At 43.1% G+C, this 65,987-nt stretch overlaps 3 protein-coding genes across 12 annotated transcripts in view; 2 read left to right on the top strand and 1 right to left on the bottom strand.

Annotated features, from left to right (window-relative positions):
• The first annotated feature begins 5,266 nt into the window (after window positions 1-5,266).
• Window positions 5,267-53,118, top strand: LOC139758510 (protein scarlet-like). 3 transcript variants are annotated; one of them, XM_071680011.1, is made up of 16 exons: window positions 5,267-5,346; window positions 26,276-26,399; window positions 36,471-36,639; window positions 37,854-37,902; window positions 38,238-38,424; window positions 39,709-39,879; window positions 40,735-40,973; window positions 41,216-41,417; window positions 42,338-42,391; window positions 43,843-43,874; window positions 44,157-44,262; window positions 44,974-45,198; window positions 45,365-45,500; window positions 46,434-46,539; window positions 46,749-46,849; window positions 50,374-53,118. In XM_071680011.1, exons 4-16 carry the CDS (start codon window positions 37,892-37,894, stop codon window positions 50,544-50,546), a joined length of 1,743 nt encoding a protein of 580 aa, XP_071536112.1. In that variant the 5' UTR covers window positions 5,267-5,346; window positions 26,276-26,399; window positions 36,471-36,639; window positions 37,854-37,891; the 3' UTR covers window positions 50,547-53,118. The 3 variants fall into 3 exon arrangements, with proteins under 3 accessions (XP_071536112.1, XP_071536111.1, XP_071536110.1); XM_071680009.1 differs by lacking the exons at window positions 5,267-5,346; window positions 26,276-26,399 and adding an exon at window positions 30,664-31,158; XM_071680010.1 differs by lacking the exons at window positions 5,267-5,346; window positions 26,276-26,399; window positions 42,338-42,391 and adding an exon at window positions 30,663-31,158.
• On the bottom strand, window positions 18,222-24,806 carry LOC139758505 (uncharacterized). Of its 8 annotated transcripts, none has more exons than XM_071679996.1 (4): window positions 24,668-24,806; window positions 22,333-22,871; window positions 20,896-21,035; window positions 18,222-19,704 (listed from the first exon to the last, which is right to left on the bottom strand). In XM_071679996.1, the coding sequence occupies exons 2-4, from the start codon at window positions 22,374-22,376 to the stop codon at window positions 19,502-19,504; spliced, it is 387 nt and encodes a 128-aa protein (XP_071536097.1). In that variant the 5' UTR covers window positions 22,377-22,871; window positions 24,668-24,806; the 3' UTR covers window positions 18,222-19,501. The 8 variants fall into 8 exon arrangements, with proteins under 8 accessions (XP_071536097.1, XP_071536101.1, XP_071536103.1 ...); XM_071680000.1 differs by having other exon boundaries at window positions 20,896-21,023; XM_071680002.1 differs by lacking the exon at window positions 24,668-24,806 and adding an exon at window positions 24,593-24,651 and having other exon boundaries at window positions 20,896-21,023.
• An 8,849-nt stretch (window positions 53,119-61,967) lies between the features above and the next one.
• The window catches only part of LOC139758504 (bestrophin-1-like), a 19,492-nt gene continuing 15,472 nt past the window's right edge, over window positions 61,968-65,987 (top strand). Inside the window, exon 1 of the mRNA XM_071679994.1 lies at window positions 61,968-62,048. The gene's annotated coding sequence lies outside the window, so the exon portion shown is untranslated. The remainder of the gene's footprint in view (window positions 62,049-65,987) is intronic.

The following is a 65,987-nucleotide window of genomic DNA, read 5'->3' as shown; positions in this document are numbered from 1 at the left end:
AAAATTCGGATTGTGCCAGCAATGTCTCACCTACAGTATAGATATAAGGTATACACACCCAGAGAACAGCCTCTCCCTGACAATGGTCTGTGCTAGGCTTAGAACGGGGAATCTTTTTGCACACAAACTCACACATGACAACCCCTCGTCCGCCCACCTCTATCCTCTATGGACCCTAACCACTCCAAAACATACAATCTTTCTACGTCGTGCGTAACAAGACACATGTAACCCACATAACACGTTCTCAATTATTTTCCTGTGTTGAGCGCTTACAGTTAACCCTACCACTGCCTTTCTGGAAAATCATACCATAAATAATGCTCATTATTGTTACTGTCCCAGCACACAACCTAAGAGGATTAGAGAAATAATAGCATCCTTGTCACTGACTACCTAACTATATTTTCCGTTTCTTCAATCAACAATTTAACGGATTATTCATTAATTATATTACTCCATTATTATTTCCATACCTGCTTTGATAGAGGAGATTTCTTACTGTTCTCTTGTCAGCGTGTAAAAGTTCATCTGATCACGTATGATTGCGTAAATAATGTTTGTCAACACAGTCAACACTAAGATCTGCTTCCGCTGCCATGCACAATCCTCGCGATGAAAATTTACTCAGTTTGGAAGCTCAACTGGAAACTCCATTACACTTTTCGAATATTTTTTTCGAATACAACGTCATCTGTTGCTGAGTTGGTGCAAATATTATAGAAAACTTTTAGGGGTAACTATAATTATCTGGATATCATGGGAGGGGAAACTCATTTAAACTGGATTTAATAGTGCTATGCAGATCTTACATGGTCGACTGGCCTGAAAGCCTCCCCTTTTAGTTCTGGCCTTCACTCCGTCCTTTTCCACGGCACAGTTATGACACAGAGGTACAAAATGCACCTCAACAGACCGAGCAATGTCATATTTCAATTGAAACTTGTAGGACATGATGCGTCTTCATAATTTCCGATATTTGGTGTGAGGTAAAGATGGTAAATATATTCACTTTTGTTTACATGAAGGAATTCTTTTAACAGACAGAAAGTTGTTCATCAGATGTGAGCAAGCTGGAATGTTTACGTTGCAGAAATGATAAAAATATTGGTGATTTTTAAACGTGCGAGAAAAGTAAAGCCGTGGTCGTGTTTTTCTGTTTACAAATGTTAAAGTTAGGATCAATTTGACCTGCACACCTGATAGGTATCGTACTACTCCTGGGTACTAACTCGGTCCAAAATGATTATGTGTTTTCTTTAATGTAAAAATTAGACGTTATGAACATCTGGATTGCAGTCCTTCTTAGCTTTGAGACCTTTTTGTAGATGCTCATGGTTTCAAAACAAAGAAGCTGCGCTCTGCGGATCAAGTCACAGCTGGAAATTTGCAAAGTATTTCACTGTATACTCGAAGCCAACTGGTTCAGTTTGCTGATACAATAATCATAACTCCATCTTGAAGTTCTTGAGTGAGGGATAGGTTGTTTTTGATCCAGAGTGTAGTAGTTCAGGTCATTTCTCCGAATGCAGATCTATGATTGCTGATTGTGTGTTATGGGGAGCGAGTTTTACATTCGTGTAATTCAGTCTGTCTCATTGCTTATCCTGACGAAATTATGTGTGAACAGAAGGTATTACAAAAGGAAACTTAATACCGTATCCAAATGACATAAATCATATCAATCTAAGTATGGGAGAATTTCCTTGACTGCCTTTTAAGTTGATATCCGTCTTGAAATTTACTCCAAAAACGTCATCTACATTTCTTAGTTTAAAGAGATGGTTGTATATACACTTACTGGTGTTTGCTCCGGTGAAGCTGTTATGTTTTTATTTTACGTGATAAACAAATCATCTCGTAATCTAGTATTTGTTTTTAGGACTTGAAGTTCGTCAGAATTTCAGCCACAGTTGTCATGTGTCGTACTGACGTAAAGGTACGAAATTTCATCTTTCTCTGCAACCTCACAGGAGCGAATGTGAGTAACTGTGCTCCGATAATTCGCATACCATCGATGAAGGGGTCAACAGACAATACTGATACTTGTGATGGTATTTAGTTTTATTTTCTTTCTTCCGTCCTCATCTTTTAGAAATGCGTCCACACATCCTTCCTTTCTACTGGGATAGTCTGTGGTCGATATATTTATGGTTAAAGTTTCGTAACGTTCTGAGTTGGGTAACTGGAGTGTTGTAACGGAGAGAGGTGCACGGCAACACGTCAAACAACAACAGCAACAACAACAACAACACTGTATTATTGGATGATAGACAAGGTGAGGTGACTGAGGGCACTGGGCTACTGGACGTGCAGGATCATGATGATGAGGTAAAGGTAGGTTGAGTAGTATGAGACAGGCATGGCAGGGGTCCTGTGTTGCTGGTGATGGTAGGAGGTGTCAGATGAAGCAGGAGCACGTGGGAGAAGGGCGTGGCTGCTGAGTCGACGTGGAGCTCCGGTAGGTGGTGAGTGTGGCACGCATCGCGGCTCCTGCAGAGTGCGGCGGCTGCCGGTTAGTGCTTGGGTTGCAGGAGGCTCTTGGAGTTGTGCTAGGGATGCAGGAGGCTCCTGGAGTTGTGCTAGGGAAGCAGGAGGCTCCTGGAGTTGTGCTAGGAATGCAGGAGGCTCCTGGAGCTGTGTTAGGGATGCAGGAGGCTCCTGAAGTTGTGCTAGGGAAGCAGGAGGCTCCTGAAGTTATGCTAGGGCTGCAGGAGGCTCCTGGAGTTGTGCCAGGGCTACAGGAGGCTCCTGGAGTTGTGCTAGCGAAGCAGAAGGCTCCTGGAGTTATGCCAGGGATGCAGGAGGCTCCTGGAGCTGTGTTAGGGATGCAGGAGGCTCCTGAAGTTGTGCTAGGGAAGCAGGAGGCTCCTGAAGTTATGCTAGGGCTGCAGGAGGCTCCTGGAGTTGTGCCAGGGCTACAGGAGGCTCCTGGAGTTGTGCTAGCGAAGCAGAAGGCTCCTGGAGTTATGCCAGGGATGCAGGAGTCCCCTGGAGTTGTGCTAGGGATGCAGGAGGCTCCTGGAGTTGTGCTAGGGATGCAGGAGGCTCCTGGAGTTGTGCTAGGGATGCAGGAGGTCCCTGGAGTTGTGCTAGGGTTGCAGGAGGCTCCTGGAGTTGTGCTAGGGATGCAGGAGGCTCCTGGAGTTGTGCTAGGGATGCAGGAGGCTCCTGGAGTTGTGCTAGGGATGCAGGAGGCCCCTGGAGTTGTGCTAGGGTTGCAGGAGGCTCCTGGAGTTGTGCTAGAGTTGCAGGAGGCTCCTGGGGTTGTGCTAGGGTTGCAGGAGTGCCGCGGGCATGGCCGTAGGTCCCTTGTTACAATTGCTGCTCGTGACGGACGGAGGCGATGTCCCATGCGAGTCCTGCCTAAGGCGGACGTGGGAGATGAGGCACCACAATGAAACCTGTCAAGAAGATGAAACGTCAGGAGCCACGTTGGAACATCTGCCGACGGAGGAGACGACCTAAGAAAGGCTTGAGCCTGATGTCACATTGCCAAGAGTTCAGGTACCGGAGTGGTACACTTGTTGTCTGTGGGCGAGTCAGCTGCCTGACTGCCTGTCTGCAGTGATAACCGGGTATTTAAGAGGCGGTTACGTCAGGTCTGGGAGGGGTAGCTTTTTCCAAGGAGAACTAGAGACGTTGAAGCCGAATTTCGCAAGCATTTGACCTCTCTCTCTCTCTCTCTCTCCAAGCTGTTGGACTTGAGGTTAAGTACGTAAGAGCAGCACCTCTCATGGAAATAGTCAAATTATCTGTGATTACAGCGGCAGCTTTCCTTATCTGCCACCGCCGAACATCGAGTGTGGGTGTTACGGGTTAATACTCCAGTGCAGCTGAAAGATGGGCCACTGATCACATTTCTTCCGAGGATCATTAGGTCAGGTGAGGTCACAGGCTCTCACCTGCCACCCAGTCGAGGCGTCTTCAGTGTGGGGCGACGATGTCGCTACAGTTCCATTCACGGGAGTCATTCCAAGGTTGATGAGGGATCACTGTGATTTAAGGGGACCCTCTTCTTAAGTCACTAGAGAGTCAGTGAACACCGTTGTTTACTTCCTCCTCACACAGGAGCGTTTCCAAAGCCTCACTCCGACTGTCCTGGGTTTATTGGGGGGTAACTAATATCGTTTACAAGTACCATGAGCGAGACTCCGTTTAGCGTCAAATTCTTTGAAGTTCCAGGAAAGGTGTGTGTGGTGACCAGTAGGTGTGAATACTGCGGTAAGACGTTAGTAGCGAGGTAGTAGTGCAGGAAATACGTTCACGTAATCAGCACAGCTTACAATGTACGTCTGACACTGGCCGTTCAAGACGCAAATGTTGAGTGGGGCGAGACACTAATTCAACTTGCATCATTACAGTATGGGTTGTTTATACAACCAAGAAATGTATTTTTGAATTTGTCAAACTTTCTTTTCCCCCCTAAGGTAAATGATGCTTACTTGTACTCTTTCTTAATACCCTTCCGCCCATAGTAGACATAAGCTGCCTCTTGATCATTTTATGGATGTGTAACGACAAATTATTTGACCGTTGTTCTCCGCTCACACACCCTGATTCAGAGAGGTTTCAAGACATGGTCGAGACGGAACAACAGAGTTCAGACCGAAGCGTTTCAGTTCCAACACCCTTGCATCGAAGTTGCCAAGACGGAGACCAGAACAATCTGGTTTATGTTATTCATTAAACTTGATATCAATGGATCAGTTCTGTGAATTATTCCTAGCACCCAACTAGTGAGAATAAAATTAGATGTAAATGCTATCTAGTCCTACTATACTGTTGGTGGAGCTGATTTGATTAGAAATGTTAGCATCCCAATTTCTGAGTGATAGACAAAAAAAAAAAAAAAAAAAAAAATGACACAATTCAGTTTATCCATAAACATGCGATTTTACCTGAGGCTAATAATGATTTCGTCTTTTTCTGTTTAGACTGTCATTGTACCGAACGTCCCTCACATGATCACGCAACTCTTGGCTATCAGTGTAAAACTTTGTAAATGCTTATCAGGAGTCATGTGTCGACATTTTGGGCTACATGCGCCGAGCCTTTAAGAATAAATGTAGCATTAAAATTTTCGTAACACCAGATGTTAATGATTTTTCGTCTGACGTGTTGTCGGCCTTAATATTAGAACCTCAAGCTTCATACAATCGACGAAGCAGGTGTCGAATAGTTCGGAAGAAATTTTCATCGGAAGGTTGCGTACGAGTTCACCTCTATCCACTCCTTGTCAGCAGATTGTGGAGGGTGTTCGTGGACCACAAGACAAGTGACGTCAGTGAATTCCTAGATTTGGTTACACAAATGAAGCTGACCAGTCCTGATTGGTCATGTAAGGTAAGACGCGTAGAAATTTTGTATTGAGTGTGAATTCCAATCAGGTTGGTAATAGGCAAGACTTTTTTTCTTAATTGAATTCTTTAATTACCTTTACTGTTTCGGTGAATGATCGTATGGGTCCAGACCAACTATATAATCCATTTTGTTTTGGTAATGTGTAAGAAAGCGGACGCGCGTCTTGTAGTTCATACAGTTTGACAAGAATGGTACTAATATATCCCTTACACTCTTTCTGGTGATAGTGATTTTTTTTCTTTTTTTTTTGGTAGGCCCTTCTAATCCCCGCGCATAGGGAAGGGCTCTTTATTGAATGGAAATTGTGGGATAAAACCCACTCTGTACCAAGTGTTAAGGAAATGATCATTTGGAACCTCTTTTGTCCACATCCATCGCCTTCAGTGGGAGGGATACATATAAGTAATCCAAGATTACCCTCGCCGTTGTCCTCGCACAATTGTGAGGACATTCATAGGTGACCATCCTTTAGATGGTCGAGACAAAGCATATTCCTGGCACCGGCTCACATTCTACAGAGCTATGTATGATTTGTAAATGAATTCATACACTTACTGAAACTTGTTTAGAAAGGAATAAACTCGTGTACTGTACCTTATTTTTGGCTGTACAATTTTTCCTCGGTTGAGGAGGAACCGCTGAAATCATTTCTTCTAAATGTGTGTGTCTTGTTACATCAGATATGTGTAGTTATTTAAATTCGGTTTATTGTTACAATGTGGTATCTGGTGTCAAACCAAATAAGTGAGTTTCCAGGGGGAATGGAAGCTAATGTGTCCTGGTCCTCAAATGGCTGCTAAAGCTTTGAGCTTGCATGATTATAGTATACACATGCAAGGTCCAAGGTGTAATGCTGCAACTTTAGCATTTGCCCTTTTTCAGAGAAATAGGATATGTATACTATCAAATGTTTCTCAATTTTGAGAAATAATTCCATCAGTATAAAACTACAAAACAGCCAGGAATTAAGGTTTCAGAAAATCCGTTTGAAATGTATCCAGTTGTGTTTGATAAAGATATCAACACATCTTGAAATACAGTTTACTTCAATTATCCCAGTATTATGCTTGAAACATTTTTTACCTGGTACTAACCACTGGCTATGAAAACAAAGTGTCCATTAAAACAATGGAATTTGCTTGTTGATGGGATGCACATATACATAATCCTGCTCTGACGTGCAAGTAATAATACTTTTCTTAATTCTGTTGGGTATCATCATACTTCATTATTTCATCCCTCCCCTTCATAACCCTCCACATTATCCGATTACTCTATTATATATCAAGATAAGATACTGGTACCTTAGCGTTTATAAGAAAAAAAAAAGATATATGAAAAACAAAGAACTGAAACAAAAGTGAAATGAAAACATGAAGGCTAGATCATATGTTGACTTTTTTTTTTATAGATTACCTTAGTTTGTGCTGTATTATCAGTCATATGAGAATGTGATGCCTCGCTCTATGAAGGCACTGATGGCCGGCTGTAAGCTTCTTTGGTCACAACTGAATATTACAGTTTTACGAGAGGTGTTGTTCTAAAGTCAGGGAGTACCTACTTTTCATTCCGTTGCTTATCAAGACGAGCCATAGCCATTGATTTTCATAATCTACTCCACAGTGCCATCAGCCAGACACTGGAGTATCCTGAAAGATGCCTTTTCCATTGTCAGTCAAATAACTTCATATCATTATTTCAGTTTTCTTCTTAGAACAAATAGGCTGCTATTCCAAAATAATATCCGTATCGTACTTTTTATATCTATTAATACTATAAAGACTTGAATTGTGTGCTTTTTACTCTTCTGTATATCAATGATGTTAGATTTAGTGTCTCGAATCTCTCTATGTGCGATAAGCATTTCGGTGATAGTTCCAAGCAAATAGCTCTTGTCTGAATATTCCCCATGAAGGACATACACTGCCCCTCGACAACAGCTTCCTCTCTCCGGCACAACCTGTGGGTATCGGTAACAGCTTCCTCTCCTGCACAGCCTGGGTATATCGGCAACGCGTCCTCACCACTACGCCCTGCCATAAGACCACAGCACCACCATGAGAACAGCAAACGACTCCACTTTCCTACTCAACCCTACCTAACCACAACACCCCTGCACCATGGCTATGTATGAGCTCCCACCAGGTCTGCATTCTCCGAAACCTGTCACTTAAGCATGCTCATGTACCCGTGTTTCCGAACCCTATCTCTGTCCACTGCAATAACGCGAGAGAAGATATGACGCTCCAGCTTAGTCACAGTGTCCAAAAGTTGACCATTTTTCCTTTTTAGTACAAATGAAAACTTGAAACTCTATTCTCTAAGTTGTAGTTTATTGAAAGAATAATATATCCAATCATCATGCTACTTATTTCACTAAGAAGTGTTATTGGCTATCAAAATTACAATATACAATGGTACTTTTACGTTAACTTGGTGCTTTGTGTTAATAGTCTTGGCTTTGCTATTCAATAGGGAAAACTAAATCGTTCTATTCATTTAATGTTAGTCTTGTCTTTTTATATTATTAACACCAAAAAATTTATGTATTAGTACTTAGAAATTTTTCTTAATACTATGTAAATTAGAGAATTAATAAAATACTTGCATAAATTAATTTGACATCAATTTTTCTTTACGTTATTATATATATCAAACAAATCCAAATTGATAATTTACTGCCTAAAAGTCTTTGATACTTATTTTTTAAGAGGTTCAACGCATGGGTTGGCCTTTTTGCAGTAATAGCTACATAGATTTCAAGGGAAACAATATCATAGCAATAGCTTCTCCATTTGTTGAATCTATAGTGCCATGTTATCTCGGTAAATTTGATATTTGTGATAGAAGTCCTATGTTCATGATATTCGATAGCTCAAAATATTCTATATACTAAATTGATAGCTATAATTTTTCTCTACCTTTTCAATATTCAATTTTTTTACATAAAATTTTTCACAAATCTTGATTCAAGTAGGTATTTACATAAAACATCTGTGACTCAATCCTCCTGATGAAGATTATAGAACACTCAGTTAAGTGTAACATGGTAGTTAATTTGCGATGGATCATTTACTAACGTATAACTCACTACACATCACTTAAGAGTTCACTACACAACACACAGGCCAATATATGCCAATAGTGATACCCCGAGCACACGCCCGACAGGTGCCAGTAATGGCACACCCGAGAACACGCTTTGACAAATGCTAATGCAATGGCCAATTGTACATATGCCAATATTGGCACAGGACAGGTTGTGCTCGGGCTGCCAGTACTGGCATAGTGACCTGAGTTTAATAGATGTGCAATTAGCTCTTAGGTGGATGTGTGCTGTGTTAAATGTTATTTAATCATACATCCCAAATCAATTCAAACAATGTTGCAACCACTGAGTAATCTATATCTAATTTTCATCGAAATTAAAACTCAGAGATGTTTTATGCAAATATTTACTCTGAATATTAAGATTTGTAAAATGATTTCGCAGCTATGTAAACAAAACTGAATATCAAAGTGGAGAAAATGTTTGTACTGAGTTCAAATTTACCGAGAATGACATACTGTTGTTTCAACAACTGGAGAAACTAATATGTTCTGATATTGTTACCCTTTATATATATGTAGTTGTTACTTAATCAAGGCCAACCCAGGCGTTGAACCTCTCAAAAACAAGTATCAAATTTGTAGTTCAGATCTTTAGGCAGTAAAAAAAAAGAATATATACTTAATATGTATGATATTAAACAGAGAAGTCAAAATCATTCATGTATCGGAGTAATTACCAATATTTTCTAATATCCATCATTTTCTTTGATATAATCACATTAGAATTATTCTATTAAAGAAAAAAAAATAGACAATGCCTTTATGGACTATATAGAACGATTTAGTTTTCCCAGCTGAATATTGTTTGTTTAAACGGTCGTCGGACCTCTCCTTGGTCCGACACGGGCCTTTGCTTGTTGGCGGGCCCTTTCCCTGGTTTTTATGCATTGTATGTCGGTGGCTTGTGTGTGTGTGTGTTTTTTTTCAAGGTTTTGATATGTAGGAAACCTCTATCGGGGATGTTGCTGAGCGCGGTAACTCGATGAATAACATGAGGCCAAGGCTATTATCACTAAGTATCAAGTTTACGTAAAAGTACCATTGCATATTGTAATTACAACAGCCAGTAACACTTCCAGGTGTAATATGTAACATAATGATGGGATGTATTATTCCTTTAATAAACTACAACTTAGAGAATAGAGTTTCAAGTTTCCATTTATACTTAAAAGGAAAAATGGTTAACTTTTGGACACTAAGCTGGAGCGACATGTCTCCTGTCTATCATGGCAGTGGACGAAGATAGGGTTCGGAAACATGGGTACATAAGCATGCTTAACTGACAGCTTTCGGAGAATGCAGGTCTGGTGGGAGCTCATACTACAGGAGGAGAGATGAGACGAGGTATGGCTGTGGTGCAGTAATGTTGTGGTGAGGCAGGGTTGAGGTGGAAAGTGGAGTCGTTGGCTGCTCTCATCGTGGTATTGTGGCAGGGGGCAGAGCTCACTGTGTTGGGTTACAATGGTGAGGACGTGTTGCCGATATCCCCAAGTTGTGCAGGTGAGAGGAAGCTGTTGCCGAGATCCCATGGTTCGTAGGGAAGGAAGCTGTTGTCGAGGTTCAGTGTATGTGCTTCATGGGGAAACACTGATGTAGCCAGATTTCTTTTTCTTGGGAGGGGCATGCACGCAAAGAAAAAAAAAAAATATGTGAATAAGCAATCAATTCATTACAGTAAATTTCACAGCATATATACTTAATTTATTGCTTTCCAGCTATTCGCCAACAGGGGATACAGATGTGATGTGGGTGGGCAGAATTTGGCTCCTGCACTACGAAATTGTAAAAAAAGAGAAAGGAATTGCTTTCTCGTGGTTGAGCTGTAGGAAACAGGCGAGGGCGAGGACAGAGCCGTAGTTACACGACGCTGTGGATGACGAGGTCCCACGGGGGCTTCCGCCAAAGGGTGGGATGAGCTGGACTCTCATGGCGGGAGATGTTTCCATTTGCGCGCCTGCACCTCGCTGTGTCTAGCAAATCAGCTGGCTTGACTGGCTCCAGCAGGCATCAGGCCTGCTATTTGCTGTCTGGGTCACCTCAAGCCGGGGCGCGAATAATGCTAATGTGTTAGATTTGAGAGTCGACGCGTCAGTCACACCACCTGGCGGCTGGCAAGTTATTGTAGTGAGCATAAGGACTGCACAAGAGCCAGTTGGTGCGGCGCCTTAAGAGCGGGTCTTTGTGGTGACTCCAGCGGAGGTGGGTCATGATCCTCGGCCAGGCTGAGGGTGTGGCACCTTGATGATTGACACCACTCCATGGGAATCGGGAAAGCGACCTAGGGAGAGAGAATCCTTGAGTCGTGTTATAAAGGGCTGTGTGGGAGGGAGGTCGCTCCTTGATCATCGGGTCCTTAACGTGAGTTTGTCGAGGTACATGTAATATAGCAACACTGGGAGGGAGAAGGGTCGCCACAGATCATTAGGTCCGAACGCTTATTCAAACTTGCTCCCTAGTGCGTTGATCTATGTAAAGATTCGCCCAGAGTAAGCTTGGCACAGGGGCTTGTCAATGACAGCCAGTTCTAGGAATGCCATAACTGTAACAGGTCGCCTGTGTGAGCTCAGGGCCCCATTACTGGTACAGGTAGTGTGTGTGTGTGTGTGTGTGTTCTCAGGGTGCCATAACTGGAACAGGTAGGGTGTGTATGTATTGCTTGGGTTGCCATTATTGGCACAGGTCGGTCTTTATGTAAATGTAGTGCAGTAGGGCTCTTAGGTAGAGTGTGTGTTGTGTTTAAGGTAGGTGATTGCTTCATCACAAATAATTTCATTTCATGAGTTGTGTTGATTACATGTGATAAACGTATAAAACGAAGTGATAGTCATATATTGCTATATGTTATTCCAACTGCAGTCATTTAGGTGATCTTTAAAAGAAACCAGCATAATGCTGATCTTAAAAAATAATTCAAAACAGAGTAAACAATGATTGAATAATCAAGATGTCACTAAAAATCTTTCAGTAATATTAATATTCTACAAAGACACAAGAAAGCAAACTCTATGCAAGCATTTTTCAAATGTGGTGAATATTTTCATAAAATTTCTAACAAGATTATGTTCATATTAACGGACAGATTTGAGTATAGATATGAAATTTACTTAAGGAGAAACTGCTCACTACCAACGACCAGAATTATACCGTTGAACTACACAATCGGTGTAAGAAAATGTGAATATTCTGGTGAGTGGGGAGCCTAATGTAAAATGAAAGTCCTGCGTCAGTAATACGAGATCGTACCAGTAATGTGTTTATTGGAAGATACCATCAGTCATATAGTAGTACAAACAGTCATGTCAAGTATAAAGCTTTCAGAAAATCATGTTTTTCTGGTTTTTTTTTTCTACATATGCGTGTTTGCATGTACTAGATTTGTCATTTAACTTGCAATCCTGAGGGCCCCCCTCCCCCTTTTTTTTACATGTGACAAGGGCCATGTATGAAGTGAGAGAGCGTATGGTCTTCAAATGATCTTGAGTATCTGAAGAAGGTGAAGAGATTTTTTTTCAATTGGTAGTTTGATCTTGTTGACCACCAATAATGATCCAGATAGTTGATAGGTACAGCCAAATAACCAACCAACTAACTTTTTTTTTTCAGTGGTTAGAAAATTGGTTTTGATTGGATGTAAACAAGAGAGGAGTGATTTAAGTCAAGCTACGGTATGGTTAGAGGTTACAGAATTGTGTCTCACGGGTAGGTTTTGGGAATAATCCTGATTCCAGGATATGATAATGAAATTGATAGCTATGCTCCGAGATATATAAACCTACAAACGACATGAAGATGGGAAATGGTTACGACAGATGTCGCACGCATACTTTTGTAGGCTAGCGTAGAAAAACTCCTTGGTCTATCATACATGGCATATGAATTTTAATACAAATTGATGGTCTTATTTGTCTGCTTAAAACAGAACCTACAGAATGAATTATGTTAACTTTCATTACGTGAATGAGAAGCAAATATTTCAAGGTTATAATCTCCATGTGTGTGTGTGTGTAGGGGTTAAAAAGGCGAACATAAATCTGGGACTTACAGAGAGTGAGTGTGAGCGAATGTGGCCTTTGTTGTCTTTTCCTGGTGCTACCTCGCGCGCGGGGGAGAGGATCCCGTTTCATGTGTGGCAAGGTGGCGATGGGAATGGATGGGAGCAGCAAGTATGAGTGTGTAGATGTGTATATATGTATATGTCTGTGTACATATATGCATGTATACATATAGGTATGTGCGTGTGTTGGTGTTTATTTCTATACACGTGTATGTGGGTGGGTTGGGTCATTCTTTCGTCTGTTTCCTTGTGCTACCTCGCAAACGCGGGAGACAGCGACAAAGTATAATAAAATACAATATAATTTTCAAATTCAAGTGGAGAAAACGATTCATTATAATTCATTCGTTCTTCCTGACCTTAGATCTTATGTTATGTGTTGGTCATATTACTTGTGAAAAGACATAGAATGGAGGAGGGTGTTGGGACGACCTACTTGTGTGATTCCAGGGCAAAAAAACAAGTGCTGTAGGAGCCATACAGGAGAATTACATCCATTAACATAAAAAAGAGATTAGGAATATTATGTGTGGATCAGGTGTTTGCTTTGAAGAATGTATGTGAGAAATACTTAGAAAAGCAAAGGGATTTGTATGTAGCATTTATGGATCTGGAGAAGGCATATGATAGAGTTGATAGAGATGCTCTGTGGAAGGTATTAAGAATATATGGTGTGGGAGGCAAGTTGTTAGAAGCAGTGAAAAGTTTTTATCGAGGATGTAAGGCATGTGTACGTGTAGGAAGAGAGGAAAGTGATTGGTTCTCAGTGAATGTAGGTTTGCGGCAGGGGTGTGTGATGTCTCCATGGTTGTTTAATTTGTTTATGGATGGGGTTGTAAAGGAGGTAAATGCAAGAGTCCTGGAAAGAGGGGCAAGTATGAAGTCTGTTGGGGATGAGAGAGCTTGGGAAGTGAGTCAATTGTTGTTCGCTGATGATACAGCGCTGGTGGCTGATTCATGTGAGAAACTGCAGAAGCTGGTGACTGAGTTTGGTAAAGTGTGTGGAAGAAGAAAGTTGAGAGTAAATGTGAATAAGAGCAAGGTTATTAGGTACAGTAGGGGTGAGGGTCAAGTCAATTGGGAGGTGAGTTTGAATGGAGAAAAACTGGAGGAAGTGAAGTGTTTTAGATATCTGGGAGTGGATCTGTCAGCGGATGGAACCATGGAAGCGGAAGTGGATCATAGGGTGGGGGAGGGGGCGAAAATTTTGGGAGCCTTGAAAAATGTGTGGAAGTCGAGAACATTATCTCGGAAAGCAAAAATGGGTATGTTTGAGGGAATAGTGGTTCCAACAATGCTGTATGGTTGCGAGGCGTGGGCTATGGATAGAGATGTGCGCAGGAGGATGGATGTGCTGGAAATGAGATGTTTGAGGACAATGTGTGGTGTGAGGTGGTTTGAGCGAGTAAGTAACGTAAGAGTAAGAGAGATGTGTGGAAATAAAAAGAGCGTGGTTGAGAGAGCAGAAGAGGGTGTTTTGAAATGGTTTGGGCACATGGAGAGAATGAGTGAGGAGAGATTGACCAAGAGGATATATGTGTCGGAGGTGGAGGGAACGAGGAGAAGAGGGAGACCAAATTGGAGGTGGAAAGATGGAGTGAAAAAGATTTTGTGTGATCGGGGCCTGAACATGCAGGAGGGTGAAAGGAGGGCAAGAAATAGAGTGAATTGGAGTCATGTGGTATACAGGGGTTGACGTGCTGTCAGTGGATTGAAGCAAGGCATGTGAAGCGTCTGGGGTAAACCATGGAAAGCTGTGTAGGTATGTATATTTGCGTGTGTGGACGTGTGTATGTACATGTGTATGGGGGGGGGGGTTGGGCCATTTCTTTCGTCTGTTTCCTTGCGCTACCTCGCAAACGCGGGAGACAGCGACAAAGTATAAAAAAAAAAAAAAAAAAAACTTATTCAAAATGATGAAAGTTGATTATTAAGGCCACATCGGTGTCAATGCATTGAAAACATTAGATACAAGCTGGTGGGCGAATGATCAACTTCGACTGAGGCGAAGTTCATTAACTCTCTCTCTCTCTCTCTCTCTCTCTCTCTCTCTCTCTCTCTCTCTCTCTCTCTCTCTCTCTCTCTCTCTCTCTCTCTCTCTCTCTCTCTCTCTCTCGACGATGATTCTGTTAGTAAGAGGAGCTTGATCCTCAGAGAAATGACGAACTGTGGGTTAGATATGGCCTGATTTTATAAAACGACTTCCTCTTCCCTTAAGGAAAAAAGTGGCAGTTGGAGATACGCGACCAAATTTGTGTTAATACACAAACGCACATCTTTGGTCATGGAATGAAGGAGAAAAACAAACAATTTTCCCTTTTACGAGATGTGTTCTTAAACTCACTTTTGATGGGAAATTGTAAGACCAAGGTAATATGTAATATCTAATACGCGTCTTCACATGAACTTACTTTTCTTCTGTCTTCTTCATCCTTCAAACGTTCATAGAAATGTTCTTATTCCACATACCTCGCGCAGGTTTGATAATTCTTATTTATAAGTACATATGACTTTTCTAAGAGTACAGGTAGAACATAATTCTACCGGCCAAAATTTGTCAGAAAAGTCTTGTCCATAAGGGTTTATAGAGTCTATAAAACGAATATAGAAAATGCAACATATATATTTCGTATATAAAGACTTTTATGTAAAAATTTACATGGTTTTTGTGTAGATTTTAATTTCGATGTTAAATATTATTATTGATATATATTGTATAATTCGTGTTACAAAGTATGTGACTAGTTATATAATTCTATTGATTCGTTGAATTCGCGCATATATATATATATATATATATATATATATATATATATATATATATATATATATATATATATATATATATATATATATCCCCAATCTGATGCTCTGTACATGCCTTCACCCTCTCAATCAATACCCTCCCATATAATTTACCAGGAATACTCAACAAACTTATACCTCTGTAATTTGAGCACTCACTTTTATCCCCTTTGCCTTTGTACAATGGCACTATGCAAGCATTCTGCCAATCCTCAGGCACCTCACCATGAATCGTACATACATTAAATAACCTTACCAACCAGTCAACAATACAGTCACCCCCTTTTTTAATAAATTCCACTGCAATACCATCCAAACCCGCTGCCTTGCCGGCTTTCATCTTCCGCAAAGCTTTTACTACCTCTTCTCTGTTTATCGAATCATTTTCCCTAACCCTCTCACTTTGCACACCACCTCGACCAAAAGACCCTATATCTGCCACTCTATCATCAAACACACTCAACAAACCTTCAAAATACTCACTCCATCTCCTTCTCACATCACCACTACTTGTTAACACCTCCCCATTAGCCCCCTTCACTGAAGTTCCCATTTGCTCCCTTGTCTTACGCACTTTATTTACCTCCTTCCAAAACATCAGATTGGGGAAGAGCAGTGTGGTTTCAGAAGTGGTAGAGGATGTGTGGATCAAGTGTTTGCTTTGAAGAATGTATGTGAGAAATACTTAGAAAAGCAAGTGGATTTGTATGTAGCATTTATGGATCTGGAGAAGGCATATGATAGAGTTGATAGAGATGCTCTGTGGAAGGTATTAAGAATATATGGTGTGGGAGGCAAGTTGTTAGAAGCAGCGAAAAGTTTTCATCGAGGATGTAAGGCATGTGTACGTGTAGGAAGAGAGGAAAGTGATTGGTTCTCAGTGAATGTAGGTTTGCGGCAAGGGTGTGTGATGTCTCCATGGTTGTTTAATTTGTATATGGATGGGGTTGTTAGGGAGGTGAATGCAAGAGTTTTGGAAAGAGGGGCAAGTATGCAGTCTGTTGGGGATGAGAGAGCTTGGGAAGTGAGTCAGTTGTTGTTCGATGATGATACAGCGCTGGTGGCTGATCCATGTGAGAAACTGCAGAAGCTGGTGACTGAGTTTGGTAAAGTGTGTGAATAAAGAAAGTTAAGAATAAATGTGAATAAGAGCAAGGTTATTAGGTACAGTAGGGTTGAGGGTCAAGTCAATTGGGAGGTAAATTTGAATGGAGAAAAACTGGAGGAAGTAAAGTGTTTTAGATATCTGGGAGTGGATCTGGCAGCGGATGGAACCATGGAAGCGGAAGTGAATCATAGGGTGGGGGAGGGGGCGAAAATTCTGGGAGCCTTGAAGAATGTTTGGAAGACGAGAACATTATCTCGGAAAGCAAAAATGGGTATGTTTGAAGGAATAGTGGTTCCAACAATGTTGTATGGTTGCGAGGGGTGGGCTATGGATAGAGTTGTGCGCAGGAGGGTGGATGTGCTGGAAATGAGATGTTTGAGGACAATGTGTGGTGTGAGGTGGTTTGATCGAGTAAGTAATGTAAGGGTAAGAGAGATGTATGGTAATAAAAAGAGCGTGGTTGAGAGAGCAGAAGAGGGTGTTTTGAAATGTTTTGGACACATGGAGAGAATGAGTGAGGAAAGATTGACCTGTGTTGTGTAATAGGAGAAAGCTTGTACAGTACCTGTCTCATTCTTATTTCATATATATCAATACATCTATTGGAATCTTTCCATAGATTTTTTTGTGTACAGTAAATTACAATTAGTATACGTTACATTTCTAGGGAACATGTTATTTGATATTGATAGATTAATCTTTTTCATCGCTGATGTTGCTTTATTAGCATTTGTAAATTCATGTACTAATTAAGCAAATTTTAAAGAAAATATAGAAAAATAATATTTCATATTTTTGTTAAATACTATATGAAATGTGAATGTAACAGTTGACAGAAAAATGATTTATGAATTACATTTAAATATTTTTAATGAAGTATATACCAATGAATGAAAATAATTAATGGGAGTCAGGTTTGAAGCAAAGCCTACTGCTGGTATCATCACATCGGTTATCAGTCATGTGGGGAATGGGTGAAGAACTAGCTGATATTACTCCATAATCATCAAGGTCATGACCTTAAGAAAAGCAGCCACCGTCGGCTGCGGACACTGAACAACAGCTTGTTCCATTTTCTTTGTCCCAGTATGTGCTACACTTCAAATGTGTATTGTTTGTCTTACAAATTGCACACGTACGTTCACGCGTCTTGTTTTTAACTTCATAAATATGAGTTGTGGATACAATAGCAAAAGCCATAAGACAACCGAGTTTTAAATACAAATACAGATTGTCTATTATAATTTTTTGATAATTGTTAGACTTATTACATGATTTAATTTCCATATAGACAGTAGTTAAAGCCTAGTCATAAGCAGAAAATGTTGAAAATATTTAGTGTTTGCTCAACATGAATTCAATTAATCTGGGAGAAAGCAGTTCAATACATCTTACATAAACACAGAGCCACCTGCAGTGGCACACGGGCCGCCCTGTGCCGGTGGTTACGCAGTGGGTGCTCACGCAGGGGCTGCTCACGCAGTGGTATTGCAATGTCTGCAGGTCTCACTCGTCTTATCCAGGTAGAAGCACTTAATGTTCCACTGGTAAGATTGGATACCTCAAGAACTCTCCCATTCCCAAAGGAATGGTCGGTGATGAAAGCAGAAATAGAAATTCATTGAGACCTACCTTCTTTTTAGTGATATACACAAGAAACTTGTTAGAAGAGGCATTTAACTGCATCAAACATCTCGCCTCATCCAACACACTACATGCAACTCTCCCAAACGAGTAGGAACAAGTGTTTTTGCTGTAGTGGGGAAAACATTCTCGATGTTTTTTTGATACGTTTATTGAGAACAAAGCACAGTATCTCAGAGGGATGAAGGGATATAGGTAATCCCTTCCCTAGTCCCTCACAGGGCTCACAGATGAATACAGTAATTACAATAACATAAAACATTTGCATATATATTAACGAAATAAAAGGATGGACGCTGACGCGAAATACAGACAGCCAGCTCAACGAGTTTACATGAAAAATACAGACAACAGGAGGCCTCATTTGCCCACGACTGGATGGTCTGGTAAACTAAAAAAAAAAAATAGTTTATCTTGGCAAGAAAATGTAATTCTGCTCGGAAGTTTTTTAAGCTATGACATGAAGATCCATAGAATCCAAATAGTTGACTCTGTTGCCAGTGGGTGTGGAATGATTTATGTTGGCAGTTGGATAATATTAAAAAGTCTCTGTACAAACTTGGGTGGGTTTTATCATTTCTTACGATACGAATAACATTATATATAACTAACGCTTACACATGATACTTGCAGTTGAAATGACAGGATTTGTCTACAGAGATTTGCCACACAAAAGATTACTCGGAAAGATAAGAATAACATGAGAAATAAGTAAGGTAATTAATTCGTGTTGTAATTCATATGCACGTTAGTTATGCATTGGTTATTAGTTATAGGGAAAAGATGCACGATGATATGTACATAATTCGTTATGGATGCATTGATAGGAACTTAATAATATATAGAATTAAACCAAAAGCAAACGATACATACGGTAATTAGGATAATTTAGTGAAGATAATTAAGACCTGGGCCATATCTGCTCAGGTTACCAGTACGCACTCGTCTTGATTATGTCGTCCTGTTTACCAGCTATAAGATGAGGATCTTTGACAATATTTTCTCCTCTAGTGTAGGTTTCTTGATCTGTATCTGTGGGTCTAGGTGATCCGTGGCTGTATCTCAACCGTTCTGAAGTTGTGAGAATGATATCTATGAGTTGTAAGACTAATAGTGTATCATTATGAGAATCATGTTTTCATAGTTTATTGTCGCTAGCATTGAATTCGCTGGTTTTGATGGACCTTTTCGTCTCTAAAAGCTGGTGCTTGCGATCATGACGCGTTCCTAAGGTAATCTTTTCGTCGAGACTAGATTGTTGCCTAGTTAGGATCATGATGTTTCTGCTTTCCTCAGATAAAGACCTGTCTTCATTAACAACGGGCTTGGTGTTCTGCACGCGTGGGCTTTGGGTTCTCTTACATTTGTGTTGGTGTTCTTTGAATACCGGCCGTGTGTTGTTTCTGTGCTCTATATCACTGGAGAGCCGGTGTACTCGATTTCGCTGGAGAGCTTGTTTCGTCTGCCGGTGATGGCATATGGTTGCTGAATCTGTCGACTCCTGCGGCAGGAGAAGTGAGGGAGTGGTGGCTGCTGGCCTCTGTGGGTTCGTCTGTGTAACTCCAGTACCCCGGCGATTTTGAGCTTGAGCCGTCACAGTTATGGTTCCCGGCCGCATCTGTGTTGGATAAAGTCACAGATAACGTTATGGATAGACATATGTCAACTCTAGTCTAGCGGTAGATGATATCATGTCAACTTAGGTTAGGTGGCTACGTTTACGTTAGCAAAGATGTGGCTATGTTAGTTGACGCTAGCTTGGATACGGTTATGTTAACTTGATGCAAGTACATGCTATGTTGGTTAAAATCATATCAGACAAGTTAACAAAGGTCTTCTTAGTCGAGGCTAGATTAATATATTTTACTTGTGGTCATATTTTGTCAGTGACTGTGTTTGCTGGCTTTGTGTTGCCTGATCTTAACAACCATAGGTGTGTCAGATGGTCATCCCAAGAGAAACTGTCTTATAGGAATGATGTTAAATGTGGATTTGGTGATGTAGATGAGAGTATCATATAACCAAACTTACAGATACTGGAACGTTTCAGCCAGATATCTTTGCTTAATCACGTACCGTCAGCTGCACAAAACACATACACATATCACCAATGGTGCCACAGATTTGTTCTGTCACAGTCATTCTTCTTGATCTATACCTAATCTTGCATCAGATGTTGTTAATGCAAAGACCATGAATATCAATGAACACAAGTTAAACAAATATCTCTTGGTTCGTGTACTTATCAAATGAAAAGCATGATAAGATATATTGCGTACGTTGAATGATACCATTTTCTTTCACTCTAGCAACAAAGGGAGACACTTAACAACTAGAAACATTGCTAGAGTGTAGTGTAAAATAGCATAACGAAGCAGAATGTATCAAGATGTTACAGGGAAGTGGCATGTGTATTCTTCCCCCTAGAATACCGAGTTTAACCTCGCCAACTTTTTTTTGTTTTCCCGTCATTCTTTATTTCATTGTCGTCAGCAGACATGGATGGTTTGGTGTCTTTCCTTGTGTCATCCTGACCTCATCCATCTTGACGCTCTCTGCATAGGCCTTTCATTATCTGTATTTCCTGCGTAATTAAGTGTACCAGACAGTCACCATTGGAGAATATCATTCACCACTCAATCGCCAGCACTTGCCAAAGTCAGTCAAAAGTCAGTTACCAGCACTTACCACAGTCAGTCACCTAAGCAATTGCCACAGTCAATCACCGGCACCTGCCAGAGTCAGTCACTAGCAACTATCACAGTCAGTCACTTCAGCATGCCAGCCACAGTCAGGTGCAGCGCCTCACCTCTGGCTCCGAGGATGGCAACAGCGACGACCAGAGCGACCACGGCAGCTGAGAGCACCGCCAGCACCAGCAGCAGCTTCTTCTCGAAGTCCGTCCTCGATCTCCAGAAGACTCTGATCCCACCGCCCCTGCATACCAGACTGACCAGCTGTGAGGTGGTTGTGGTGGGTTGTGGAGGGCTCTGGGGGGTTGTAGCCACTGATTTGGAGAGGTTATGTAGGGTGTGGGAGTTTAACAGTTGTGGAGAGTTGTAGTGGGTTACAGCCAGTCTTTGGGAGGTTATGATGGTCTCTCGGAGTTTACTAAGTGTAAGGTAGGTGTGGAGGGTTATAGAGGGATTGTAGCAAGTCTCTGGGACGTTATGGTAGACCGTGAAAGTTTGTGAGGGGCTGTTGTGGACATCACTGAAAGGTTGTGGAGAGTTTTGAAGGGGTTGTGACATTGTTGTTTCAGGACAGATAGTGGAACTGCTGCCAGTACGTGTTGTAAAACATTTCAAGGGATGGGACAGGACACTGGGTTGTGGAGGAGGATTCAAGGGTGTTGTGGTAGTTAGCTATTGGTGCATGGTTGTACAAGGCTGTACAAGATTAGGTTGTACACAATGTACAGGGTTGTTTGTGAAATATGAAAACGCTATGAAATGGGGTAACTGTTGTGAAGGTAATCCTAGAATGGGGAAAACGTAAAGACATGGAGGTAACAGTATGCCATGCAAATAAAAGCTGTGAAATAAGGAAATTATTAGTACGTATAAATGCTGTGAAATATGAGGAAACTTTGGATGGAATAACTATATGAAAAGAGGAAAACAATAAGTTGTAGTGAGCGAAACGAAGTGTAGAAGACAAATGAAACTAGAAACGGGTACTAATAAAAATAAGGATATGAACTGATACCTTGATGAAACAATGGAAAAAACTATACCACAATACATGAGGATAGATACTTATTTATTTTGTAGTTGGGTCATAAGTAAAGGGATTATGATGTATACGTAGGAGAAACTGAAAGAGACGCTGATAAACGAATCTATGAACTTGGAGACTTGAGTGTTGAGAACTATAAAGTGCTGTTTTTCGTACACGTATGAGACTTCGACGTTAGTAATGATTTCAACAACTATAACATTGTTTATCAATGTTAATAGAAAAATAATGATAAACGCAGAATTTTTGAATTCGTCTCATTATCTCTGTGATCATTTCAACGTACTTGAGGGCCAGTTCTCATTCAACAAACTCGTATGTAATATGGTTGAGAAATATGTTGCCTACAGGCTTAGAAAGAGTGGATGATGTCACTTGATCACTAGGCAGGGCAAGGTGTCGTGATAAGTTAGGTAACGGGTGTGTGTGAATGCCTTACTAGGACGATCAAAAATCTGCTGAGAGGATCATTGAAGATGTTTCCTCACGAGACTCGGATGCAACCTACCCTCCAGTGATGAGGTCAGTACTGTCTCCCACACCCATAGACATGTTGACCTGTGGTGTTGTCGCCTCTTGTTAGGTACAGCTCCCTCCCGCCGCTGCTGCTTGTTGACCCCCTGCGGCTTCTGCTTGCTGCCCAGGAGGAACTCTGCTACCGGAGCGTCCTTGAGGAACTCTGTCCCTGTAGCGTCCTTGAGGAACTCTATCCCTGGAGTGTCCTTAGGGAACTCTTCTCCTGGAACGTCTTTCAGGAAGTCTTTCCCTGGAGCCTCCTTGGGGAACTCTTTCCCTGGGGCGTCTTTGAGGAACTTTCCTTGGATCGTTCTTGAGAAACTCTTTCCCTCCTAGGGCGTCTTTGAGGAACTCTCTCCCTCTTGGAGCGTCCCTGAGGAACTCTTTCCCTCTTAGGGCGACCTTGAGGAACTCGTTCCCTCTTGGAGCGTCCCTGAGGAACTCTTCCCCTGCTGGAGTGTCTTTGGGGAACTCTGCTCCTGGAACGTCTTTAAGGAACTTTCCCTAGAGCGTCCTTCATGGAACTTCTTCCTGCCAATTATCAGGAAGTGAAACTTATCATTAATGGCTGTCACCATATCATCATCACTGTCACCAGGCCATCACTGTCACTGCACTACCGCTCTCACCACATTATCACTGTCACTGCACTACCGCTCTCACCACATTATCACTGTCACTGCACCACCGCTCTCACCACATTATCACTGTCACTGCACCACCGCTCTCACCACATTATCACTGTCACTGTACCACCGCTCTCACCACATTATCACTGTCACTGCACCACCGCTCTCACCACATTATCACTGTCACTGCACTACCGCTCTCACCACATTATCACTGTCACTGCACTACCGCTCTCACCACATTATCACTGTCACTGTACCACCGCTCTCACCACATTATCACTGTCACTGCACCACCGCTCTCACCACATTATCACTGTCACTGCACCACCGCTCTCACCACATTATCACTGTCACTGCACCACCGCTCTCACCACATTATCACTGTCACTGCACCATCTCTGACCCCAGACTTATCACTTTAATATCATCACTACTGACACCTCACTGTCAGCGTCACGTCATCACATAATCAATGTCACCATATCGTCACTGATACCTCACCATCATCATATCACTATCAAACAAACCATCACTAATACCGGCCTCGATCTTACTACACCATCACTATCACCACACGATCACCATCATCACACTATCACTCGCCATAATACTCGCTACATGATACTCTGACCAACCCTTGACACTCACCATACCATCACTATCACTCGCCATACCATCACTATCACTCACCATACCATTACTATCACCACACAATATCTATCACACCGACACCACACTATCATCGTCACCACATCACCATTATCATCACATCACCATCAACGCGACATCATCACCTGTAGCCCTACCACCATCATTACAACTTGAGTCATCATCATTATCACCACTGGCACCAAATCATAATCATCACTATCACCATATCATCATCGTCACCATAATCGTCACATCACGACACTCATCATCACTATCAATGTATCAACACGAATGGCAACATTGTCACATCCTCATCATCACTATTAAGGTGCAGGAGCCTCACCATATCATCACCATTCCTACAACATCATTATCATCATCGCTGACACCAACGTAAAGATTCGGGCCCACTTCATCACCTGTGATGCTAAATGATCACCGCATCATCACTATTGTCACAGTATGACTTCTACAAGTCGTTGCATCATCACTATACCAACACATCATCACAACCATGACCACACCAGCAATGTTGTCACCTCATCACTGTCACTACGTCATCACATTGTCACTGTATCATCACCAGACATCACTGTCACTACGTCATCACATTGTCACTGTATCATCACCAGACATCACTGTCACTACGTCATCACATTGTCACTGTATCATCACCAGACATCACTGTCACTACGTCATCACATTGTTACTGTATCATCACCAGACATCACTGTCTAAACACTATTTTCATCGTCTCATCACCACATTTCGCTATTTAAAATTGGTGTTGTTTGCAAATAATTACCCTCTCATCACATCATCACCCCTGTAACACAACACGTAGCTATCCAAGATTACTCAAGTATTTCGTCCACTTCGTTCCCAATGCTGTTGAACAGAGTCGAATTTTCCTGGCTGGAAAAGAAGACAGCGAGGACCGAGTCTTGCTCTTGCTCGCATTCTCCTCACATGATCAGACCAGGCTTGTGTTGACCCCACCTCCTCTCCCCGCCACACACACACACCCCACTCGTAAGTACTAACCAGCGAGTGTGTGGGTAACATTCATGACAACGCGTAGTGAGTAAGATCTTCATGAGTAACCCATCATGAGGATAATCTTGTGACGTGTCCTTCCCTCGAACGTAATCAATGAGGAGATTTCACAGCCCACCTGAACGTCATTTGAATCTGAGAAAAACAGATGGTATATCAATATTTCTTAATCAATATAAAGCCATATGAACGCGAACGAACACTGCGACCGATAAGCTAAGTAAGGCGTAGATAAATGATAACGTTATCTAGATACGTGTAACTGTGACGACACGCAGCCAAGACACTGGACAAACTCAAAAGGGGCGACTGTGATATCTTCCTGCTTCTCACTGGAGCGATACCCTCACATAACCTGACCCGCTCATAGTGACCCACAGAACAGGACACAAGCACTTTCTGCTCAAGCCTAGCACCATGGGGAAGATGATCTACGAAGGTGTGGCGGCGGGGAGAACCTCTTGTCTCCCTTTCTTTTTTTTTTTTTTACAGCGTGTCCAAGTGACCTGTTTTATCAGTCACGTGTACCGTCCGGGGTTGGATTACTCATGCATGCATGAGTGTGTGGGTGCGTATGTGTGTGTGTGTGTGTAATTGTAATGATATATTTCTGTTGTGCAAAGAGGAATTTTACACTTGTGGGGGCCACTGTCTTCAGTTTCCCCATCATTACGTATCTTTTTAAACTTCTGTATGTTGTCAACATTTATTAGTCACATAACTCTGTTTATTACAGTCAACCACCATTCTTCTATTGTAAAAGCACAACTTTGTCTTTTTTAACAAAAAGTACTACTTTACATATATACTTATAATTGCTTATGTTCTGGTCATGGCCTTTGATCTTTCTATCCCTCATTTTTCATCAAGCAGGTTTAAATCTTAAAGATTGTGATCAAATTACCCCTCACTCTTCTCTCCTCCATGGTGGACAAAATTCAAGTCCCTGTAACTCGGGTCTATTAATCCAAGTTCCACCTTTGTTGCCCTCCTCTGGACCTTCTCTACTGGTTCTTTGTGCTTCTTTAAGTGACGTGACCAAACTCGAGGCATATTTTAGTTCTCACCTTATGTGGGATATGTATAACTTGCTTAATTTTTCCTTAATATCCTTGAATGTTACACTAACATTTGCCAACAGACGGTCTGTTTCTACTATCCTCCTAATATCGGACATTGACGATAGCTCAGGGTAAATCTCACCATTCCTCGAAGTCCTTCATTCAGTCGGATTCTTGCAGCTTAGTTCCTGCCTGAATATATTCTTGGGTCTATTTTTTCCGATGTTCCATCGTCACTACTTTGTATTTTCTCGAGTTGAATGTCATCAATCACATATCAAACCAACTGTAAAGTTTGTCCAGATTCCCGTGTTAGCTTATGCAATCCTCCTTGGCTTTTAATTTCCCTCGTGACTTTAGTATAATTGGCACCCGTGTTCAGGTAGAAGTCCAAAACATTTTGTCAAGTCGTTCACTTCACATAAGATCCAAAAAGAGCAGTGGCCTAGGACCGCACCCTGCGGAACGCCATTGATGACCGCAACCCATTCTGAGAAGACTTCGCTGACATGTGTTATTTCCTGTCTTCCACTAGGATGATTTTCGACCCATCGAAGGATCCTTCCTCTTATTCCTGTCTGATGATCCAGCTTAGTTTCCAATTCATCAAGTAAAGTGAACTGAAAAGAAAATCGTATTCTACATCCGGTGTGGCTTGGGTAAGTATTGCATCTCTCGTTTCAAAATGTATATTCATATAGCTTTTTTCATGTTAGTCATTTCCCACATAAGAGAGGTAGAGCCTGAAACAGACGAAGAAGCGGCCTCATTCTCTCGTATTCATCCTGTACCTGTTACGTGCATGGCACAGAAATCACACCTCTCTATTCACACCCGGGCTCCACAAACCGCTCTGCTTCCCTGGTTCAGCCCAGTCATAGCACGTCGACCCCTGTATATGGCTATGAAACCAACTGTTATGTGTTCTTTATTACATACAACTAAGCATTGTTTTGCGCATTTTACCGAGTCATTACTGATTATAATCGTAAGGTTATCTTGTATATATGATAGCGGTTTGCAGACGCATCATATCCGTGCTTGAGATATGTATCACCAGAATGAATTACTTTTCTGTAAAGTAGAATTACTTCCCCAGGTTTCTGACATCTGCGTCTGTTTATCTAAGTTCTTTGGAGACATTAGAGAATCTTTCTATACTTCAATCTTATTCCTAAATTTCGTGTCGTCGGCAAAGTCTCGGTGTCGAGGATCCTAGAAACGATGGCTAATCTCCGTGGCTCCCCACTTGTCACAGTGAGCCAGTCTGATGTTCCCTCAGTTGAACTCGACTCATTGTCTAATGTTTGTAAGCCAGTCCACGCGCATGGTCGACTCCTTAAGCTATGTGAATTGATTATCCCAATCTCTTGTGTGGTTCTCTATAGAAAGATTTTTTTTTGCAAGTCTTGGAATATAACAACTGAGGTTATATCTCAATCTCATGTTTTCTTTGATTTAAGGGGTCGACATTACATCGGTAAAAGTGTACCTCATTCGAAGTCATATTTGTACAAAAGGTAAACAAGTACTTATATATAAAGGAACATGGGTTAATTTGAGTACTTCAGGTGTTTGTGCACCTGCCTCTAAAAGGTGGAAGTTTATACAAAGATTAGAAACGAAAGATGAAAGATTTTCCACCACTTTGCTTCATGTGAAGAGAAGGCACAATCATAACGTATAATCCTCGTCTGGCTGGTCTCCACACGGAAGTTACGGGAAGCATCAGCCAGTCACCACGTCCTGCAGGCCCAGATGATAAGGCTCAGAAGACATTAAGGCAGCTGACGAGAGCAGTGGCCAAAATAATACCTGTAGAACACACAGGAAAGCAACAACACGGAGGAGGGAAAGGGACGGTTGTGAGGAGGTGACAAAGGAATGATACAGGATTCAGGGAAGATACAGGAAGGACACAGAGGAGATGATAATGGAGGCATATGAAGCAGAGGACTTTAGATTCTGTCTTGGCTAAAGGAGAAAGGGTAGTAGGGTCACCTTGGTTATAAGTGGGGAAAAAAGATAGCTAATAAGGTAGAAGAAGACTTCTAATTCCAGTTCGGCTCGAGGAAGAGTGTGAGAAGAATTGCAGTAGATATGAGAGCGATTCTCACTTGTGGGACAAATAAGATCTTTGTAGAGTTGTAATAGCTACTCCATAGTAAAATATCTATGGTATCTATACGACCATTAGATTTGGGAAGCAGATTGTTTTTATCCTCACTTTGTGGGGGCTTCCACGACAGAGTGAAGAATATTATCATCTCAAACGAGTCTTTTATTATTGCTGAATTGAATTTAGTTTTGAAATATCGTATCTGGACGCGAGTGAGTTTGAGAAAGATATAGTGATACAAAGGATGTTTTTGCACTGGTGAATTTAATCCAGTAAATACTACCTTATTCGGATACCGCTGTATAGCCTTAGGAGGTCCAGTGCTTGGCTTATAATCCTAAATTCTATAATCCAATCCAATCCCATTCGAATACGATGCGGAGGCCCGAATCAAGAGAGGAAATATGTTCAGTGTAAGAAGAAGAACGAGCATCGAGTCGAGGAGGGAAATAGAGATGATTATCGTTCGATAGGATCATCGGCGTAAGTCTGAACAGGATTAAAGACCGAAAAAAAAAAGATCGTTCATGTAGACAAAGAACATCGCCGATAGAAACCCTAAGGGAATCACAACTGTCTGTATGAAGAGAGGTTGAAGCCTATCCGCCACGACTACATCCATGCCATGACTGAAAACTAAACTTTTCCTTCGAGAACAAGAGAGAAGTGGACGAGCCACATTAGGGAGATACAGTGAGCTGAGATCTGTGTTGTGCTAAGCACTTCAGAGATGTCGTGGGCCAGGGCATAAGATTACTGAAATCCCTTCGAGAGAGAAAGATAGGCCACAGTTTGGTTCCATATAGAGGATATTACCAGTAGGCTATGCACTGCGAAATCAATACTTGTGATCCCAAAGAAGAGAATGAAATTCTAAGTGTTTATGAAAATTAGATTTAAGGAGAGTTTCTAAAGATTTAGATTAAGTTGTGTTGACAGTCATGGGCCAACAGGGGTAGGCTTGGCTAAGGGCTGCTTCTAAGCAGAACGGAAGGTTTAGGTTAGGTAGGCAAGATAGAATTGGATCCAGCTCGACGGTGCATTCCTTCAAGCCTTGAGGAAGTACGCCATCCGGCCAGTTACGTATATACCCAACCTGCAGCTGGCAGAGGCCTCGGGAGACATTGCCTGTGCCAGATGTAGGAAGAGGCGGAGTGGTTGGACGTGCTGTGGGATCATCCAGGGTAAACCTTGAGGAAACTGAGGTGACGAACATACCCGTTTTCTATCAGTTGGAGAGTTAGATCCAGATGGTTGAGGTCGGACACAAGAACGATTCTGTGTTCGGTAAACAAACATGATTGTTTATCACGGAACACTTGGTGATTTGTAGTTATAATTATGTATAACAGTTTGATAGCAATAAGTTTAAGTTTCATGCTAACTTATTGTCTCCAAGCCATTCCTTCTGACGGAGGTAAGACTTACTTTGATATACGAGGCGCATTTTCTACCTCCATTATTTTTTGTAGACTGGCACTGCTTCAGTATTCGACACTTCTGCCTCTTGTAGTAATGTCATGAATACTCTTGTTATCGGAAACGTTATATGCCATCTTTCTGCTCTCTGTATGGTAGAAGAGGAGCCGTCAAGATCTGTTGACTGACTTTCATTTCCTTTGATCATTTTCAGCGTCTTTATATGAGGAGGAGATAGAAGGCCTGATCACATTGTGGCATCAGTCTCTAGGTATGGGTTGTGTTCCAGGGCGCGTCAGCTGGGTGTTGCCTTACATAACACACGTACAATGGTTGGCTAAGGTGACGGTTCTTACGTCATCCTCCCTATTAGTTACTAAGTCATCCGTGCTTAAGGCCCCAGAGAAAGGGCGCTGGACGATCCTCTGGCCCAAGTGACGTATTGCGGGTCTGCCTGGATGTTTTGACACTGGGTCGTTGTGAAGCGAATTGGTCGTATAACTTGACGTGTGTTGCAGGTGATGGGTGCAAGTGGGGGAGTAAGTACTGGTCGGCCATACCAGAAGAGAGTTCTTCCTTACTCTATTTCGCGCCAGTCCTTACGGAGAGATGTTGCACAAAGGCAGTGCTTGCGCGTAGCTCTCACCACTGGAAGATATATAGGCTTACGAAGAACGAGTCATGTAAGTTGTGTGTTTTGAAGTGGTTTGTGAGAGGTGGAAGAAGACAACTTTATGGGCCAAAGGAGTAAAACTTAGACAGCCAGTGAAATGCTGGCTCGATGCGCAGCTGTCACTAAACCTCCCTAACACCCAGGCGGGTAGTACCGGTTATATACCTCCCTCCCTGGCTGCATACAGGAGAGAGAGAGAGAGAGAGAGAGAGAGAGAGAGAGAGAGAGAGAGAGAGAGAGAGAGAGAGAGAGAGAGAGAGAGGTGCTGTTGTATGTCCAAAAATTGGGGGTAACGTGAGGAACAACATGGTGGGAGGATGAACGTGCTCTGTGCTGCTCGATTCTGCTGTCTTGTAAGACCTTGGCTCCCGGCTCTCACTGTGTCTTCCCCTGAGTGCCCCCATCTCTTCTTTCCTCTACATATATATACTAATGTGTAGATATATAGATAGATAGATCTTTTTGGCCATAGTGTTTATATGCCAATGTATCTAGATTTTATATGTATGCCGGAAACAGAGACAATAACTGAAGGAAATGCCCCAGCGTACGCAGGGTGGCCATGTTCCCTCCATTTGTGTGTGTGTGTGTGTGTGTGTGTGTGTGTGTGTGTGTGTGTGTGTGTGACAGTAGCTACCCTAGCGTATCTTGTGTTTTCTCTGACGACCCACTGGAGGACGTGACCTTACTGAGTCACTGCCGGCCACCATGTGACTTGTGGAGTGACGCAGCGATCTGTTGCTGCTGGTGGCGGCTCCTCCTCCTCCAGTCCACCTCGCCTCACTCGGGACTGGACCCTCACACGCGCCTCCCTCCTCCAGGTTGTCCATGCCCCTCGCGCAGGAAGGAGGGTGCCTAACCCTGCGCCAGTGAGAGTGCTGGGGGAAATCAAATTTCCCTGCGTCGAGCAAGTGGTTTTGGAGGGTCAGTGTTGATAATCCTAGTGATCTGGATAAGGACACTCAATTGCTGTCGTCCCCTCGAAGTCACCGCCGCCACCATGAGCGAACAGGGTAATGAAGTAGGAGCTGGCGAAGTGCGGAGGCGGTCTCTTCCGACGGAGGAGTTCCTGCTGACGGGGAACCCCAACCTCATGGGTCTGCCCTTCTTCACGTCGGTGAGGGAGCTGCAGGTAGACCAGGACGAGAGAGCCTCCCTCGTCGAGTCCACGACCTTCATATCCACCTGTGACTCCGATGACGCCGGGGTGAGTGAGTCATGGTGTCTTATCATTATTACTCGGTTGTGCAGTGCACGAGATGATTCGGGTGTTCATCGCTCCCCCCCTTTCTCTCTCTCTCTCTCTCTCTCTCTCTCTCTCTCTCTCTCTCTCTCGTATATGCAGGGATGGCCGGGGGTTCTCCACATACCTAATACAAATATCTGCGTAAAATCTAAGGTTATGGAAGAATTTTAAGAACAGCATAAACCTAACATTCAAAATTGGCTTTATCTCTGCCTACCATACCCAAAACTCATTGCTAGAAACATTTGGTAAGATACTTGGTCAGAATTTACCAGATCTACCAAATTCTTCTTTCTTTCCCTCTTTGCAATGTTTGTTTCTACAGTTACCCAAAAGACTTCCCAAAGACCTGTTTAGAAATCACTCGCTCATCCCATGGTGTTGACACCGAAGCCATGTTCGTTTCTTGAATCACGTCATGAAGATAATTTTCTTTGACGAGGCAAAGTCATGTCTGAATATAATCTCTTTGTAATTGTATCTTCTGTATTTTTCTCTACCTTCTTTTTGCCACTGCATCTCCACTATTTTACTCGTCATATCTTTTGACACTGTCAACCTTCCATCACCTTATAGTCACGAAATGTCTTTCATTACTTCTCGTCAGACAGGCTTTCGTAAAGTAAGGTCCCCAGATGATACCTCACTCCCGCCTTGCTAATCTTTTCTGAGACTCGTCAGGGAATCCTGTGTTGCAACCCTTTGTTATATCAAGAGCTTCAGACAGGGTGTGGCATCGAGGTCTGATCTTCAAGCTGTCTTTTTTTTTTTTGAGGCTTTCGTCTCCATCTTTGCTCCCTCGTATCTAGCTTCCTCTCTGGCCGATCCATCTCTGTAATTTTGGATGATTCGGCCCCTCCCACTTTCCCTACCTACAGTGCTGTCTCGCACGGCTCCGCTCAGTCTAATACGCTTTTCTTCCTTGATAAGGAACAGCGATTTCACTTCTGCAGTAGCTAACCAAACGAATTAATATGCTGATGTCTCAACATTGAACTCCTTCACTCTCAGTCTGTTTCATCATTTCTCTCTCTCTCTCTCTCTCTCTCTCTCTCTCTCTCTCTCTCTCTCTCTCTCTCTCTCTCTCTCTCTCTCTGCCGTTTTCTATATCTTAATGATGGCTTGGCCTTGGATGACTTTCGGCCGTGACCGGAGCCGACGGCACTATAAAGTCATGATAGATGTAATCAAAGATGGAGCCAAGGACATCAGCAAGTCCTATGCTTTCTATGTTCGTGTGTTGGTCGCATGGTGCAGCTTCTGGATCATTAACGATTACCTATTGATGACCCGTAAATCCAACAGCATACATATAGAACATGCATAGAAACATACATATAGACATGCATATAAACATACATATAGACACAGATCGTCCGTGAGGACCCAGGAATTGAGGCTTCATGGAGCCAACAAACACCTGAACGACACTAGGTTCAAGTTCTGTGAGATTCGAACCTACAGTTTATACTTTTTCATGAATCATAAGGAGGATCCGACTCCATAACTCGGCCGTTTGAATAGATGATAATATCTGACACATTCTGATTGCGGCCGTCCTTTCAGGGCGAAAGGTAAAGGTACATAAGAAGACCTCCGCGTCTTAAGAGCCTCCCATCTCCTACGATGGAGTGACGTGTGCTATTCATACGCCTCACGTCTCGCTACAATACCTGACTCGCTTTATCTCGCTCGGTCTTACTGCGGTATGTTCGGCCACGCCTCACCTGCAGCGCTGTCCCAGATCATGTGACCCACATCCCTGAGGAGAGATGCGGCCGTTCCGAACTGGGACTGGAGGATGGACCGGTTTCGTAGGGGAGGATGGTCCAGCGCTGTGGACGAACCAGGAGGATGGACTGGTACTGTGAACGAACCAGGAGGATGGACCGGTGCTGTGAACGAATCAGAGGGATGAAGCGGTGTTTTGAATGAACCAGGAAGGAGGATGGACCGGTACTGTGAACGAACCAGAAGGATGAACCGGTTCTGTTGAGGGGCCACGAGTGCGACTCCGCTCTGTGTGAGGCTGAAGCTGTCGTGCTCAACAACACTTGCTGTGGATTTAAAGAGTTTGTTGTCTCTTGCTTCAGCCACCTTAGCACAGCGAAGCAAACCTGATTCCTTGGTTTCATGGTGTAACTTACCTAACCTACCACAGGTCTGCAGTACTCTGCCCTGCTCCTCCATACTTGTACGGTGTCCGCCAAAATCCCTGTCCACCTTCACATACGTTTTCAAAGGAAATGTCACGCTAACATCTTAGTACTGTGTCTTCTCTTCTTTGGCCTTGATTACCATCTACAAACGTCTGGGTATGGCATTGTCAACATCTCTAAAGTATTGTAGGTCTATGTTTTGAGTCCATACGGTCTTGATCTCCTGAATGAGGCGCACAATATCTTTTTGCGGACACTGTACATTTACGGCGTCGTGATGCAAAATTTGTATGACAGAGAATGTAATGGACCCTCTGGCGTAGAACTTTTTATCTTCTCGCTTATATATATGACAGTTGGTCGCACCGCGCTTATGTGTGTACTCTGCCATCGCCAAGGTTCGTGTCCTCGGCGATTGTTGATGATTAGCGAATAGATAGATATCAAATGGCGTCTTAGCTACGTCTCTTATTTGTATAGCAACTGACTGTTGTATTCTTTCTTTTATCTCCCCTGATGATGTGGTCATTACGCGAAAGTGCATTTGGGAACTTATCGTGTTTCATTTCATTGTGGATAAGAAAGGAGTATATATATATATATATATATATATATTAGCCTAAGCCGGGTTACATGTGGACCAGCTGTCGTGACTAGGATTCGAACCCATACACATTTGACCCTGGGCAGCCGGTGAATGCATCACGGTCGGCTACGCTAACCGCTACACCACACTAGAACATCGTTGCTATAAAGTCTCATCGTCTTTTGCTATGGCCTCAGGTTGCTTTTTCTTAGTATATTTCAGACAACTCTTCAGTGTCCACATCGTCAAAATGGTTCAGAAACAAGAAGGTTGTGATCAACTCTACCTTAGTTCTATTTTCCTTGTTAGGCAAGTCTATAGCCTCAAACCTATGCCTCTAACCCAGCTATCATATTCCAGGTACCAGCTCTCCTGTGAACCTTCTCTGTCAGCCCTTTGTGTTTCTTGGATTAAAGTGACCAGACTTGAGAAGCGTATTGTTATCCAGTATGCAGTAAACACCATACTGAACATATATTTATCCATGTACGTCAGTGTATATCTAATGTTAGTTGGATGACAGTTTGAGTCACTTAAAATATTTTCTGACGTGGTTTTCTGGTGATAGATGGGGTACAGTGTCGACCCAAGTCTCTCTCGCACACAGATTCATGTACATTTTTGACCAGGTAGGATTTCGTGATACCGGGGGCATTCTGTGAGACCGATTCATCTTCATTACTTTGCGTTTACTTCATCATCTCTGCATGGCGAACTCTGGAGTTGATCCAGGTGTAATCTTGATCATTCCTTGACCTTAGCATCACCTTCAAATTATATCTAAGCTGGACTTCTGCCCTGGAAAGTCATGTACGTGGATCAAGAACAGGAGCTGTGTTCCGACAGCCCTGCGGTATACGATATGGGGCTGTTTCTAAAGACAACTTTCTGTTACTTTTTGGGAATGAAAACGTTGTAAGAATTAATGAAAAGAGCCTAAAGTTTAGATTCCAAACCTTCCTGCATAACTAGGAGAAACTGAAGAACCAGTTTGTCAAAAAGGAAAATTTATAAGAAGTTCAAGTTAATGGAAAACAATGTGAACAATTAGCTGAATACTTCCTTAGCCATGAACGTGAATGCTATTCTAACATTTACTCGCTGGCACTTGGTCTCGTTAATCTATCTTTTAAGATGGGACCTTCCGCGTGCGACACGCTTCTCCTGCACATGTAAGCACTGTACCCTTACATACCTTCCACTTGTGTTCCCTTCTTGTTTCAACTGCTCTCACTTTATGCCACTCTTCATCTCTATTTATCTTGCGTCTCTACACACAAGCCCCTTTTCCAAGCTGACTCGCTTTCACCACTTCTTTCGCACATACATCATTTCCTCTTTTGGTAGAACAACTACAGACTTTCAATCTCGATTGCATTAAGAAATAATCAGACAGTCCATCTAATGACCCTTCACCACGTTCACATCCAACAACCTCTCCTTTCTCATGTCTGTCATTTAACACATACTCCAGTAATCCAGTTAATCCCCGGCCCTGCACACACACACGTTTTATACACACCTTTACTCAAAGTAATCCCCGTCACCAATCTTATTGCACAGTCTAACTAGCTCTTCCTCATTTTCACTTATTCTGGGGACTCCATGTCCCCCCCTCTCCTTTCTTGCTCTCATTTACCATACCACCTATTCCTGCATTCAGATCCCCAAGCACCAAGATTCGATCCTTTGCATCAAAACTGCCTAAGAACCCACTCACCTCCTCTTCGAAAGCACTGATTTCTTCACCACTTCATCATTCCCAGGTACACAAGCACTAACAATCACCCTCCTCTCTTAGTCTACTTTCCTTCTAATCCACATCAACCTTGAATCTACTTCCTTACACATTAACACAATCGAAAAACAACTTCTTGATCCAAGATGCAACTTTCTCCTATACTTTTGCCCTCCCAGTGAACACTGCAAAAGTTGTTGGACAAATGCAGACCGAGACTCTACCCCGCCAAATGTACCCAAACCACTCGAACTCCTTCCTTTTTTAAAGATACACAGTTTAGCTCTGGTCACCACATTAGGATTTGTTCAGGTACTTAGGTACAAGACGACCAGATGGAACAGTATGATGTTATCAAGACGTAATACGAATTCATATTGCCTCGACAAAAACTGTCAATGAACTTATAACTAGGTTAAGCAGCTACAGTAAAACAGAATGATGATATAGTGTGCGTGTATTTCAACCTCTTTTTTTTTTCCTTAAGAAAAGAGCAGTTAATCTTTCTCATAGTTTCTGGCCGCTACAGTTATATCAAGATATGTTTTCCACTCGTCCTTTTCCATTGGTATTCACATGTCAGTATATTATCTCTGTCACATTGTGTTCCTTCATAGCTCGTTTACAGTCGGCCGATGTACCGGAGGGAGAAGTGGATAGAGAGGAGACTTCTGCTTCGCTGTTCTGTCTCTGCCTTTATAGATTAGGAAACCGTATCTGTTTTCCAGCAGATACAGACCATCCGTTCTCCTGTTATGTGGCTTACTCCAACGTCCACTCTCTCCCACAGTCAGGCGTCGAGCTGATCCAGCGTCCAGCCTCCAGGTACGGCACCTGGAAGCCCATAGCAGAAGGCATCACGCTGACCTGGCGTGACCTGAGCGTGTACGTGCCGCAGAAGAAGCCCCTGTTCAAGTATGGGAGGACCCAGAAGCCCTTCAAGAGGGTCCTTAATAGTGGTATGTGGGAGGGTTGAATGAGGGGATGGCGGGTGGGAGAGGAGGGAGAAGGGTAAAGGGAGAAAAGGGAGGGTGAGGAATGGGTTATGAAAAGGGAATGGAGAGGAGAGTGGAGGGAAGCACAGCGTAAGGTGTGGGGTGGGGTGGACTTGGCAAGACAGATGATGGAGGGAAATGTGCTGGGGGAGAAGGGGGAGAAGTGGGCGTAGAAAGGGGAAAAGTGTGATGGAAAGGTGATGGATGGATGGTGTGAGGGATGCAGCATGACGGAATTTTGTACGGGGATGGAAGAAGGGGTGCATCATGATGGAAGGGGAGGTTGGTATAGGGAAAAAGCGTGATTTGGACGGACTGTATTTGAGGGAGTGGGAGGGAAGAGGTGAGGGAGTGATGGAGGCAGCGGTGGTGCAGGGGTGGAGGGGACAGTGGTGGAGGAGGTGGTGCAGGGGTGGAGGGAACTCTGGTGGAGAGGGTGGTGCAGGGGTGGAGGGAACTCTGGTGGAGAGGGTGGTGCAGGGGTGGAGGGAAAGGAGCAGTGTTTAAAGCAAGAGTTTGTCATGCAGCGGGAGCGAGTGTCATGCAGAGTGTGAGGAGCGAGTGTCATGCAGAGTGTGAGGAGCGAGTGTCATGCAGAGTGTGAGGAGCGAGTGTCATGCAGAATGTGAGGAGCGAGTGTCATGCAGAGTGTGAGGAGCGAGTGTCATGCAGAGTGTGAGGAGCGAGTGTCATGCAGTGTGGTGGGCCAGTGTGGTTCATCACAGTCATGTGGTCAGTTTGCTACAGTCGCATCACCAAATATATACGGTAGAAAGTTTAGTCAGTCAGGCACGTCTTTCACTCGGTCATATTTAAGATGGCCTAAGGTACTTATACAAATCATACATCATACAATTGCTTATCTTCAGTTTACCTTTTTTTCTACATCGGTTGTGTTCTTACGTCAGCAAGATCAGGTATATACTTACGATACATGACCAGATCATTAGGGATTTAAGTGGAGTGTGACGGCATACTATCACCATCAGTGTAGTGTCACGAGACCACTAACTTCTCTCAATATACTCTTCTAAAATTTCTTAGTTTGTAGAATTCTAGAATACACTTAGTGATGATTATTGTATAAAATCTTGTTTATATCTTTTCCTGCTTGAGTATAGTAATGTAGAACAGCTGAGAATGTTTTTAAGATGTTGATAAGTTCCTCTTTATTACAGTGTCCGGGGCAGTGAGGCCGGGTAGCTTAGTGGCACTGATGGGAGCGAGGTAAGTGGCACTCATGGATGTTAAGTAGATGGCACTCATGGCAGACAGGTAAGGTGGCACCGATGTGAGCCAGGTAGGTGGCACTCAGGGACATTCATGCAGGTGGCTACTAATGAGGATCATGCAGGTGGCACTCATGAGAATTGAGTATGTGGCACTTATGAGAGCCAGGTTGTTGGCACTCGTGTGGGTCAAATAAGTGGCACTTGTGATATGTAAGTAACTAAGTTATGAACCTGTGACTTGGGTCAGTCAATCTCTGTTTACCCCTCGACAACTTTCCACATATCCTCAGTCGATCCTGACCACCTGCCTCCTCCTCCTCCTCCTCGCAGCGGCGCGGGCAAGTCCACCCTGATGAACGCCCTGGCGCACAGGACGCCTGGCGAGGTGATCGTGGACGGCGACATCCTGGTGAACGGCCACCGCGCCAACCGCAGTATGAACACCCTCTCTGGCTACGTTCACCAGGACGACCTCTTCGTAGGCACCCTCACCGTCATGGAACACCTCACGTTCATGGTAGGTCGTGGCTCGTCCCTCCCCCCGCACACCCACATCCAAACTCTCTCTCTCTCTCTCTCTCTCTCTCTCTCTCTCTCTCTCTCTCTGTAGTTGGTGCTCGTAGGTAGACATTTTCCCCTGTAACTGCGGAAGTTGGTGGTCAGTTAAGGTTCCTGTCTGCAAGGCCCCAAGTGTTCATTACTTTTTTACCAACAGGTTCTGCTGTGTCTGTGTTGTACCTGGTTAGATTTTCAATCTGCTGTGATTCGTCGTCATAAATCTTGTGGTGTGTGAGGTGAAGGGATCCGAAGACGAGAGAGAGAGAGAGAGAGAGAGTCTGCCAGGGGGTGTATGAACAAGGCAATCTCCCTCAGACATCGAAATACACCATACACCTGGACACATGTTAATCTTTTCTTCCATTTCTAACTCTCCCTTTCCCTGTTCCACCTCTTCTTCCTCTCCTCTAAAAAATTATATAAAAAAAGGATTAATCTGGTGACCCGGGGTTACTAGCTGAATGATACGTGTATCTAGTGAATGGAAACTTGCAGAGAGAATATAATCATGCTGTATCATCAGTGAGTTGACTCTATGGTATACATGATACATACACAGCAGCAGGTAACTACAGTTTTCTGTTGCTATGCTTGAAGGGAGACGCAAGCATTTCTCTTTCAAGTGTTATTAAACCATTTTGACTTTAAACTCCTACGTCTTTCCTTACCAGCTCCGTGTGTCTCTCGAAGAGTACAAACAGATAGATATCAAATTATTCTGATGGTCATGGCTCAAGGCCTTCACAATACAGGACCAGGATTCTTACCAACGAACCTTTACATAAAAGAATCATACAATAATATAGGCTTTAACTCTGTATCTAAATGAAAAGTCCCTATATACTTAGGGTTCCTTCGCTCCTCTTGAGAGCATAATTCAGTCTTAATCTTTCATCATATGGTTCTCTCTCTTCGTCCTGGCAGTAACTTGCTTCCTTGTCTTCGTGAGCTTTCTGATGGTCGAGGCCAGAACTATGCTGAACACTTTTGATCTCGTCTTCCTAGCGAGGCTACAGAGGGTATACATTTCTGGTATACATTTCGGTGGAAGTTTCTTGTACAGAATCTTAACATTGTCTTCGTTTCATTATCGATTATTCGGATTTTTATTGATGGTATTTTTATGACCAGAAGACAGACACAGAAACGGTATAGAGAAGATGGGTGACACAGACACGTGGAAACAGTGTACAAAGACCATTAATGATACGCATAATTCACCTCCGTCACTCACCTTCCTCAGGCGCGGCTGCGGATGGACAAGCGGACGAGGGCGGCGGAGCGGAAGGCGAGGATCCTGCAGCTGCTGAAGGAGCTGGGTCTAGGCAAGGTCCAGGACACTCGGATAGGAGTTCCCGGCATGGACAAGTCCCTCTCCGGTGGGGAGCGCAAGAGGCTTGCCTTCGCCACAGAGGTAAGGAGAGGGCGAGCGTGTGGAAGACTGTGTGGTTGGTAGGTTGGTCTCACAAGAAAGCCTAGGGTTGGCACGCCTGGGTAACAATACAGACTCATGGCTTGTGTGGCAGAGAGACAGAGATTAGCAGTCCTTCACTGCACTGGAGGTTGACGAGGACTGGTTGATGTGACAGTAAAGAGGCTGTTTTACCATGGCAGCCTTATGAAGAGGTAGTGACTGAGTTAGGAACCCTCGAGTGTTAGTAGATCAACTGACACATTTGTAGGATTTGAGAGGGCGTTGTCTGAGTGTGTGGGGGTCATTTTAGTGTCCTTTTAGTGTTCCTCCTGGGTTGAGGAGGTCGTCGCTCCACTAACTTGGAACAGATGGGGATTATCTTGATATCAGAATATCGCAGTATAAACATATATGATATTGGTGAATGACATGATAATATATTTATTTATTCTTAAGTCTTACTGTGAAGTTTTATCATATAGTCAGAAGTGTGTTCCTTGCATGACTTTCTGTGGTATAATGTTTGTGACTCGTGCACTTAGGAATATATAGGGAATCAGATCATTCTCCTAATACCTTATATGATGGGTGAACACCACGCCATGAAGGGATCCATCATTCCTATGACTCCTGAAGACCACATAAGTGTTTTTTGGCTCGTGCGATACCTAAAATGTTGACAATCTTCCCCTCTTTCTGTTTATACCTTGATGATCACATGGCAATGCTTCCGCTTCATATGATGCCCTCGGGATTTCAGGTATTAGTCTCTCCTGCTTCAGTATGATTCGCTTCTCTAGCGGTCCCCACGTAACTAAGTTCCCACCTGACGTAATGCTCCCCACCTGGCCGCAGATCCTGACGGATCCCCCGCTGCTGTTTTGCGACGAGCCTACATCAGGTCTGGACTCGTACAACGCCAAGAAGCTGGTACGTATGATGAAGGAGATGGCGGCGCGCGGCAAGACCATCCTCTGCACCATCCACCAGCCTTCCACCGAGGTCTTCCTCATGTTCGACAAGTTGCTGCTCCTGGCTGAAGGACGTCTTGCTTACATGGGGTCGTCCTCGGGTGCCTTAGATTTCCTGGACGGGTGAGCGAGGATGAGTTATAGAGAGACTGGCTTGGTTCGTCGATGACATAGATGACGTAGTTCGCTGCCCGAATTTGGTGGGGCTTGGGATGAATAAGATCTATAAAGTTATATCTATGTGACATCTGTGTTAATTTTTTTTTTTCAGTCTGTCTCCATCTGTATTTCCTTACTTGAGACATAGATCTTTTCGTGATGCCTTAATGTATTCTCATGTGATGACGTATGCTCCTCGGGTTCAGGTTGGGTCATAAATGCCCCTCGACGTTCAACCCCGCCGACTTCTACATCCACACGCTGGCGGTGCAGCCCGGCCACGAACTGCGGTCGAGGGAGCGCATCAAGAGGATCTGCGACAATTTTGCCGTATCCGCCTACGCCAAGGACATCGACCTGATCATCCAGTACCAGGACAACATGTGCACCCAATACAACGATTACTCTGTGAGCGTTCACCCAGGCGCGCGCACACACACACACACCACACACACACACCACACACACGCGCGCGCACCACACACACACACACCACACACACACACACGCGCGCACCTCACACACACACACACGCACCGCACACACACCACACACACACACCACACACACACACACACCACACAGACACACACACACGCACCACACAGACACACACACACGCACCACACACACACACCACACACACACACACACGCGCGCGCACCTCACACACTCACACACGCACCGCACACACACCACACACACACACCACACACACACACACATCACACAGACACACACACACGCACCACACAGACACACACACACACACACACACACCACACAGACACACACACACGCACCACACACACACTAACACACACACACACACACACACACACACACACGCACCACACACACACACACACACACACGCGCGCGCGCGCGCACCATACACACACACACACACTACATTTGCAAATATATGTTTTCCTATATTTTAAACTTGCTGATATACTTGCTGATAAATTTGCTGATATACTTTCGCACTCTAACGCATCTGGTCCCTTGTCTGTCTGTCTGTCTGTCTCTGCTCGTGTCTGGTCGTCTGTCTGCGCTTTCATCTGTGCACTGAGCTCTGTGGTTTTCTGTGTGACTGTCTGCTTCCTTGTTGCTTTAGACTCGCTGTTTGTGTGTGTGTGTGTGTGTGTGTGTGTGTGTGGTGCGTGTGTGTGTGTGTGTGTGGTGCGTGTGTGTGCGTGTGTGTGTGTGTGTGTGGTGCGTGTGTGTGTGTGTGTGTGTGGTGCGTGTGTGTGCGTGTGTGTGTGTGTGTGGTGCGTGTGTGTGTGTGTGTGTGTGCTAATAACGCTGATTCCTCCCATTAACAGAACGCCTCCCTGGACATGGCAGTCTACACGTCCTCTTCTGCTGACACAAGCACGGTAAGCTGGAGAGAGAGAGAGAGAGAGAGAGAGAGAGAGAGAGAGAGAGAGAGAGAGAGAGAGAGAGAGAGAGGTGGTGGGTATGTGGGGAAGACAGAGAGAAGGGGGATGTGATGGACGGGGGATGTGGCTATGTTCTTGAGGAGAGAGTATAGTGTAGTCCAAGTGTCTCCTCAATGGTCGCAGATACAGGGTTGTACCGCAGTGGGGGCACCTCCCTACCCACTACTCCTCCTGGCAGGATAAAGCTTAAAAGAACATCATTTTATAGGAAATTATGAGTTTAGAATCGTGCCTTTAGTGCTGCTTCAGTGGTGAACCCAGGGGAGGAGCAGGAAATCTGAAACTACAAATGAGGAATTATGTTTAATTTTTCATCTTAATGATGCAGTTCCTTGAGGGAACTTATCCTATTAAAGTATTTGTTTAGACGTGATTTAAAGATTCTGGTATGTCCTCTCCTTGTTAGCTTCTGCTGGTAATTTACTCCACTGTTCTACAACTGTACAGCTCGAGAAACTCTGTCATACCTTCCCTCCTGGTTGTTGAGTGTGAGGAGATCGTTCTGTTCAGTGTTGCCTAAGTCATTCTCTCCTCTCCAAATGTAGGCTTCCGTAGCAGAAAGAAAGTTTAGATTTCTCTTTCTTTCCTCGTAAAGCTTGTCATATGTGAAAGATGAAAATATCTTTGCTTCTCTTCTTTGTATTCGTTCTACTTTTCTTCTTCACACTTGATCAAGTTTGGTGAGGGGACGAGAAGGTTGAGGAAACTGAACATAAAGGGAAGGAAGGGTGAAGAGGAAGTAAATGGAAAATGGGTGGTGACGGGAAGAGAAAGTGAAGCTAAATGAAGTTGTAGTTAGAGAAACGAAGGTGAAGAAAACAATGTAAGAAGGTTGAAGGTAATATAGAGGGAATTAGAGGGAAAACTAGAGAAACTGGTATGATAAATCAAGTTCACAATATAAGAAACGAAAACGAAAATCTTGTAGCGATTGAAAGTTACCAAAATATCTGGTGAATGATTCCGGTGGAAGTTGACAAACTGAAACACAGTTCAATGGAATGCAAGTGTCTTGCTTAAGCCACTCGACACTACGGACAGTCAGAAGAAATAAAACTATTTTATGTATATAGATGGATCATTGAGACTAATTCTTACATCTGAAGTCCGTGGTAGTCCTAAAGTAGATATCAAGCAAAGTTAACATGAGTCATGAAATTTGGTCATAAGGTACTGATCATTTGTTTGATAGTCTACCATTTTAAAGTAAATTTTCTTTTATGAGATCTAACGTTTTCATTCATAATACAAATTGGAGTAACTAAGATATTAAGTAAAACTTTTGTCCTGATTATTTTTCTACGGTTACGTATGTAATCATAGTTTGCATCAAGTAGCATCATTATACAGGCCGCTTAGCTAATATCTTTTCTCTCCTCCTCTTGCAGGAATCCATCGTGAATATCATGAAGAACGTCCCGTAAGTATCATTACGTGTTGTACGTTGCGGTGTGGTGAAGAAATTGAATTAGTTATGACTTTTGTAACGACGGGAAGTGTGGCGTAATCTGTTGCATAGAAACATTACTGAGACGTAGTCGTAGTCATATCTATAATTCTGTGTCACTGGTCTCAAAGTCTCATTGAAAATGAGTTTTAGAGTTATTTTGATAGATGAAACAAATTAATTGAGCAGATCTCTACTAGAAAACAAGTCGACCCTAATTTCTAAAGCTGTTGTTTTCTTTACACGTTCTCCCAGGCATCTGCCCGGCTGGGGGATCCAGTTGTGTTGGCTCACCTGGCGTGCTATGCTCGACTCCTACAGGAACCCTGATGTCCATGGGATCAGGATATTACAGAAAATCGTGAGTATTATTAGTTGCCTTTTGGAGAATAACGAAAGGCAAGGTATTCTTAAATTCCTAGGCGCTTACCGTACTAAAATCTAAAGTTGAGATGAATGATCGTGTGATATACGTATGTGTTGGTTAGTGTCATGTGTGAGACAGAGTGTGTGAATGTGGAATGAGTGCGAGGAACCAATGTGTTTGAGAGGCAGGATAGCAACTTGGGTCAAGGGTGGGGAACTTGTCAGCCACCGTAGGGCTGGTTCACTGGGCCACCGTCGCTCACCCCACCTAACACCCAAAAGGTAATATCTTCCTCAGAGAGAGAGAGAGAGAGAGAGAGAGAGAGAGAGAGAGAGAGAGAGAGAGAGACTTTGCAATGTTACAGTGAATCCCAAAGTTCCTCTTACGTGTTACAAAACCCATAATCCTTCGACAGACCCTCATCCACTCACACACCCTCACGACACATACCGCACTCTTACTCCTTCTGGTGTTAACATCAAGCTTACCTTACGTACCCTTCTCCTCCCACACCCTCTCCCAACACCTTCGTTGTACTTCCCAACATTACCTGAGGTTTCTGGATGCCCCGTCTGCACCTGTCGGGTTGCATCAACGCCAGTATTTGATAGGATATCCAAGCCGAGGCCCCCCCAACACCCTCATCAACACCCCGCACTCACAACCCCTGAAACACCTGACTCACTGGTGGCTACCACCCGGCAGTTGATGGCGCTCCTGATCGGGATGTGCTTCACGAGCATCAAACTGAACCAGGCGGGCATCCAGGACATCGAGGGAGCCCTGTTCATCTTCATCACCGAGAGCACCTTCCCCTCCGTGTACGCTGTCCTCAACGTCTTCCCTCAGGAGCTGCCCCTCTTCCTCAGGGAGTACAAGAACGGCATCTACCGATGCGACACCTACTACATCTCCAAGATGCTCTCCCTGGTGAGTCTCGCGGGGCTGGAATGAACCCATCTGCAGTTGGTACAGGACAGCCGCTGTTACTCCTGTTTACCTTCATAGTGAATGAAGTATAGGATGAGATGCATAACGTGACCTGTCATTTATCCACGGCCGTGTGTGGGGGCTGCCCCCACTCGTCTCCCCACAGATACCGGGCTTCATCCTCGACCCCATCATCTTCGTCACCATCTGCTACTGGATCGTCGGGCTCCAGAGGCACGCCTACCACTTCTTCATGACGGTGCTCGTCATCATCTTCACGGCCAACACCTCCTCAGCCTGTGGTTTGTAGTGGTGGTTATGTGAGTGGTAGAGGTGGTGGTAGAGGTCGTGGCAGTATCAAGAGGGTGGTTTTTCGTTGTGGTAGTAGTGTGTGGTTAGTGGTGATGGTGGCAATGGGAGTAAGGGTTATATGAGGGAGTAGTGCTATAGCGATGGTAGGGATGGTACTCTGGTAAGAGCAATGATGGTTGGTGGTGGTGGTGGTGGTGGTGTCAATGATGGTAGTAACAGCAAGGGTGTGGTGGTAGCACAGATGATCTTATCATCACTGGTGGCAAGAGTGTGATCAATGTTCTTCATGTGTGATCTGTGATAACCTATTTGTACGGTACGGGGAGGGAGTTCTACACCCGAGGGACGCCATCTGTTGAACATTCTCTGCTATGCTACAGCTTCTCCAAACTCTGTATATTGACAACATTCATGAAATTTATATATATATAGTAATTTCTTGGTGAAGTAGATATAATTTCTTATGAAATTTATATATATAAGAACAGAGGACTGAGCCTAAGCGGAAAAATCCCTTACTTGGCCCTCTTCTGTGTTCTTTGTTTTGGGAGGTGTATCTGAGTGAACGATGGGTAAACACAGATGCCTTCTACATCCCGAACGTTCCTAATACAACTATAATCATTTTGCTAATTGTATTGACATCTAACTAGTAGCCTCCACAATCACACCTGTATGGACCATTTCTCAAAGCATCGTTATACTGTGGCAAATTGAAATGAGATCAAACCAGTCGACGTTTAGCAAACCAGTCGTTCAGATCGACCTCTGATAACAGATGCCTGTATCAGTAGTGGCCACTGAAGTAAGTAACACTGGAGATAAACGGTGTCGCCGAGATTGTAAAGTAATATGTTCGAGAGAGAAAAAATTGTGTAGTATGAATATGTGGAGTCCTGACAACGCCACCCTATCCTTTACAGGAGCGATGTTCTCTGCCATGTTCGACAGCATCCCGTTCATCATGGTCTTCCTCATCCCCTTTGACATGATGCTCCTCATCTCTGGCGGCCTCTTCATCAACCTGCAGTGAGTACCTCATGATGCTGCTCTCCCTCACAGCTCCTCTCCCTCCGTGGCAAACTCGTGCATCATTAACCCAATTTGTACAGCGGTGACCTAACTTGTTTTAGTGGAAGTCACTCCTGAAGTGTTCATTCATATGTGTATGTACCTGTTGTTCTCCACTCTCACTCTCCCTCTCTCCGACTCTCCCTAACGCCTCTCCCTGTCTGCAGGTCGTTGCCATGGTACATCAGCTGGGTCAAATATCTCTCGTGGTTCATGTACAGCAACGAGGCCCTTACTATCACACAGTGGAAGGACGTCACCAATATTGGTGAGTGGACTGGGGTCACCCTGGGTGGACTTGGGTCACCCTGGGTGGACTGGGGTCACCTTGGGTCGACTGGGGTCACCCTGGGTGGACTGGAGTCACCCTGGGTGGACTGGGGGTCACACTGGGTGGACTGGGGTCACCCTGGGTGGACTGGGGTCACCTTGGGTGGACTGGGGTCACCCTGGGTGGACTGGGGTCACTCTGGGTGGACTGGGGGTCACACTGGGTGGACTGGAGTCACCCTGGGTGGACTGGGGGTCACACTGGGTGGACTGGGGTCACCCTGGGTGGACTGGGGGTCACACTGGGTGGACTGGAGTCACCCTGGGTGGACTGGGGGTCACACTGGGTGGACTGGGGATCACCCTGGGTAGACCGGGGTCATCCCAGGTAGGTCGAGTGAAGTCAGTCTGGGTGGATTGGATGACCGAACCTGGATGGACCTTGATTGGATGAGTCTTGTCTGCTTAGCTGAGAGTTGATTGGATTGACTTGGATGACACTTGGAGTAGACTGAGTACACCAGTGTGAATCATGATTGACTGGGTTGAATGGACGTAGATTTGGTTGATTGGTTCACGGATGATTAGTGGTTGCTATGGTTGATTGTCTGAGTGAAGTCGATTGACGAAGAAGTTGTAGATTTTGTTGACTGTTTGATGGTTGTTGATTGGTTCGGTCATTTGTGTGGTGGATTACTTGGCGCATCGGTTGATTGGTTGGTTAAAAGTAACTTGAATGGGTTACTTCAATCATTCGTGAATCGAGTGATTGACCAGGTGTCTGTTGGTTTGGTTGACGAAGGATTTGTTTGATGAAGCCCTTGGTCGAGTGATCAAGAGTTGATTGAATAGAAGTTAATGTAAATGCCGTATGGAAAGATATACTCTGCTTATTTCTTACTAAATGCATTTCTTGACCTGAATATAAGAATGTCTTATGGCATCCTTATTGGATTAATTGAACAGCATGTATTAGCTTGGTCCATCATGTGTCTGAATGCTTGATTGGTTTGTCATTTCTTTGGTTGATTCACTGCTTAGTTTACTGGTTGATCAGCTTATCTTTTGCTTGATCTACAGTCTATCTTTTTTGCTTTGAAGGCTCCAGTCACGGATTAAAGTCCACATCAAAGCCGGGTCTCAATTGAAAGACATGAGAGGTTAAAGAGTTCCAAAGCTTCGAGGTGTAGGAAAAGAAACAGTTATGTTTAATTAGTTTGTCTTACATGTTTAGTGAGTAACTGGCTATCTGATTAGATTTCACTTTGAATTTCACATGTTCAGTAAAATCGATTGATCAAGTCAAATACTTGATTGAACTGATAAAATAATGGATTATCTTTTACGCCGATTGACCGATGCCTCATTAAACTTAAGCAAGAAATTACTGTGCAATTGCTTAATTATTGTCCAGAATAGGCATCAGTTTTAATGAATAACTAAATTAAAAGAGTTTGTTCGTGAATTGCTTGCAGGATTTTTAGAGAGAGAGAGAGAGAGAGAGAGAGAGAGAGAGAGAGAGAGAGAGAGAGAGAGAGAGAGAGAGAGAGAGAGGAAATATATGTTATGGTCAAGGATTTGGATATTCTGATGAGATTCTTCATTCTTGTTATTTGATTTTGCTTTCGAGAGCCTCATCATCTTATTCTGACTGCAGCAGCTTCCGTCTCGCGAAACCGAGGTAAACGTGGACTGTTCTGTTACCTTTCGAAATCCCCACCAAGTGTTTACCTCGTAGATCTGTCACCAACGAGCCGCCTGTTATTATGGAAGAGTCTCAGCTTCACTCTTTTCTGGCTACGGCTGATCGATTGCTTGACTAACTCGACTGACTGCTCATAGCCTAACCTCATTACTACTGTATGAAAGGAATAAGTTTGCTCTCAGTGGAAGGAATAAATTTCGTCTCAGTTTTCTACCTTGTCTTCGTTACTCGCCCATTTCATTCAATCTCTGTTTTCTTTTTTGTTTATTTCGTTTTGCATGACAGTTGCCTGCCTGTCTCCTCGTGTGTCGTTTAATGTTGATTTAATGTCTGTCTGTCGTGTTTCAGGTCGAGTGCGTGTTTCCTTGTACTTATCATAGTTTCCTCGTCTTCATCCTTCATCCGCAGTCTCTAGTCCACCTTATTTGTCGCGTGTCTTTACATTTACACGATTTTCTATATTTCTTTTTCCGCGTTTCTTTCAGTCGTTTGTTGAATGCGCTATCTTGAAGTATTATTTTCTTCTCTCTTTTCGCGGTTATATTCACAACATTCCATAATCTATATGGGATGTGTTTTCTTTACTTCTTTCTTATCTTTTCTTTTCGATACCTTTTTTGTTCTGTGCTTCTTTGCTACTCACACGCACCTCTCTCTCTCTCTCTCTCTCTCTCTCTCTCTCTCTCTCTCTCTCTCTCTCTCTCTCTCTCTCTCTCTCTCTCTCTCTCTCTCATTCTAACCTTTCATCAACGCGTGTTTCAACCCCCAGTGCGTTTGTCTGTCGTTCATCTGTGACCTTTGACCAGAGACTATTGCTCCCTTATCTCGGAATTGGTCTGTTGACCCCTGAACTTTTAATTTCTGTACAGTGATTTTCTGAATTCTGACCTCTGTGTTGTGAATGAGATTCCGATAACTTATCTTTGATGTTGGAATTGCTGTAACTTGTGAATCCAAGCTTTTACCTTTGAACTTTGACCTGTGGCCTCTGTCCGTTCACCTATGCCCTTTGAACTTTGTTCTGTGACACACGACCTTTGTTCTTTGTTAGGTGACCTTTGTTCTCTTGTATGTGACCTTTGTTCTTTGACCCACGAACTTTGTTCTTTGTTAGGTGACCTTTGTTATATGAGTGACCTTTGTTCTTTGACCCACGAACTTTCTTTGATTGGTGACCTTTGTTCTTTAATATGTGACCTTTGTTCCTTGATCCACGAACTTTATTCTTTGTTAGGTGACCTTTGTTCTTTGACCCATAACCTTTATTCTTCGTCATGTGACCTCTGTATTTTGGCTCGTTTCCTTGTTAAACTTTTGACCGTCGTCAGAAACTCTGGGTTACACCTCGCCTCCAGCTTCTGGTTTGACCTGTGCAAGTCAACCTGCGCCTTGTCAGTCTGATCGAAGCCTGAAGCCCTGCTCGTGTTGACTGTTGACCTCAGCCCTCTGATTCCTGACCCTTTATCTTTTATCTAATCTCACGTATTTTCTTTTTCTTGGCCCGTGAGGTACTGTGTGTGTGTGTGTGTGTGTGTGTGTGTGTGTGTGTGTGTGTGTGTGTGACTTTATCTCGGTCATATAACGTGTGATTTCTACACCTGTTATTCATCAATTCGGTTCCCATAACCTTCACTCTTCATCTGTGATCATTGAACCTTTGACCTTTTGAAAGTCATCCAACGTGTTAGCTACGACATTTGACCTCCAGTGTTTAACTCGTGATCTTCTGTCCCTGACGACCTTTCACCTAAAGTTAAGATCTCGTGGCTTCTTGACATATACCATGACCTCTAACGTGTTACGTGTCTCGCCTGCAGCGTGCGACACGCCCCCAGGAGTGCCTTGTGTCACTACGGGTGAAGAAGTCATCTCCAGGTACTCCTTCAGTGACTGGCATCTGCCCTTTGACCTGTCTCTCATGGCCGTCCTGTACTTCAGCTTCCACATCCTCGGCTTCATCGGCCTCTACTGCAGGGCCAGGAAGAAGTAGATGGCAGGAACAGGGACTGAGACCTCGGCTGAGAGGAGGTGCAGAGCAATGCCGGCACAGTGAAAAGGAGGAAGAAAACTGGAGCACCGGGATGACGGAGGAGGATTCGCTGGTGATGGGCTGCTGGTGAGACAGACGATATGTAGATTATGGTGGAGGGGAGACTCATGGTGATGGTAGTCTAGATGGAGGCGGTGAAGACAGGCTAGGATGATGGCGGTCATTTGTTCGTTCTCTGTCGAGCAAATGTGGCCAAGAAATTTTAAATGAATTTACTTACCCACTCGACTTGTTTCTTACTAATACTCATACCAAATGTTCCTCGCCATATCTTACACTCGCTGATCAAACAGTGTGTCACAGCTTGAAGGGTATGGTTTGATTTCCCGTATACATTTCTCACCTTGGTATTAACATTATTAATCTTTATAGCCCGGCTTCTTTTTCTTCTTCCTTCTCGTCTTCAGTGTTAAATTAGAAGGAAGATATAATGTTCACGTGGGCAAAAGCTTTATCAACTATCGAGTTCTAGAACTTCGAAATAGATAACCAATTTGGAGACTATTAACACCTTTATAAGCAAATTCTAGGACCAATTATCCGGACAGGATCCTCTTTAGGGAAGATAAACATGTTTCTGATACAAATCCTCTTTGATTTTACCTGTGTGTCATACTGTAGAGTATCCAAATGCTGATGCGGTTACTATTTCCAATCGCACTTTCCCGTAAAACTCCCACGGTAGTATGTCCTCTATTCTATGGTAAACCATTTTAGCTTTATTCCTGTCGCCTGTCCTCTCTCTCTCTCTCTCTCTCTCTCTCTCTCTCTCTCTCTCTCTCTCTCTCTCTACCTATGTTTATATAATACTTGATTGCCATTTCTCGTGTTAGCGACGTTAAGCCAGGAACCGGACTACGCCTGCTTCAATGGAATGTCACTTTTGGCGAAGCTGCATCATCTTCCGTTAAGGAGCTTAGAATTGGTGCTGTAAAAGTAAAGGGGAAGCGGAAGAACAAACTGGAGATGAAGGGATAGAGTGAAGAAGATTTTGAGTGGCTGGTGTCTGAACATGCAGGAGGGTGAACGACGTGCACGGAATAATGCAAATTGGAACGATGTGAAATGCAGGAGTCGAAGTGCCGTCAAATGACTGAATCATTGTAGAAGAAAACCAAGGAAAGGTCTATGGAGCGCTGGATGTGGATAGGGGTCTGTGGTTTTGCACATGAAGCGCACTTTCATGGAACACGTAATACCCTCCAACAGCCAGGATTCGAACCTAGGATCTTTTACGTCGTAGTTGGGAACGCTGCCCTCTCGGCTATAGGGAATAGAGAAATGACTCTTCATTTATAAGTAATCGAATACCCTTCGTTTCACATCCATGAGCAACAGGGTCTAGACCGCTCACATCCCATCAGGTTCATATTACAAGTCGCTAACATTTTACAGAACCTTACATAGAACATGTAATATCCTCCAACAGCAAGGACTCGAACCCGGGACCTTTGTGTGGTAGCTGGGAACTAGGTGATTGGCTCATCACTTGCAGATCTACAATCACTTTCTTTTTTCATGTTGAAGGCGCCAGTCACGAACAAAAGTCCACATCAAGGTCGGGTCTTAATTAAAATATATTGAAATTAATAACATGGAAAAAGAAGACCAAGGAAAGTGTTTGAAAATTTTGGGGAGTGAAAAACCTGTTTTTTTTTTTTCTCTATTTTTTGTGCTCGGACATAGTTATTGGGAAAGACGTGAGAGGTTAGAGAGTTCCAAAGCTTCGAGGTGTAGACATGGAGATAGGGAAGGTGAACCAACAGCAGGGTTGACAACAATGTCAGGTCGATGAATGATCGGCCTCGAAGACCAGGAATCAAGTTGACTTGGACGTAGTGGCCTCACGGATCCCGTAGAATGGAAACACCAGTTTTCAAGTAAATCTCTTGGACACGATTCTGTTAGCAGGAAAGACCAAGTTGGGTATATAGGGAAGTAGATCGTGTCCACTGAGGGGCCTGGATACGAGCAGCCTTCCTCTGAGTAACCTAAGACGGTTGGCAACAGTCAGACTAATGTTGACGAGGGCAGGGGCGGCTGCGTAATCGACACAGGAGCGGACCGAGGACTTGCATTGTAGAGATGATGGCACCAAGGGAACCCCTGGACATGATGGAGAGGGGAGCGAGAGGCAGATAGATAATGGATTATCTTTTATGCCGATTAAACAGAATCACTGTATAGTTGCATGATCATTTGATTGTTTGCTAATTACATGAAAATTGTTATGCGCTCATCAGGTAGGATGGGGAAACACTATATTTGGGACGTATATATATTTAGAATTGTAGAAGTGAATTACTTAAGAATGGAATGAATAAGTCTACCATCAAAACCGTTGTCTCTGTTCAGTGAAATTTATTTTTAAGGGGTAACTCTAAATTAAAATTTTATCCATTAAAAGAATTGCTTGTAAGATTTTTAGGGTGTTAGACCTTATAATGAAGAAATATATAGCATATTTTAGATAAGATTCTTTAGTCCTGTTAAATATATTTTCAACTTTCGAGTGGCTCATCTTTATCCCTAAGAGACTTGTCTTCATTTCACGTTTAAAAACATATATGCAGTGCACTTCGCCCATGATAAGGGTAATGAAGGTAAGGTTGTAGAAGACTTGATCTTTGTTCTTTCTACTACCAGACAACTCAAATGCTAACCGAAGCTCTAACTACTGCCTGACATCCCAACTACAATACGACACCCTAGATATTGCCAGATATCCCAACTACCATCCGACACCTTAATTACTGCCAGACACCCCTAACTACTGTGCAACACCCCGACTACTGTAATACACCATACTAATTAATGTCAGACACCTGGGGTATCTGGCAGTGACTGGGGGTTGCAAGTGTCACTAGTAGGAGTGTTAGGTAGTACATGGGAAGGTGACTGGCAGTAGTTAGGATGTCTGGCAGTAGTTAGGATAATGGGTAGTACCTGGGAGGTATGGCAGTGACTGGGATGGTATCTAGCAGCAAATCGTAGGGTGAGTGGCATCAGTTAGGATGTCTTTCATTATTTACTAGATCAAACCACCTCACACCACATATTGTCACAAAACATTTCATTTGCAAAGCATCCACCCTCCTCCGTACAACGCTATATATATATATATATATATATATATATATATATATATATATATATATATATATATATCCCTGGGGATAGGGGAGAAAGAATACTTCCCACGTATTCCCTGCGTGTCGTAGAAGGCGACTAAAAGGGGAGGGAGCGGGGGGCTGGAAATCCTCCCCTCTCAATTTTTTTTTTTTTTTTTTTTTTTTTTTTTTTTTCCAAAAGAAGGAACAGAGAAGGGGGCCAGGTGAGGATATTCCCTCAGTGGCCCAGTTCTCTGTTCTTAACGCTACCTCGCTAACGCGGGAAATGGCGAATAGTTTGAAAAAAAAAAAAAAAAAAATATATATATATATATATATGAGTCCACGGGATATATATATATATATATATATATATATATATATATATATATATATATATATATATATATATATATATATATTTTTTTTTTTTTTTTTTTTTTTTTGCTTTGTCGCTGTCTCCCGCGTTTGCGAGGTAGTGCAAGGAAACAGACGAAAGAAATGGCCCAACCCACCCCCATACACATGCCTTGATTCAATCCACTGACAGCACGTCAACCCCGGTATACCACATCGCTCCAATTCACTCTATTCTTTGCCCTCCTTTCACCCTCCTGCATGTTCAGGCCCCGATCACACAAAATCTTTTTCACTCCATCTTTCCACCTCCAATTTGGTCTCCCTCTTCTCCTCGTTCCCTCCACCTCCGACACATATATCCTCTTGGTCAATCTTTCCTCACTCATTCTCTCCATGTGACCAAACCATTTCAAAACACCCTCTTCTGCTCTCTCAACCACGCTCTTTTTATTTCCACACATCTCTCTTACCCTTACGTTACTTACTCGATCAAACCACCTCACACCACACATTGTCCTCAAACATCTCATTTCCAGCACATCCATCCTCCTGCGCACAACTCTATCCATAGTCCACGCCTCGCAACCATACAACATTGTTGGAACCACTATTCCTTCAAACATACCCATTTTTGCTTTCCGAGATAATGTTCTCGACTTCCACACATTCTTCAAGGCTCCCAGAATTTTCGCCCCCTCCCCCACCCTATGATCCACTTCCGCTTCCATGGTTCCATCCGCTGCCAGTTCCACTCCCAGATATCTAAAACACTTCACTTCCTCCAGTTTTTCTCCATTCAAACTCACCTCCCAATTGAATTGACCCTCAACCCTACTGTACCTAATAACCTTGCTCTTATTCACATTTACTCTTAACTTTCTTCTTTCACACACTTATATATAATGTTGGAAAGGATCACAATTTTGCGCGTGATCAAGATATTCCTATGAGTCCACTGGGAAAATGAAACAAGATAAGTTCCCAAGCGCACTTTCTTGTAATAATCACATCATCAGGGGAGAGACAAGAGAGAAATATAAGTCAGCTGATATACATCGAAGAGACGAATCTAGGACGCCATTTGGCAAACATGTTTACCAAATTGCGTTCCTGCTCCGTCTCCCCGATGCACATCAACTGACTTATACCTCTCTCCTGCGTCTCCCCTGATGATGTGAGCATCACACTAAAGCGCACCCGGGAACCCATTACGTTTCACCCTCCCCGCGGACTCATAGGAATATATATATATATATATATATATATATATATATATATATATATATATATATATATATATATATATATATATATATATATTGGAAAGGATCAATTTTGCGCGCGATTTAGATATTCCTATGAATCCACGGGGAAAATGAAACGCGATATGTTACCAAGTGCACTTTCGTGAAATAATCACATCATCAGGGGAGACACAAGAGAGAAATATAAGTCAGCTGACACACATCGATGAGACGAAGCTAGGACACCATTTGGTAAACATGCGATTGTCCAAGACATACAACGAGCGTTCATAAACTTATCATTTTACAAATTTTATCAACAATAAAGTTATCTAATTTGTATAGACCATCACTAATATTATTATAATTCTTTGTGTATTTAGTAATAGAAGATTCAGTGATATTTCTCGTGGTAATAGAGTTAGAGTTAATAACAGAGATGGTATTACCCCAGTCAGTACAATGATCATAGTTTTTAACGTGATTAAACAAGGCATTTGATTCTTGTCCCGTTCTTATACTATATCTATGTTGTTTAAGCCTAACAGAAAGATCCTTACCAATCTAACAGAGATGGTATTACCCCAGTCAGTACAATGATCATAGTTTTTAACGTGATTAAACAAGGCATTTGATTCTTGTCCCGTTCTTATACTATATCTATGTTGTTTAAGCCTAACAGAAAGATCCTTACCAATCTGCCCAACATAGAATTTATCACAATTTCTACATGGCACTTTATAGATGCATCCAAGAGAATTTTCTGGTGAATTCCTGATTAAGATATTCTTTATAGATTTTATTGTTGCTGAAGGCAACATTTACATTAAAGGATTTAAGCAACATGGGAAGTAAAGTGAAATTATTATCAAAAGGGAGAACTAGAAGATCCTTGGTGTCAATGGGAGGTTGGGGCTCAACTTTTTAAAATGATTTTTTTGCTGACTTAAGGGATTTATCGATGAAAAATCTAGCGTACTTTAACTTGGATCCATTAGAATATATCTTCTCAAACTCATCATCAAAAAACTCTGGACTGCAAATACGTAATGCCCTAAGGAACATAGATTGAAATAATGATAATTTAATTGTCATGTTGAGATGAGTAATAATGGATATATGAGCATGCTACCATCTTTAGATTGCATGATCCATAGGCAAGGAAACAAGTTTAAGTTTAGCATATACAGAAAACCTACCAAATGTGTGGAAGTCGAGAACGATATCTTGGAAAGCAGGAATGGGTATGTTTGAAGGAACAGTGGTTCCAACAATGTTATACGGTTGCGAGGCGTGGGCTATAGATAGAGTTGTGTGGAGGAGGGTAGATGTGGAGACGGGAATGAATAAGGGCAGACAGTATGAATTATGCACATGTGTATATATGTATAAGTCTGTGTGTGTATATGTATACGTTGAGATATATAGGTATGTATATGCGACACCCCGACTACCGTAAGACATCATACTGGAAAGAGAAAATAAGAAACGGCGCATATATCTTCACGGTGAAGTGAAGGTTCTTTATATATATATATATATATATATATATATATATATATATATATATATATATATATATATATATATATATATATCATGGGCTATAGGTAGCGTTGTACGGAGGAGGGTGGATGTGTTGCAAATAAAATGTTTTGGGTCAATATGTGGTGTGAGGTGGTTTGATCTAGTAAATAATGAAAGAATAAGATAGATATGTGGTAATAAAAAGAGTGTGGTTGAGAGAGCAGAAGGTGTGTTGAAATGGTTTGGACATATGGAAAGAATGAGTGAATAAAGATTGAAGAAGAGGATGGAGTGAAAAAGATTACTTGAATACGCAGGAAGGTGAGAAGCGTGCCAGGAATAGGTTGAATTGGAACGGTGTGGTATACCGGGGTCGACGTACTGTCAATAGATTGAACCAAAAGGAGGAACAGAGGAGGGGGCCAAGTGAGGAGTTTTACCCTCTGAGGCTCGTCATCTTCCTCTTGACGCTACCTCTCTAATGCAGGGAATGGCGAATATGTATTTTTTTTATGTATATATGTGTTTGTGTGTGTGGGTGGGCGGGTGTGAGTAAGCGTGCACGCGTCACTTGGTAGACACAGAAAATTCAGGAAAATCCGATCGTTTGCATGAGCATTTACCTTTCTGAGTGCATAGATAATGAACTAAATACAGACACACCAGTGCATATGACCTCGTCAGGTGAGGGTAAAACAGTTTCAAAAGTATTACTTGCTTCAATCAAAAGTTATTGAAAATAAGAATGAAAATAGACAGATCAAGCCAATTCAATCGAAGTCCAGGTGGGGCAGGTCACCTCGCCAAGAAATACCAACTCAAGGCAATTAACCGGTACGAATATTCCCTTTCCTGTTAGAGATTACCGTACCAAGTGCCTTGATCTCTTCGCGAAGGGAATCAAGTTCTTGGCGATTCCTTTCCTTGTCCTCTTTCTGACGCGCAATATAAGACGTTAGCATCTCATCGTTCTCCTGACGAAGGGAGTCAATAGTTTCTATTGTCTGACGAAGACGCTGATTCTCATCCTTCACTAGACGGAGCTCCTCTTCAAGTGCTTTTTCTTCAAGGTTCTTACCATCTTCTTGATGGAACTTCGATTCCTTTCGTTCCCTCTCTTCCTTTCGAACGATATATCTCCCAAGCTCAACAATATCTTGGCGAAGAGAGTTAAACTGTCGACGATTTCTCTCTTCTCCTTGTTGCTGTATTGCAATATATTTGTTGATCATTTTCTCATTCTCTTGACGTACGGAATCTAACTCTTCCATTTCTTGGAGCAATACCTTGTTCTTCATCTTTTCTTGATAAAGTTGATCTTCCGCCATGGCCTTCTCCTTGATAAGTTTTTCATTCTGTTCCCGCAGTCTTGCATTTTCTTCACTGAGGGATATCGAGTCCTGTTCAGTAGAGTCGGCGGGTGAAGGATCTGGCAGAGTCTGAACGGTGTCGTGCACTGGAGACTCGCTGGTGTCGGAAGAGACACCGGCTCTAGGAAGTGGACTGTGGTCGTCTGTGATGGACTTATGCCAATCAAGAAGCGAGCGTTCTTCTGAGGAGAGCTCGTTGGCGTTATTTGACCAGAAAGCGTTGGATGTCGAGCACTCCGCGATGCACAAGCAAGCTAGGAGAGTTATAAGGAGATATAATAACCTTTTTATATTCATAAATGTTCGATAGGATTTTATTCTTAAATGTCTGAAGGTTTGTGTTCCATAAACAGATGCAAGAAATGGATGGCCTTTGACCAAAAATTGCCGGAGTCGATGAGTGAGGATCTTGGAAGCAAGGATGACTGGCATTAGTTGAGATGTCAGGAATCAATTAGGGTGACTAGCAGTAGTTGAGATGCACGGCAGTAACAGGGGTGGTGTGTGGCGGTTTTGTTTGCGTCGGGTTGTGGCTGGGGTATCTGGCAGTGACTGGGGGTTGTAAGCGTCACTAGTAGGAGTGTTAGGTAGTACATGGGAAGGTGACTGGCAGTAGTTAGGATGTCTGGCAGTAGTTAGGATAATGGGTAGTACCTGGGAGGTATGGCAGTGACTGGGATGGTATCTAGCAGTAAATCGTAGGGTGAGTGGCATCAGTTAGGATGTCTGACATTAACTAGGGTGGTGTCTGGGAGTAGTTGGGGTAATGGGTAGTTGCTGGGGGTGTATGACAGTGTTGGGATGGTGTTTGGCAGTAAATGGAGAGATGACTGGTAGCAGTTGGGGTGTGTGGTGGTAGGTGCGGTGTCTGGCATTAACTGGGATGGTATTTAGCAGGATATAGAGTGGAGTGGCATAATCTGGAGTGTCTGACATTAAATAGTATGGTGTCTTACGGTAGTTGGGGTGTCGCATAGTAGTTAGTACTTATGGTGTCGGATGGTAGTTGGGATGTCTGGCAGTAGTTGGGATGTCGGATGGTGGTTGGGATGTCTGGCAGTAGTCAGGGTGTCGGATGGTAGTTGGGATGTCTGGCAGTAGTTAGAGTTTCGGCTAGAATTTGAGATGTCTGGTAGTAGAAAGAACAACAATCATCTTCACTACAACCTTATATTCATTACCCTTACCAAGGGCGAAGATACATATTCGCCATTCCCTGCATTAGAGAGGTAGCGTCAAGAGGAAGATGACTTGAGCCTCAGAGTGTGAAACTCCTCACTTGGCCCCCTTCTCTGTTCCTCCTTTTGGGTCAATCTATTGACAGTACGTCGACCCCTTTATACCAAATCGTTCCAATTCACCCTATTCCTTGCACGCTTCTCACCTTTCTGCATATTCAAGTAATCTTTTTCACTCCATCCTTCCACCTCCAATCTGGTCTCCCACTTCTTGTTCCCTCCACCTCTGACATATATATCCTCTTCTTCAATCTTTATTTATTCATTCCCTCCATATGTCCAAACCATTTTAACACACCCTCTTCTGCTCTCTCAATCACACTCTTTTCATTACCACATATATCTCTTATTCCTTCATTGTTTACTAGATCAAACCACCTCACACAACATATTGTCTCAAAACGTTTTATATGCAACACATCCACATCCTAGAACCAGCTGTACCACGAGAGCTGTCTGTTGGGCATTTCTTTTTATTATCAAAATTATTTGTTGTATTGGTCTTGCCATTATGTGAAAATTATGGTTAGGTATGCGATTGTCATACATGTATTTTATTTATCATACTATTCACCATCTCCCGCGTTAGCGAGGTGGTGTTAAGAACAGAGGACTGAGCCTTTGAGGGAAATCCTCACTTAGGCCCCCTTCTCTGTTCCTTCCTTTGGAAAATCAAAAACGAGAGGGGAGGATTTCCAGCCCCCGCTCCCTCCCTTTAGTCGCCTTCTATGACACCGTGAAGATATATGCACTGTTTCTCATTTTCTCTTTCCAGTGCTGATTTTTGTTTTCTTTCAAACTATTCACTATTTCCCGCGTTAGCGAGGTAGCGTTAAGAACAGAGGACTGGGCCTTTGAGGGAACATCCTCACCTGGCCCCCTTCCCTGTTCCTTCTTTTGGAAAATTAAAAAAAAAAAATCATGTTAAAACTTTGATCACTGTATTGACTAGAGTAATGCCATCTCAGTCATTAACTCTAACTCTATTACCCCGAGAAACATCATTGAATCTTCTATTATCAAATACACAAAGAATTATAATCTTAATATTAGCAATGGCCTATACAAATTAGATAACTTTGTTGTTAATAAAATTTGTAAAATGATAAGTTTATGAATACTCGCCTCATCATCAGGTGCAAACGATTCACAAAGTATCTTAAATCCCAACACCATTGCCATGACCTGGCCTGACCGTTGAAGGGAAAGTGGTGGGAACCTTGCGGTTAAGGTGGATGTGTTTGAGGGGAGGGGAGGTCGGCCTGGGTTATTGTTTTCTGATGATTCTTTCATGATGATCTGGTTAATAATAGGATGTGCTTTAAGGTTTTATGGAGACAAATCAAAGTTCTTATTACGAGCAATCAAGACATATTCAGTGACGTTACAGGTAGCATGATTAGAAGACGGGAACAATGTGACTGGGTTGTTAAGGTCAACAGAGTGATTCGTTTTTACGACAGTGTTTAGCGATCGCATTACCATGGGCCTCCTTGCGCACTGAATGACTGTGTCAATAACATCTTTCAGTTAATGTCTTACCGGTATGGTCCATGTATACATCTTTACATGCCTTACATTTTACGGCGTAAACACTCACAATTGTTATGTACTGTGTGCACCTAATGGGACGGATTGTCTCCAAGGAACATGTTTTGTTGCTAGTTCATGTGTGGCGGGGTGGCGACGAGCATGGATGAAGGCAGCATGTGTATATATGTATATGTCTGTGTATGTATATGTATGTATACAATGAAATGTATAGGTATGTATATGTGCGTGTGTGGGCGTCTATGTATATACATGTGTCTGTGGGTGGGTTGGGCCATTCTTTCGTCTGTTTCCTTGCGATACCTCACTAACGAGGGAGACGGCGATTAAATTTGATAAATAAAATACATATTTGACAATCGCATACCTAACCATAATTTTCACATAATGGCAAGATTGATACAACAAATAATTTTGATAATAAAAAGGAAGACCCAACAGACATTTCTCATGGTACAGCTGGTTCTAGGACACGCAGATGACTCACACATGAACATCTGTCCCACACCAACATGTGTTCAGTGCAGGAATGCGCCGTCCACCAGCAACAATTCTAATTCCTGAGACTTGAGCTCACTCACACGAGCCGCTCTGACGGTTATTGGCGGAGATGGCCATTCCTGATTCCTAAATATGAGAGAGAGAGAGAGAGAGAGAGAGAGAGAGAGAGAGAGAGAGAGAGAGAGAGAGAGAGAGAGAGAGAGTACGTATGTGTGTCATCATGGTGTGTACGCGCACGCGGACGTATGGCAAAATGACATCTACGAATACCAGAAGACATACTTATAGCCCCACAGGTGTGTGTGTGTGTGTGTGTGTATGTGTGTGCGCGCGTGTGTGTGTGTGTGTGTGTGTGTGTGTGTGTATGTGTGTGTGTGTGTGTGTGTGTAGATAATTAGTCTGGCACAGATGCACCAGGTGGCGTGGAACTCCCCAGTATAGCAGGAGTGAGGAAGGTGGGAGGACAGACTGTCGCTGATCTACTATGTAGATTCGTTGTTGAAAGCGGACGTTACTGGTAGCAGGGAAGAGCGTGACTGAGGTAGCCTTGCTTGCTTTTGGGCTGACAGAGTGAGTCCTCAGCTGCAGGAGATACATTGCTTGAGGAGAGGCCTTGCGTAAGCTTCTGGGAGTCGAGTCCATCATTCTTCTGTTCTAGGGGAGAAGAATGTTTTCTCCTAGTGGGGCATAACTTGTCCCGCGGAATATGGTAGTGTTCTCAGAGGTGGACGTGCTTACAACCGCAACAGAATTTTACATTTGATCATCAAGATTTTCTCTGAGGGAAACGGGTAACTCTGAGGGATTTACGGGCGCGCCAAGTGTGGAAAATATTGATGAACGTGCGCACTGTTGACAGAACTACGATAGAAAACTGCCATCAAACTAGTGGTAAACGCAGAGGTTGACACACACACACACACACATGCACAGACCAGCTAGTGGATCTTTGTGTTGTAAGCATTCGTAAATGGGTGAAATAAATTGGTAAGTTCATCTTAGATTTCAAGACATGTTCTTTCCTGGTGAACGCTGGTTGCGTTAGAAGGTAAGGTCACCATTGTCTGAGGGCAAAGATGGGATATGTTTGTGGTATAAGAGTCCCAACGATGCTGTCTAGGGCCTACATGCAAAAGAGATGGATGTTTGTTTTGGCATTTGAATGCCCAAGGCCAATGTGTGGTGTGTGGATGGGACCATAACCTCAGTTTTTTTCTTCCCATTCATGGGATTATGGACCAAGAAAACGTACCCAGAGGGTTGTACCCCAAAGAGTTCTAGATTAAGGAGTTGTGCCTTATATGGTTGTGGACCAAAGTGGGGGTTGTAAGGGGCGGTACGGACGAGCGGGGCTGTCTGTGGGGATGAGGTGCTCAGATCACTTGATGTCAGAAAGAGAAGGAATACTAATGGCCCAATTTCCACTCATTCATCTCGTGTTGACACTGACGGATGTCGGACTAAGTGTGTGTGTGTGTGTGTGTGTGTGTGTGTGTGTGTGTGGGTGTGTTTTCAAGGCCAGTGAAGGGTAGAAGGGGACGTATGAAACACCTATAGGCAAATATTTCCGTTACATAATTCTCGTATACTTCAACCTAATCAAGTTATATTCATGGTCTATGTTTGATATGATGGTTCGGCTATTTCTATGTTATGAATATCTCAGTATCAGTAAATAGATTGTCATCTGTGTATCTGTATGGATGTGATAAATCTAGCCAGATAGAGATTGATAACTACCTACGTGCATTTTATCGTTTTGATAAGGTAAACTTCGAGTGATTATGTGACGAAGCAAACACTCTTTGTATCGGTGGCTAGTGATGAAGTGAGGAGATGGAGTAGGTATTTTGAAGGTCTGCTGAATATGTTTGATGATAGAGTGGCAGATGCAGGGGGTTTTGGTCGGGGTGGTGGGAGAAGTGAGAGAGTCAGGGAGAAAGGTTTGGTTATGACAGAAGAGGTGGTGAAAGCTTTGCGGAAGATGAAATCCGGCAAGGTGGCCGGTATGGATGGTATTGCTGTTGAATTTATTAAGAAAGAGGGTGACTGTGTTGTTGATTGGTTGGTAAGGATATTCAGTGTATATATGGATTGGCGGAATGCATGTACAGTGCCACTGTACAAAGGCAAAGGGGACAAAGGTGTGTTTCAAATTACAGAGGCATAAGTCTGTTGAGTATTCATTCCTGGGAAATTGTATGGGCAGGTATTGATTGAGAGGGAGAAGGCATGTACAGAGCTTCAGATTGGGGAAGAGCAGTGTGGTTTCAGATTTGGTAGAGGATGTGTGGCTCATATCTTTGCTTTGAAGACTGTGTGTGAAAAATACTTAGAAAAATAGTTAGATTTGTATGTGGCATTTATGAATCTGGAGAAGGCATATGATAGGGTTGATAGAAATGCTTTGTAGAAGGTGTTAAGAGTATATGGTGTGGGAGGTAAGCTGCTAGAAGCAGTGAAAAGTTTTTATCGAGGATGTAAGGCATGTGTACGAGTAGGAAGAAAGGAAAGTGATTGGTTCCCAGTGAAGGTCGGTCTGCGGCAGGGGTGTGTGATGTCTCCATGGATGTTTAATTTGTTTATGGATGGGGTTGTCAGGGAGGTGAATGCAAGAGTTTTGGAAAGAGGAGCGAGTATTCAGTCTGTTGGGGAGGGCCTGGGGAGTGAGTCAATTGTTATTCACCGATGATACAGCACTTGTGGCTGACTCGAGTGAGAAACTGCGGAAGTTGGTGGCTGAGTTTGGAAAAGTGTGTGAAAGGAGAAAATTGAGAGTAAATGTGAATAAGAACAAGGTTATTAGGTTCAGCAGGATTGAGAGAAAAATTGGAGGAAGTGGTGTTTTAGATATCTGGGAGTGGACTTAGCAGCCAATGGAACCATAGAAGCGGAAGTGAATCATAGGGTGGGGGAGGGGATGAAGGTTTTGGGAGCGTTGAAGAACGTGTAGAAGTCGAGAACGTTATCCCAGAAAGCAAAAATGGGTATGTTTGAAGGAATAGTGGTTCCAACAATATTGTATGGTTGCGAGGCATGGGATATAGATAGGTTTGAACGGAGGAGGGTGGATGTGTCGGAAATGAAATGTTTGAGGACAATATGTGGTGTGAGGTGATTTGATCGAGTAAGTAATGAAAGGGTAAGAGAGATGTGTGAAAACAAAGAGTGTGGTGGGGAGAGCAGAACAGGATGTGTAAAAATGGTTTTGACAAATGGAGAGAATGAGTGAGGAAAGGTTGACAAAGAGGATATATGTTGACATACAATGGAGAGACGTATATACACATATTGGATTCATGTACTCATGTGATGAGAGAGAGAGAGAGAGAGAGAGAGAGAGAGAGAGAGAGAGAGAGAGAGAGAGAGAGAGAGAGAGAGAGAGAGAGTGCTTACCTTCGTTTACTTGGCGATCAGATTTAGCCGTGAATCAGGAAGGGGAGTGTGTCAGCAGCGCCTACCTCGTACCTTGCTGATTTCAAAATGCTATTGTTCTCAGCTGCCACACACACACACACATACACACCACACACACATACACACACACACACAGACGTACGTTGTCTCTTATCTCGGGTTCATCTGGAGCCGTTAGCAGCCATCTGTACTGTACTCTCTTGGAGGTTCCAACTCTCCCACTCCCTCTAGAAGTCTCTTTCGTTGGCCAAATTATTGAATAATCTCTATATCCTTCATGATGGGTTTTCGTGGATCATTTGTTTGGTCTTTCTCAATATGTTCTAATGAAATCTTATAGGTTTGAATACACTGTTTCTTCCGTACTGTGTAGTTCGTAATCCTATTTTATTCACTTGATTTTGTTTCTGTTCATTGCCATGGATGAAGAGATTAAGGCCGAGTTCAGACTCTCTCGACCTTATGCTGCCAGATAAGGTGTTCCATCCCCTGAAATTTCCTGGTAAAGTGTGTTTGAATTCCCTGTAGCTCACTGGTATCATAGATCACCGCAGGAGTGTTCCTGGAGAACCGTAAAGTTAACTGGTAAATCACGTTATTGATTCCTTCTTTGTTGATGTGGTTATACAAACATTTAGAATGAATATGCCATTCATCATGAATCTCACTCTATTTTTTCCCCGGGCAGAGTATTATTCGGTATTGCTTCGTTCCAGTATAGACTATGATGTGTCAGGTTTTACGTGTATGAAGGAGACTTGATTATTCGCTTCGTTCTTTTGCTTTTAATCGCTGGCGCTGTTGGACGCTGATGAGCAGTTATTATTTATCATTACGCTGGTAAAATAATCATTCCATGATTTCTTGGTTCAAAATGGCACTGAATTCCATCAAATTCTCTGTAGATCCTTTGTACTTCACGAATACAGTGTATAGTACAGTAGTTCACGAATACAGTGTGTGTGGGACGGTAGCTCACGAATACAGTGTGTATGGGACTGTAGCTCACGAATACAGTGTGTATAGTACAGTAGTTCACGAATACAGTGTGTATAGTACTGTA

This window comes from Panulirus ornatus, chromosome 30 (assembly GCF_036320965.1).
Source record: "Panulirus ornatus isolate Po-2019 chromosome 30, ASM3632096v1, whole genome shotgun sequence".
Classification (NCBI taxonomy): domain Eukaryota; kingdom Metazoa; phylum Arthropoda; class Malacostraca; order Decapoda; family Palinuridae; genus Panulirus; species Panulirus ornatus.
Note: the sequence above shows the minus strand (reverse complement) of the source record. Positions and strands in the feature narration are given on the sequence as shown.

What these genes read in the sequence shown, in the direction of transcription:
- LOC139758505 (XM_071679996.1), bottom strand. Translation starts at nt 22,376, where the DNA reads ATGTCTATGGGTGTGGGAGACAGTACTGACCTCATCACTGGAGG. An exon ending in ACTGACCTCATCACTGGAGG is followed by an intron (nt 21,036 to 22,332) that starts GTAGGTTGCATC and finishes ACAGCTGGTCAG; the next exon opens with TCTGGTATGCAGGGGCGGTG. An exon ending in TGCCATCCTCGGAGCCAGAG is followed by an intron (nt 19,705 to 20,895) that starts GTGAGGCGCTGC and finishes TATCCAACACAG; the next exon opens with ATGCGGCCGGGAACCATAAC.
- LOC139758510 (XM_071680009.1), top strand. Translation starts at nt 30,952, where the DNA reads ATGAGCGAACAGGGTAATGAAGTAGGAGCTGGCGAAGTGCGGAGGCGG. An exon ending in GCCTTAGATTTCCTGGACGG is followed by an intron (nt 40,974 to 41,215) that starts GTGAGCGAGGAT and finishes CCTCGGGTTCAG; the next exon opens with GTTGGGTCATAAATGCCCCT. An exon ending in GGCCTCTTCATCAACCTGCA is followed by an intron (nt 46,540 to 46,748) that starts GTGAGTACCTCA and finishes CCCTGTCTGCAG; the next exon opens with GTCGTTGCCATGGTACATCA.